Below are 72089 nucleotides of genomic sequence, written 5' to 3'. Positions count from 1 at the left end.
GGAAATAACATCCACAAATCCACAATGGACCATAAATGTTGATTAAAATTGAATGCTATTCACCCGGCACATCCACTGTGCTTGGAGCTGTTGTTGTTTTTTTTTTTGCGCCCAGGAATGCATTTGCCGTACGCGTTTACACGTGATATTTATGTTAGAGCTGGTTTTAAGCGGTTTATTGATGTAGATTTTGTTCACCGCATCATGTTTGAAATTAGTTCATAATTTGCGTTTGCTGTTGTAGTACAGTTCGGCAAAGCGAAGGAATTCTCGGCATTCTGTAGAACTCATAACGTATCACGGTAGTAGACAGTAAGGAATACCAAACATGCACGGTAAAATTGCTGAACATAGCCAGGCCTAGTGGGACGAGCAAATTGAGCCAATCCCGGAACCGATGCCGAGTTAGCATTCCCCGCATCAAATCTCCGGAAACTACCGGGCTCCCAAGCGAAAGCTATCACGCATAACGTTTCCAGCAATCCATCGGGCTGGATGTGCTGCCAAAGGAAATCAGTTTCATCGGGGCTGACGATGTTTGGCCGTCTCGCTATGCCCCTGTGATATGACTTCCATGGCGCGCGCGTCCTGACACCTCCGGGAATTTCGGGTGCGCACAACAGCGTCGAAGTAATTGCCGCCGAGAATTTCTCGCCATCATCGTCGGAAATTGGATGCAAACGTGGTTCGAATAGGCAATGCCATTTTATCCTCCGGCCCCCGGCACACGGGCACACTAATTGAAGAAGATGATTGCTGCCGATCCTCCCGGAGCCGGACTCGGTCTGATGTACACTTTCTGGAAAGTTCTTTGGGGGGAGGCGCTCTATGACTACTTTGAGGGAAGTTCCGAAGGAAGGGTAGTGCCAAGGGGTCTTGGTGCTGCTATATGCAAATATTAAATGCAGAAAGCTTGTTTCACAGTTCTGCCACTCGCTCGTCCACAATCGAACGACAAACTATTTCACTGCAGCAAGGGTGCACATGGCGTACGCTTGCGTTTGGAACAGTCTCCAAATGTTAAACTCAGCAAGTGACATCACAATGCACTTTCACGCTGGAGCAACATTCATAAACTTTTGCCCAACAACTTGCACGGTTGTTAGTTTGTTTGCTATCCTTGCTGTCGCCTTTTAGCTACGAATAGTGTTAAGAGGAATTGTTTATGTTAGGTCTTGAAAGCATCTCCAAGGATCTGTTCTTTGAGCGTATGATTTAAAAAAAAAAAAAAAGGTTGAGTTCTAGAATACCTTATGCAAGAGAAAACAAGCAACTCTTGAGAGCAGTGGTCGTCGACTGAAACCCCCCAAGGGCATTTTAGGTACAGAAGAACTATGACCTTTGGATAAAGATCTAAATCTGATCTCAGTGTTAAACATTATATCAATGAGATAACTAATAGTTGTTGTTCTACAGAGCTTAACATAACTATATGGAGAGTTGTTTTTCGATCTTTACTTAAAATCCTTAAAAGCTTAAGAGATTGTTAACATATTGTTTTATTATTAGAATAACTTATCTGCAAATAAATGTGCCGTCTTTTCATATTTTATTCGTGTTACATACACACACAAAAATGTCAAACAAGTTAATGTAATATTTTTGTATCTATCTGTTAACATGGATCTGTTATCTGTGTTTATATAATTATTTAATGCACTGTATTCCGGTTTAATGGTTTATTGAGTAGAAATAAAAAGGTATGCTAGATATTTTATTTTATTCGTGGATCGCTTTACCATACTTAGCGATTGTTTATTGTGATAATAAACTCTATAAAGAATAGAGAATAGTGCAACAATTTAATTTTTAAGCCTACAACGTTCCTGGCTACACGGGGTAGTCGGTTGTCTGGAATTGGGTTAAGCTTTAGCTTTGAACAGTTTAATTGGCACAAAAAGGAAAACAAAATCTAAAGATTCTTTGTCAATGCCATACAGCGATATAAACCATCTTAAAAAATACAGATATAACCGGATAATTAGATTGTATACCTCAGAATAATAATGCTTCACCGTACAAGAATGACGTCAGTCAGAAGATGCTCTTTCTTGGGGTCAACGAAAAAACCCAACATATTCTGGGCCTTTCCCAAACCAGCTAATATCGATCCCTCTTTGGATCCCAAAAGGATCCTAAAGAACAAAACTTTGTCACTCTGCTTAAAAAACAATCTATCAGGTCATAGCGAAAAAGCACCTAACTTAAGGTCTATCCTCAACAAAATCCCTATAAAATCCCATTCGGATCCAATCCTTTTAGGATTCCAATAGGATCCAATTCCTATAGAACTCCAATCGAATCGAATCCTTTTAGAATCCCAATCGAATCGAATCCTTTTAGAATCCCAATCGAATAGAATCCTTTTATAATCCATCATTTAGCATCCGATCCGATCGAATTAAGAGGCGAATGTAGCTGCCCAGCTCAAAGTATCTATAAAAACAACAAACAACAACATCCGATCGAATCCTTGAAGGGATTGGATCCTCGCTTCTTCCGAAGTCCAAATGCTTAAATATTATTACAAGTTCCTTCCTTTATGTTCCTCCTCTGTGGAGATGATCTTTGGAGATAAGAAAACTTAAGACAATTTCTGTATCATTCAAAGGAACGAATTCTTTCCATTGCATCTTAAACACCTTATACATCGACAATTGATCTTCAATGAGCTAGGGCTACAGAGAAAGCACCGCATAAATCACAAATTTTTAATATACTCCTAATTCTAGACATTAAAGTTATTAAATATTTCGAGTATTTCGTCGTATTTCGTATAACATGTTGGGGTGATAAGAGTTGATAAAGTGGTATTTTAACTTATGTCATGTTGAGCCTCCATTTACTTGCAAAATGTGCAGATCTTTCATCGCTTAGCGTTACGAAAGCTCCGTCCAAAACTTTTGTGGTATGCATAGCTGAATAAAACATTTATGTTTGTCGTAATCGGACAAACTGTAACTGCCAAACAAAAGCATACATCACTGTCGACAACGTTCATCATCTTTCCCGGCAGCTCATTTGTTACTTTCCACACAAAAATCACTCACGGAATCCCAACTCGTTTGTTCGCTCGAAATCACGCAAGTAAATCATCCATTTGTACGTGAAACAATCCACATCTTTCGACCATTTAATTACATCTTCACTGTTTACAGTAATCATCATTTATAAAGGCACCACCCGCGCCCCATTGCTGGTGTAAATGAAAAGGGGGGTTTTATGTCTGCTGCCGGATCGCGACGCATTCCGGACAGCCAAAATCCGGTGTGTCGACGGTGTTGGGCTGCGTGGGGGAGGAAAATTTATTATACCACCCATCATCGCCCAATTTTTACGCCCATCCGCATCGTTTGGTAAAATGCTAAACCGTTTGCTAAGTGTAATTGTGTGCTGATCAAACACACACACACACGCACACCAGGGCAGACCACAAATGGGGAAATATACTTTCGCGAAAAGTAGCAACCGGAGCATGGGACGAGTTGGTGGGCAATTATTTGTGCTTTTGAGTTTTGTTTTCCAGTGGTTGCTTCGTTTTCGCAAATGACGGGAATGTGGGAAGGAAAGCGGGACATTTTTCTCAGCTAATTAGTGGATTAAAGGTTTTTTTTTTCGGGTAAAATTCCCGTGACCCAAAGATGGCGGGTAAGGGTTGGAAAGGTGAAACGTGCCCAAAAGCTGTGGCCACCGACTGTACACGAATTTCCGCCTTCAATTGTGCGCCTTTCACTTGTGCACACGCAAAACTATTTAGAGACGGCTGTGGTGATTGTTTCCTTCTCTTGTTGTTCCTTTCTTTACTACTACTTAGTATTTCTACTACCGCACAAGAGAAACAATCGACCGGAAGATTGTCGTACGCTCAGCCAGACCTGCGTCACGCGCTGGCTTCAACATCAAGTCACAGCTCATTTGTCAGAACGAATACCGCCAGCATGACTGCGTCATGAAATCGTTTCCTCGTCACGTCGGCATCTTGTCGCCAAAACCCCGGTGGCCGTGTTATATCTGCAGTGGGCAGAGAAGGAAACTGCAAATAATAATAACAATAATAACAATAAAAAAGCTTACTAAAACAAAACCCCAGAAACAAAAAGGAATGAAATTCTGATCTACCTCCCCTACTGGCGTTTGGCTTTGATGTTGGCAGTGTTTGCGGTACGACACTCTCAGTACGACCGAACAGTTTCGAGGGTGTTGAATATGGTGAAAGTTAAACAACAGCATCACATCCGGATGCTATGAAAGAAGGTGATGATGTTTACTCCCGAGCTGTCACGGACTCGCAATGTTTAGTCTCATAATTTTGATGTGTGATCCACGTCCACGTACTTCTGTCGGTGTCGTGTCAATCAACGATCGTACAACAACAAGGGAAAAAGGACAAGTTTTTATATAAACCTAATACGAATAAATGGGATTTGAGAATCGGTTGTAAGTGTGTTTAAAGGATTCTGTGATGTTTAACTATTTCTTGTCAGAAGTTCTTGTCAGATTCGTTGTTTTGAACTAAAACTCCGGCTGTTTTGAATAGTTTGACCAATAGTCATAGTAAACATAAAATCTATCCCTGTTTATAAGATGGCGCGCAAATTTTTATTCGCTGATATTTCTGAGTATAGTTTGCCTAGGGTTTTCATAGTTTTAAAGACAAATAATAAGCATTTTGGAGTTTTTGAACTTTATGTATTAATTTTGTTGTATTTCGAAGTATGACGGAGTTTCATTAATTTTTTGTTTTGAATTCTATCCACCCCCTCCCCCCCCCCCCCCCCCCATTTCAGCGTTACATAATAATTGAATGAGCCCTTTATCGCGTTCAGAAGAAAGATGCTCAGAAGAATTTTAGGTATGCGGGAGAACAAAGCGACCGGACGGTCGAACATGGTTTTTTTTTCTATTTCGTCCACATTGACGGAGATGAAAAAATAAATGACAAATTGAACCGTGAGTTCAATTAAATAATTATAAACACATTCATGAGTGAAAACAATAGCAAATCCTTACCGACATCAACAAATGGTATGGTATCTCGTCATTCAGATGCAAGGACTACAAATCTTGTTGAAGATTTCGAGCCTCCACGGTCCAGTGGTTGCTTTTTGTTTACCATAACGCAACATGTACATGCACCATCTATCAGATTTGCTTTCGCAGGCACAACAATTATGTTTGAAAAGTGCTTTTTTCATCAAGTTGCTAAATGCTAGATGAGTCGCCACGTTTTCATTTCATAGCGGTGGTCGTGAGCACTCTGCATGATCGGTAGGAAATTGCTTCAAGATAAAGCTCTCGTACGCAGGACTGACTTTCTACAGGTAAATAAAGTAGAAGGAAGCAATGTCCGACCGGCCTATGTAGCTATGTAGCTTGCAGTGCTGCTGCTGAAGAAGAAAGGCTTGATGTATTCTAGCGAGATGATATTGAGGTTACAAATCAGAAAGTAATCAGGTTCGGTCTGATAGTAATGTAGAGTCGCAAACCCCGGAGTGCTTTCTATGTCGATCATGTTAGAATTAAAGGAAGACACCAGCATTTGCTTCTATGGCTTGCCTTTTACGACTGCACTATTTCAGCGTGCCAGCCTTGCTTTTATTTGACATAAGCTTATTGATCGATGATTGAGGTTTACATATACAAGGTGGTGAATTGTCAAATTTCAAACACTCCTCCTCAATTTACACCTTGAGATATCTTTTGTGAACATCTTATCAGTTAATATTAAAGTTCAACGAAATAGCCATTACTCTATGCTTTGTTATTCCTAACGGCTTTGTTAATATATCCGCTTTCATGTTGTTGGTTGGACAATAGTTCAAAATAATCTCCTTGTTTATACATAAGTCTCGGATATAATTTTCTCTTGTATCTATGTGTTTTGAGCGTTTTGTCCTTTTACCTGTTTCCGAAAAATTAATGCAACTTTGATTGTCTTCATATACATGTGCTATTGTTTCTTTTTCATCGAGATCTTTTAGAAGACTTTTAAGCCATTTAATTTCCTGACATGTTTCGCTTAACGCAACGTATTCTGCTTCCATGGAAGAAAAAGTTACACAATGTTGCTGACGACTTATCCAATTGATGGCTCCTCCTGAATAGAATATTATTAAACCAGTTACAGATTTTCTGGTGTTTCTATCTTCAGCCCAATCAGCGTCTGAATATGCCTCTATTCCCTTCTTAGGTTCACCGCCTAATTTTAACTTAAATTCAATGGTACCTTTCAAATATCGTACTATTCTTTTTGTCGCTATCCATTCTTTCTGTGTAGGTGCATTGAATTTTCTTGCAAGAATAGCTACGCTTGCTGCAATATCCGGTCTTGCTGTATTCGCTATGTACATTAATGTTCCTATTGCGCTTCTATACATTGTGATATTTTCAAATATCTCAGTTTCAGTTGCATCTTTCATAAAGCCTTGATCCATAGGGCTTTTGGTCACGTTAGCTTGTTCAAGTCCTAACTTTGTTATTAAATTCTGAATATGCCCTTTGACGCTCATGTTATAGACTCCAGATGTATCCCTTTGTATTTCAATTCCTAAGAAATATTTTACATCTCCTAACCAATTTATAACAAAATGTCTTTTGAGTTCATCGTATACTTTTCTTATGTCTGTTTCCTTAGCGCCTGCAATCAATATATCATCTACATAGATAACTAGGTAGATTTTAGTTGCATGCGTATTTTTTATGAATAAGCATTCATCCGTACTACTTTTCCTGAAGCCAAGAGTTTTCAATACATTGGTTAATTTCAAATTCCAGCATCTTGCGGATTGCTTTAATCCATATATGCTTCTTTGCAAATGGCAAACTTTTCCTTCTTTTCCTGGAACTTCGTATCCTTTTGGTTGAGCCATGTAAATTTCTTCATCAATTTCACTATTTAAATACGCAGTTTTAACATCGAGATGTTTCAAAAACAAATTATCTCTCCCTGCTATTGTCATGAGTGTTCTAATGGTTGCATATCTAGTGACAGGAGCATATGTTTCATCAAAATCTATACCGGGTATTTGAGCATAACCCTGAGCAACTATACGTGCTTTGTATCTCTTGATTTCTCCAGTTTCGTCCTGCTTAACTTTAAACACCCACTTACATCCTATTGCTCGTTTACCAGCTGGTAAATACACAAGCTTCCATGTACCGATATCAATGTGAGCTTTAATTTCTTCGTCCATAGCCGCTCTCCATGATTCGCATTCCGGGGATTCAATAGCTTCTTGCATTGATGTAGGCTCATTTGCCACCATTACCGACGTGCCTAAAAAATAATCCAAAAATCGTTGTGGTTTAGTTTTATTTGATCTCACCGGTCTGGCACTAGTTTCTGGAGTAGTTGGAGTAGTTTCTTGGGGTTCATCTTCTAATTCTGATTCATCGTCCATCTCATGTGATGAACTGCTTTCCGAAGATTTTTCGTTGTTCATTTCAGTCTCTGAACTATGTTCCCCTATTTCGTCTGATGTTTGTTCATTGCACGTTTCATCGTTCATATCATGTACCAAATAGTGTTTCTTGTACATTTCCCCTTTCTCGAGAAGCTTTATAGGTTGTGCACATTCTTTATCCTCAGTTTCATAGAATATGACGTCACGTGCAATCATCACTTTTATTCCATTCCAAACACGATATCCGTTTGTGGCATAACCGATGAATACATTTTCCACTGAAACTCTGTCCAACTTTTGCCTTTGTTGATGTGGTACTCTTACAAAACACTTTGCACCAAAAACTCGTAAATTGTTTACGTTTGGCTTTTTGCCAGTCCACATTTCTATTGGTGTTTTATTTCCTTGTATTGCTACGGTTGGATTTCTATTCAGCAAGTATGCCGCCGTTTCAATCGCTTCCCCCCATAGTTTCTTTGGAACCGATTTTCCAAGAAGCATCGCTCTTGTCTTGTCCATTAGCGTTCTATTTAGGCGTTCGCTCACGCCGTTCTGTTGAGGCGTATATGCTACCGTGTATTCGATTTGAATACCCTTTTTGGTACAGAATTCACTGAATTTTTTGTTCTTATATTCTCCGCCATTATCACACCTAATTCTCGATATGGGTTTTTCAAAATGTGCCGTTGCCATCGCTTCGTATTGTTGAAAAAAACTTGTAACATCCGATTTATTACGCATTAAATAAATTTTTGTGACATGTGTAAAATCATCCGTAAAGGAGACAAAATATTTCATTCCGTTCCACGTTTCCGGTGAAATTGGTCCGCACACGTCAGAATGCACAAGTTCTAGTGGTCTGGACGATCTCATTTTCTTCACTTTGTCGAAAGGCTTACGTGTATGTTTGGCACTAACACATGTTTCACACAATTTGTCCATATGGTGTTTCACGTTAACCGATTCCATACCTTGAACCATATTGTTTTTAATCAATGTTTCTAGATATTCACTTCCAATGTGCCCGTATCGTTGATGCCAAAGATTTATGTCGTTCGATACATTAGCATACACCATGTTACTTGCAACCTGTAGATCTAGCCTGTAAAGCGCCCCGCACTTTCTGCCTGTTGCGATAACATTTCCAGAACACTCGCGGATCACAACCTTGTCATTTTTGAACAAAACTTCTTTTCCTGTGCTCATTATTTTTGATACGGATAACAGATTGATCAACAAATCTTCTACGAATAACACATCTGTTATTTCAACGCTTTTATTTTTCCAAAACGTTTTTATTGTTCCTATTTCGGTCGCACTTAAGGAAATTCCGTTTTTCGCCGTATGTATTTTCCTCGGTTCTTCTAAAAGTTTTAGCGTCGTAAATAAAGCTTTGTTGTTCGCTAAATGTTCAGTTGCACCGCTGTCCAGATAAAAATCACAGCTATTATGTGTCGTTCCTGCGAACGTCAATAATGTAGCATTAGTGTATGTCGATTTTTTGAGAAAACGGCACTCGGGCTTTTTGTGTCCTATTTTTCCACAATGGAAACACTTCACTTGCTTAAATTTCTTCTGCGACTTTCCAACAAACACGGCACTTTCTTTTACATCTTCATTAGAGGATTTTTGTTTTAATTCTTCGTCGAGCAACCGGCCTTTAACGAAAGGCATTGTTAGATGTTCTTCTGGTAAGGATTCCAAAGTAGTCACTATTGTTGCATACTGCGGTCCGATACTCAACAATAAACCATTTACCACGTCGATTTGTGCCAATTGTGCCCCTAATTGTTTGTACTCAAACACTAATTTATCATATTTGATAAAAAAATCGTGAAGGTTTTCCGTTTCTTGCTTGAGTGATTTCAGCTCTCTAGCCACATGCAAACGTTTTGCCACACTTTTTCTGTCGTACACTGATGCGAGTGTCGACCATATTTCATATGCCGTCTTGCAAAATTGCGTATTCTCAACTTGCTCGTCGGACATACTTTTAAGCAACAACGTTTTGCACTTTTTGTCCTTCTTCACTCTTGCCACTTTTAATTTGTCACCAGACTTCAGCACTGATTCTTCGAGACTGGTTTCCTCTTCATTTGGAGATTCTTCCGTGATGCACTCTATGAGATCTTGCTCATCCAAGATCGCCAACACACGAATCTTCCACGCAGCGTAATTTGTGCCATCAAACACCGGCACCAAAAAATTATTTTTTAATAATTCTGCCATTTTGTGGATTTGAAAATAACCACTGCTCTAGCTGGGTACTGGGCCCATAACCTGTTAGAATTAAAGGAAGACACCAGCATTTGCTTCTATGGCTTGCCTTTTACGACTGCACTATTTCAGCGTGCCAGCCTTGCTTTTATTTGACATAAGCTTATTGATCGATGATTGAGGTTTACATATACAAGGTGGTGAATTGTCAAATTTCAAACAGATCATACGGGCAATGCAATTCTTACTTATCGCCACGCCAGTATTGTGTAGAAGATTACTTGTTTGCATGTTTTGCAGAGGAACTTTAGCGATAGGAATTCCCCACTAGCAACATTACCTTCAAGATAGGGTAATGCAAGCAGCTCACGATTCAGTTCAACCTTAGACACCATCTGAAGCAGACGCAAAACCGCACTACGCTCGAACAACATGTGGCAGTTCATAAGGTTACGAATACTAACGTTGATAATCTTCATAAGTGCAACTCAAGGGTAGGAACGGACGATCTTGGACTTTCTGTGGGGTCGGTGGTTAACATTGGATTATGAATAAATTGCCTGCGGCATTTCCGTTTTCAGCATACTGGTCGTGGGCCCTGATTTTATTTTGGCCAACCAAGAATACACGGTTGTGGTCAGTAACTTTAACTCAAACATGAGCAAGGTGGACCTGAGGCTACGCATGGACGGTCATACCATCAACGGCAGCAGTGCGCTGAACTTAACGAAGACGGTTGATGTGCAGCGATACACGAACAGGATGATCACCTTCAAAGTAGGCCGAGCAACTGATTCAACAGACAACTGTGTGGTAGTTGATCGTTTACTGTCTTCTCAGGTGCCTGCGGACTTATCAGCTGGGACTTACAAACTTACCATCGACGGGCAGCATGGCTTTGGCTACCACAAGGAAGTTGCATTGGTATACCTCGTTAGATCCATATCGGGCCTAATACAGCTCGATAAGCCCGTGTACAAACCGGGCGATACGGTTAAATTTCATGTGATTGTGCTGGACACTGAGTTGAAGCCTCCTGCACGGGTTAATGCAGTCCATGTGACAATGCGTGATCCACTAAACAAGGTGATCCGCGAGTGGACTTCAGCCAAGCTGTACGCCGGAGTGTTCGAGAGTAATCTTCGGATTGCGACAACTTCACCCGAACCCGGACTGTGGAAAATGTCGGTGCAGGTGGACGGAGCAGAGCTCGTATCGAGAACGTTCGAGGTGAAGGAGTATGTGTTTGATGTAGAGGTGATACCGTCCGGCATTCCGTTGATGGAGCACCAGGCGTTGAATCTGACAATTGCAGCCTACTATCAAACCTATCGCAAACCAGTGAAGGGATTAGCTAAGGTGGAGCTGTACTTGGAGGATGATAGGCTGGACCAGCAGAAGGTGGTCGAAGTGTACGGCCTGCATCAGGTGGAGTTGAGCTTCCTTGAACTCTTTGATCCTGAAGATCAAAAAGATGTGTTGGTAAAGACGACCTTCATCGAACAGCATACAAGTAAGAAATTTGTTGTAAGAGTTTTTGGATGTACTCATCATTTCCTTGTTCACTTGGTTTAGATCGTTCCGTGGTGAAAGAAACGCATATTACTGTGTACAAGTACAAATATCGTGTGGATTTGATAAAAGATATTCCTCACTTCTACCCGGGACACCCCTTTAAATGTGCGCTTCAGTTCCGATACCACGATGGAACACCTGCCAAAGGTATCGCCGGTGAAGTGATCATACTCGATATCGAATATGAGAAAACTGTCACTAGTGACGATAACGGTTTGATCAAACTGGAGCTTAACCCAGGAAACAGCACACAAGAGATGGTTATTACCGTAAGTGTATTTTCGAGGCTTTAAACAAATTATACTCATGCACAGAAATTGATTTTACAGTTTGAAAACGATGACGGTTTCTACTTTTTCGAACAAGTGTACAGAATAGGAGGCGTGTCGAATGCTTACATCAAGCTGGAATTGAAATCACCGTAAGCTACACGTAGTGCAAGCACGGGTGTTAACGAAACTGGTAGTTATGAAGAATCTTGTTGTGTTTTACTTTTAGTATTAAATTGAACAATCTATTGCAATTCGTGGTAACGTGCAATGAACCAATGACGTTTTTCGTGTACTACATAGTGAAGAAGGGCAACATTATTGATTCCGGTTTCATTACAACGAACGAACAGAACAAATATCCCCTGCGGTTCACTGCTTCGGAAAAGATGATTCCGCAGTTCAAAATAATAGTGATAGCGACTGTAGCGAACGATAGGATGATGTTCGACTTTCTGGACCTCGATTTCGAAGAGCCACATTACAATGTAAGTACAATCTAACATTTTTTACATCATTTATCATGTAGGAACGGGTATTAACGAAAATGCAAGTTCCTTTTATTTCATGTGCATCCGACATCGGTCAGTTCCCGAAACAGACTGACTGATCCTCGCTATCCCACTTCTGACAACCGTGTTGCCAGCCTCAACTGTCACAAGGACAGGGTGATTCATTTCCTACAATCATATGATGCTTAACTTCAAATGCTGCAGATCGATCGCCTTGCTCGTCAAGTAATCTAACCAAACATGTTGATTCACAAAGTTATTTTCGCTGTGGTACAATTAGAACGATGTTCAGTCTCTGGAATGGTCATTAATGAACTTTTAGGATGGTGGTATTTGGGAAGCTACGTTCAATACGAATGGCTTGCATTGCGTAATGAATCTCCTGCTGCCTGTTTAGTATTCGTCTCGTCAATTGTTGGTTTACATTTGCGGATCTATTCCGCTACCTCACCTGTGTTCAGTTGCTAATCTCAAGCCAATCTTTTAACGGAAGTCACAAAATTATCTAGCTTTAATTCATACATCTGCTGTATCCAACAGATCCGTTTCAACCTAAACAAGCAGGAAGTAAAACCGGGACAGCAAATCGAGCTTAGCTTATCTGGACAACGAGGCACATACGTGGGATTGGTTGCACACAACAAAGGTTTGATGTACGACAAAGATTTGTTCTCGGAGGACATTATGCGAGTGTATAATGGATTCCTGCCGACCATGGAGAATGAACTGGATAAGTTGCATGTAAGATCGGCAAAATAGTTTAGGAAACATAATCCGCATACGCTGAACGGTGTGCTCCTATTGCAGAGTGTGGGACAGTTCTTTAGCACTTTCGATGGCATCATGTTCAATGAAGCCACCCACAATGATCAGCATCAGACGAACAATGCGATCTCCAAAACAGTCTCGTACCGGGCCGACACTCCAGAATCGTGGCTATGGCAGAATGTGACAATAGGAAGGTTTGGTACGCATAAGATGATCGAGACCGTCCCAGACATGATGACGTCCTGGTACCTGACGGGATTCTCGATACATCCGGAGTATGGTTTGGGCATCATTCAGCAACCCGTCCAGTTAACAGCGATTCAGCCATTCTACATCGTGGAGAATCTTCCGCGCTCCATCAAACGAGGTGAGACGGTTCAGTTGCAGTTTACACTGTTTAACTGGCTAGCAGAAGGGTACACCGCTACCGTGACACTGTACAATGTAGACAACCAGACGGAATTCGTAGGACAACCTGCGGATGGTGAGTTTCTTTAAATTTTGTCAAGAGTGTCTTGTACCGCATACCAAATGCTCTGTTTGCAGCTCAAAGCTGTACGAAATCCGTGCACGTTCGTGCGAAGGTTGGTGTACCGGTCGCATTTCTGGTAAAGGCTCGAATTCTTGGTGAGATGACGGTACGCATTAAAGCATCGATCAGCCCCGCACAAGCTACGGTGTCCAGTTACGAAGTCAAGGTGATCCGAGTAATGCCAGAAAGTTTGGTACAGTCAAGGGAGGTTTCTCGCTTCTTCTCCTTTGATACGTACCAAAATAAAACCTTCAGGCTGAACCTGGATGTCCCCAAGACGGCTGATAATGGTACCAGCAAGATTAAAGTTCAGTTGCATAGTGAGTAATGGATCATAAAAAAACAGATTTTATGCTGCTAATGATTTGTTCGTTTATCGTTGTAGCCAATCTGTATACGGGTGTAATCGGTAACGATCGGTTGGATAAGTTGCTTGTAGTTGAGCGAAATGAGCGAAGTGATAGGAGAAAGGATGAAATACGTCAATATGTACAAATCATCATGGTGCTCGACTACTTGCATGCTATTGGTTCTAAGGATCAGCATCTGATCGATAAAGCTACCAATCTCGCACGGCAGGGCTATCAACGTCTGTTGCGTTATCGTCGTTATCGTGGTTATTTTGCTATTCGCAAAAATTTTGTTGCTAGCGAATTTTTGACTGTCTTCATTGCAAAGGCGTTGGAAACAGCGTCGAAGTACATAACCGAAATTGATGTTCTTATTGCTGAGAAGGCCTACGATTGGATAGCTGAGGAGCAACAAAGTTTTCCAGACGATGGAAGTTTTCGTCAGAAATACACGCGTTTAACAAACCCCCCCCAATCTAGTTTTAAGCCCCGAGGACGGCATCCAACTGACATCTTACGTGGTGACGGCGCTGCTGGAGAATGAGAATGCCAGGGTGAGACATGCTGCTGTGATCCAGAGAGCAATGAGATATCTTAGCGAAGCGGTTGAAACCATCGATAATCCTTGCGATCTGTCCTATGTGACCTATGCGTTAATGATGTACGGACACAGCATGAAGGATAAAGCATTTGAAAGGCTCGTTAACATGTCTAACACTACTAATAATGGCACAGAATGGCATTGTGACAGGCAGACCGATGAAATAGAGGGGACCAGTTATGCCTTGTTGTCTTTTCTGATAGCGGAGAAGTATGAGGAGGCTATTCCGATAATACGTAGGCTCTACAAATTCAATCGCTACGACACCACGCTAATACGACTGAAGGCACTGACAAAATTGGAGGAAAAAATGTCGCGAAATGACTACATCATACAGTTGAAGCATTTCTGTTCCAAATCATCATCAACATCGTCAACAAAACAAATTCGCCCAAAATCTTCTGGCATCGACTTCAAGGAGATACCGAATGACACCGGTTGCTTGGAGGTTAATGTTGCCGGTATCGGGTTCGGATTGCTGAAAGTGTACTATCAGTACAGTGTAAATCTTGTGAATTTCGATAAGCGATTCAAGCTGGATCTGGAGAAACAGAGCACGGGGTCGTACGAATTGCGGCTGCAGGTGTGCGCTAACTTCATACCGAAACTGACCGGTAGCCGTTCGAGCTTGACACTGATCGAGGTGACGTTCCCCAGCGGGTACGACGTCGATCGGAATCCGATCAGCAAACAGACTACCACGAATCCGATACAGGTGATTGACGATTGTTGACGAACAGAGCAGATCAAGCAAATGAACAGTTCACTCGTTTACAGCACACCGAGATCAGGTACGGCGGCTTATCCGTTGTCGTGTATTACAACAGCATGGGCACCGAACGGAACTGCTTCACCGTGACGGCGTACAGGCGGCGTACGGTGGCTATGAAGCGTCCAGCATATGTAATCGCGCGCGATTATTACGACCCAAGTGAGTGTATTGCGCATGATTGTTACATTACCTACACGCATGCTTTTAATGCTCAACATCTATTTTCTTTCTTTGTATAGATTTGACCGCACTTGAAACGTACGAATGAATGGATGAGCATGAGCACTAAACACATAGAAATCAACAAAAAAACAAATAACAAAACAAAAACAATCGAATAAAATCCTTTTTGAATGAAAGCCTCAGCGGAAAGCTGTTAACACGAATGCTGTTGTTTATTTTGTAGTGCAATCAGTGCGACCGGAATGAACATTTTCGGCCTACCATTAGTGCGTTATTCATCTTATGGATGGTCCGTTCTGCGTATAACAGACCCGCGTTAGACTACGATCGGCGATCCGACCAATAGCTATTCGATTGCCCATTTGTGTTGTGTTTAATTCGGATTTCGATTTTTGTTCCTTCTAACCGGAAAGGAAAGCACCGCTACTAGTGATACTGATATTTGTGAAACATTTGCCAACAGATTTGACCAATCACACCGTCACCAACGTCCCTCGAGGCTGTATCGACCAGGATCCTCTGTATACAGGACCTCAACCAGGCCAGGCTGTATACAGGACCTCGACTTCAATGAAAAGGCAGTTAAAACAGCATTGGCGAATTTGAAATCATCCAACAAATCAGGTCCAGATGGCATACCTGCAGTAGTACTAAAATCTTGTGGAGATGCTCTTTGTCCAATACTTCTGCAAATATTCAAGCTGTCCATCGAAAATCGGGTTGTTACTACAATTTGGAAAACATCATGGATGGTACCATTGTATACCATTGTATTTGTATCAGAGTGTGCGAACTGTATGGACCCGGGGCATACAGATGGACTGTATCTATACGGACCTAAGGGCAGCCTTCGATAGTATATCCGATGAAATACTACTCCGTAAGCTCCATGTGCCAGGGCTCTCCATTAAAATCACGGCATGGTTGAGCTCATACCTTCTCAACCGCACATATCGCGTTCAATTTGGCCAACACACCTCTCGTCCTTTCACCACCACTTCAGGGGTTCCACAAGGAAGCAATCTGGGACCGCTTCTATTTATCCTGTATGTCAACAGATCTGTGTTCTGTGTTACCTGACGATGCCTACCTTCTATACGCCGATGACGTGAAATTGTTTTTGCCTGTAAAAACTGCCGACGATTGTGAAAGACTACAGCATGCTGTTACTGTTTGTAACCTGTGGTGCGTCCAGAACTCACTGAGGGTTTGGCCGGAAAAGTGCTTTGTGATGTCTTTCACTCGGGCGCGCTCGCCTGTGCGGTACGACTATCAGATAAACGGAGTCAGTATAGCAAAGAAAAATGCGTGACCTAGGCGTTTTGATTGACAATAAGCTGACATTCAAACATCACTATGACAACGTTATTAAACGCGCAGATAGAACATTAGGCCTACTGCTTAAATCGACGAGTGACTTTAATGACCCTCACTGTCTAAAATCTCTGTATTGTTCGTTGGTTCGCCCGTTTTTGGAATACTGTTCAATTGTGACTTGTCCGTATACTACGATATCTATAAGAAGACTTGAGACAATACGTATGTTGTACGAAAGTCGCGCTAACAAAGTGTACGGTACTAACGCGCCACTTCGATTTTACGATGTCCATGGCCCAATTTAGAAATTCTTTACGTTTATTGTAATTCCAAACAACGATCCGCGTTAAACCGTTCTCGGTGGACGAATTAATTAATAAACATTAAACAGTTAAACATTCTTCCCTGGATTCCGTTCATTTTTGACTTTTTTTTTGGTTTTGACCCTTTTTCGGGTGTTTTTCTTTTTTTTGGTTTAACCTGTTGTTTATCCTTTTGTTAAGGATTTTGGTGTAAGTTGTGCACTTTAATTTTTTTCTTCAGTTCACTTTATTGTGTATTTTTGTGCATTTATGTTTTATATTGTTTGGAGATATAAGAGAATTACACGAGCTGCAGCTGATGATGATAGTGAGAGTTTTATATTTTAGGTAATGAGATGTTTATCAATTCAACTACAATGGCTTCACATGTTGTTATTATATTACTATTAATCTATCTGATCTGAATTATTTAACAGTGGAATTAAGGCTAGGTATCATTTGCCCAGTGTACAAGAAGAGTGACCAACTGTACCGAGTGAACCAACCAACTTTCCAACCATCCCAGTTCTAAATGTCACCTACATGATCCCGTCCCGAATTCTTTACTGTCGAGTAGCTTCCCTTACCCTTACCCACGACGCAGTGTGACTAAAAATTTCTCCTTCTCCTTCCTTCTTTAGATCAGCTCGTCCTTTAGTCTTAAGGTACTCGATTTCAGTGACGCTACTACAACGGAGTAACACTGTCAGTGATCTAGGAGTTACCTCCGATCATAAGCTCTGCTTTCAACAACAGTACTGCGATATTGTAGAAAAGACAAACAAAATGCTAGGGCTTTTATTCCCAAGCAGTCGAGTGAGCTCTCCCCAACCCTCACTGTGTTTTATCTCTCTCCATAAACTGCTAGTGCGTTCTGTAGCTCGAAACCAGTTCATTTGTTTGGTGTCCCTCGAACCCTTGGGTGGTCCAACAAGTTGGAGTCTGTTCGAAACAAATTTACACGTCTTATCTTACGTTTTACTTCTTGGTGTAATGTGAAGATCTTATGAAGATCAATGTGCCACTTAAAAAGTTTCGAAATTTCCGACTACTTAGAACTAACCAAACGAGACGAGCATATAGCGATAATGAAACCCATGACTGCTAGGGCACTTAAATTCAACGAATTTTATGACGATGTTGACTGGAACCTTTCCACGACACTCTACCCTGCGAGATTGTATTCCTGTAGGCTATTTTTTACAAATACGAATACGAAATAAGAACATAGAATATAACCCTGATAAATCTAACCGGTATGCCTGACCCTTTAAAAATGTTACATCATCGATCGCAACAAGTAAGACAATCTCAGCACAACATCCACCCTAACATTTTAATTACAAACAGCCTAAAATCATAAAGAAATTCCATCAAAATCCTGTTTACGAATACTGCGAGATCATAAAGAAAATTGGAATATAGTCACTTAGCATGCTTAAACTTAAACATTTAAATTATTATGTTTGACTGCTACACCTGTTTAACATCGCGTAGAATAAAGCAATTCAATCATACTTTTACTTTTACAAAAAATCATAAGCACACACAGAGCACAACATTGCGCTTCCAGCATTCCAAGCGACGATGAAGTGTTTCGGTACAAGTGAACCAGATGACAGCGCCCGCCTGTGATAAATTTCCCTCCAGTTACAACGCTATTTTTTCCTATATTTCTCTGCTTGAACGGTTGATGTATAGGCTTATAGGCTTGATCTCCACTTCAAGCACGCGAACCAATCGTGACAGTGTGGGAGAGTTGCTTTTTTTGCGCCGCGGCTCCTTACACTAATGCGCTGATTTAATGCACACACGGCCCGAGCTAATCCCGAGCCCTTTAACGGCATGAATTTAGTAGGCTTAGCTAAATAAATTTAATGTGGACACTTTGTGATATGAGTTAGGGCAGCCGGTTACGCAACGACGTTACAAAACATCGCTGGGACACTTTCATTGGAATTGAGTTTGAGAGAACAGAGTTTTTGATAGTTGTTTTGTTCAACGAAAGTATTTGTTTGGAATTGTAATGGAGTTTGACCGAAACGAAACTTCTTGTAATGATTCAGGAGGTTTAAAAATATGTATTTTTACATTGTCAGCAGTTCGAAGTTTAAGTTTTTGTCATTGTTATTAGAAATTTATTTAAATCAGTAAAATTCTGTATCTTTTGCGCATTTATTTTAATATAAAATCTTTAAAGGTTACAATAATGAATAAAAATAAAATTTAAGTCAATATTAACATTTATAAAAAATAGTTTGTAAACTAGAGAAACAAAAACAAAGCAAACATTTGAGAAAATGTTTTAAACATAATGAAAAAAGAACAACAACAAATGCAAACACAAAGCAAACAATGAAACAAACAATGAAACCGGTATTGACAATAAAGTAAACGAGAAGAACATTCGGTTTGCTAAATGTTGGGATCGGGTCGAACAATGCCACATTTATTTTAATGTATCGTTCTTATTGAAACGTTGAATGAAAGCATCGTTAGCATAAAATCTTAATATACACCCGGCATGACGAAAATCGAGACGAAAAGTAAATAAAGAACAAGACAAGAAAAAAATATCCGTTCGGGTGGACATTAAAGTTGTTTATAGTTTCAATTTTATGAAGAAATCACGTAAAGTTTTGCACCAAAAAAAAAAAAATGTTTATGTTTTTCCGTTCTAAACGATCAATTCCAACCTGGAGCCAAACACCATTCACAACCGGTAGATATCAACTCCAATCGAATCATTCGTAAATTGAAAAACTTTTACCCATCCTTTGGAACTGTTTGTAGTTTGTAGCAGCATAAACCAGGACGAACAGAAAAAAAAAACAGGCCTCAAGCATTTCCCCGTAGGGAGAGCAGGTTCGAATAAACAAATAAAAGTTTTAATGGAAAATTCATCGTGAAAAAGTTGATCGAAAAATACACCACCTTCCAGATCGGCAACACTTTTCATCATAACCGTTCGACGTTGTGCAAGTGCTGTGCAAAACAAAAAAACAAAACCACCGGCACCGGTCGGTAATCAAACGGAAATAAATCTTTCAACAGTCATTTCCGACACACATTTCCGGTAGGGGCAGCCATTAATAGCTTGTTTGGGTTTGTTTTGGAAGATAGGGATAGAAACTGGCATTTCGAGATGATGCATTTTGATGACAAGTATAAAGACAATTGGGAAAATTACTGATACAGTTAATAAATATACTATCCGTTGTAAACATAAATATAAAACAAGAAGATTATTGCATTAACAAAAAACTTAACTACTTAAGATACTTTAATATTTGTATATAAGGTAAAGAGTAGTAAGCGAATCATGCCCATTATTATTCCGCACACCCAAAGATATGCTAAAGAAGTAGCAAAACGAAACAGACAAAACAGTGAATAAACACAAATACGAAACTAGAACCACTCAATTGTTCACCTTCCGCAGCACGGCCACTCACTCGTGAAACCCAACTCGAAAGGTAATGAACTGAACGCTGAATGCTATTGACACTGGCCCAGCAGAGGTGGAAAAACGACATGCTTCTATGGGTATGAACCACACGTGGCCGTCAAGTGCCGGGGCAGTTCAGGGCAGTGAAACGATTCGCTTCTTTGTTTCTAAATTATGTTTGCACAAACGTGAACGATGTGCAAGTTCCCAGTGGCAAGGCAGTCAACATCTTCTACGTCGACAGAGAGAGAAGGAACCTAATCATGGCCGAAGGGAAGCATCGTTTATCATTCTTTTAGAAGTATCTTCTCTTCTTTTTTGTTGTTGTTGTTCGCGTCATCTTCTCGAAGGTCCTTCCCGTAACGCAGCGCCATAGTTCGTTCGAAGTCCAGCTCGAACTTATTCCTTTTCGGTATCTATCTCAGCAGCTTTTGTCTTTGCCTGGCGGTACCGCGCGTCGAACCAAATGATTCGTTTTCCCTTCGTTAAGGAGGATTTGCTATGGCCGGGAGGATCTTCCAAAACGGACGCGAGCACCGGTATGTACGTAATCTTGAAGTTCTTTGTTAGACCGAAATGGACTTGAACGGGTGGGGATAGTTGGATTGGGAAAGATCCGAGCGGATGATTTCGTCGAAAGGGTCGAAGAAACTGCCTGTCACCGTAGCCAACGAGCTTAACAAGATATTATCCGGTACTGACGAAAAGGGTATTCTATCGCAGTAAAAGGTTCATTAAAATTGGCTATTGTATAGCGTCTAGTATTGACATTTAATGTAGTAATATCCTGAGATATCCGTATGGATTAGCTAATTATATAATTGAAGTTAAATATATTTAACTGAGCAACTGTTCTTGCATTCTCGCAACTTCATAAACCACGCCGTCAGTTATTGAATTGCTTATGATTGGCTATTGGCACCTCATCTTAATATTGATTTGTTGTTGACCACCAAACAACCATCTTGTAGCTACACTTTACGATGTGCTAAGGATATTAACGTTCACATACAATCGCTACCAACACCCACATATTAAGTGCTTCATTACATATCCCATTGCAGAAATGCGAACCACCGTTGTAACATTCGCTAATCCTGCACGCAATTAATTGTGCTCCCTTTGTTGGGACTGCCGACTGCCAGCAATGGGATTGATAGTGTAGAGGGAAACATTACGAAATTGGAGTTCCCTAAGCTCCAAAACATACACCCGTACCATTAAATCGCAGCGACATCGAATCTTCCCGCCGGTTCCAACTCTTCCATATTCATGAAACCTCCATGGGTGAGCGGATCACTCACGGGTTCCTTTAGGCGCCGAACGCATCCAGGAAATGGAAGCAAAACAAGCCACCGGGCTGGAGGAAGGAATTGATTTATAACTCGGGAAACTGTCGCCAACTGGACTGGTCGGCTAATCGCAAACGACCAGAATTCAGGGGCCATTTATTTGTCTTTGGAATTAGTTCTAATTTGTTCACACATTGGCCTTTTCCCGAGTGTGATGATATTATGAACAACATAAGATCTTTGGCTAAGTAATGCTTCTTTCGAGGGGTAGTTTGATTATCTCCCATATAGTGCCTCATTGATCCTTATTTAAATAAATTAAAATGTTAGATTAGTACTACTTGGAAAAAAAGATTTAGAAGTATTTCTACTGTTTATATCATTACTTTAATATCATTTTGTTGGGTTTAAAAATGGAAGTTTATAATTACAACTAATGTAGAAGGTTTGAAAATATTATACCCTGACCACCTTATTAACGCTATGTATATACGGCTTGACAGCTGTCATAATGACAGTCCAACATACGTCAGTCAAAGCACGGTACCTAAAAATAAAATTACTATCTACTACTAGTTTGATTGGATAGATTGAGAGTGAACATCTTCAGCCTTCAGATAATGCTTCGGTTATTTTAAATTTAAGATGGCTATCTTTACACTGTTTGATGTTAATAAGAGCTTTCAATAACGATCGTCCCTATCTCATGCAACATAAATTTCAAGCCACACCCCGAGTGCACTGTGAGTGCGCTAATATAAAGAACAGAGCGCGACAAAACTCTCTCAACTACTTACACCAAGCAGGTCTTCGCTAAATTATGCATTCACGTTTAAAAAGCTCGCAAAGAACGAGTCGCGATGTTCGCGCTTTAAATGGACATTGTTTTCTCGTTCGACAACTGGTGTTTCCCATCATCGGTAATGGATGCTTGAAAGCTCTTTAACACATCGTGAACTTCAGTACAACAAAACTGGAGAGCGAGTTGTTGTTGAATGAATGTTGTAGTAAATAGTTTATTTTAGATAGTTGAAAGAAACTGTGTAATGCACAGTTTTCCTGGCCAGGAGTATCTTTAAAGTATTTCAAATACTTGCATTTGTGCAGCTAATGCGCTGGTGAGTTTTGTTAATTTCAAATGGTAGAATTAATTTTGTACCAACGTTCTCACCATGCTTTACACTTCTCTGTACGTTTTGTACTATATCTGAAAGGTGTTTCATATTTTAAATTTGAAGTACATTTACTAGGTTTTGGATATTTTGTAAAACCCTGCAACTTTTAGTGTTATTTGCCATAATTTATAGAGGATTTCAACAAATAGATAGAGATTAGATTAAAATTCCATTAGAAATAAGCAATATTGCGTGGCCATTCTTCATAACTTAAAAAGAAGACGAGATTATAGCAGATTAACATTAAAATAATAGTTTAACATATTGATGGAACTAATCTCCTGTTCCTGATCTATTTTAACTGACTGTACAATATAATCGAAGCCCATGAGGTAACTCAAAATTTGTTAAAAGTTCAGGAATTCTTACGGGGTTCATGATCAATCGTCAAATATTAGATAGACAAATTAGAGTTCCGCTTAACAGGCAAACTATAAATTTTATCGTCTATTCCTTGCTTTATGTGCTGGTGGTTCATGAGTGTGGGATAGTGCAGCATTTAAGTAAATGTTCTTCTACCTTGCCACGAGAAGGTTCGAATCGCCCACCTACATGAAGTTTGATCCAATTTCTGAAAACTAGTCGAGAAAATTATTTTTAAGCTGATGGTCACTAAGTGGTTTTATGTTTTTCACTCTTATCGCTAAAAACGTCAAATAAATATAAAGATAAAACGTTATATGTATATATTATAAACGAAGAACTCTTATTATTATTTATAATATTTAGTATTGAGCAACAAATATAATGATGAATGTGGTTAAACTACTCACTCAGCTTATCAGATGTTTTATCGTTATATGTGTTTATCCGTCAAGTAATCTTGATTAATTTCTTTTAAATAGCCACCAATTTGTTAACTTTATAATTGGAATATGTAACATATTACCTCTTTTGCAATAATGGCAGCATGTGTTCGGAAAGATGACACCGAATGGGATAATCATCACAATGCGAACCACAGCATGACCTCAATTGGAATTAAAAACTACACACAAACTCAACAAAAGTAAAAAAAAAACTCCAACACATATGGTGCGCCACACATCTGTTCACTGTGTTTAACACCATGCTGCTACCATATTGGCATATTTACGGTGAAGCTTTTGTCACGGAACATGTTTTTAAACCATTTTGCGGTTGTTTAGAGCGGTCGGAAAGCCATTAAATAGCGATATTTATCGCACATTTTGTTGTGCGAACAAGCGAAATGACAAATCGGGCTGGCATGGGTAGAAGAAGAATTGGGTTGGGGCCCGTTGGATAACAACAATCAGTTTAATGTCGTGCTAAATTGAGCTTTATAGTAGCATTAATTGGATGCAGCACACTGATCGGCACGATGGATCTCGTTACTGTTTAATTTGTAATTAAAACATTCAAACATGGATTTTAAAAAATGAAAAAAAAACCCTGGAAAATGGTGTGAACAATAAATTTACATACCTGATTTTCTTTTCGGACTTTTGCTGCGAGTAAGTTAATCAAGCTTCGTCGATTGATTTTTTCATAGAAAAAATATATCTTATATTCATCACTACCATCTGAATCTACGATTTCATATTCGCCACATGGCTACTTGGGGCGAAAAATTTACGCGGGGTTGTGATAAACAGTTAAACCGGGCCATAATCTAGGCCCAAACCGGCGTGTGCATTTTTGCACTGGTCTCTGGTCTAAAACCGAGGACCCGTTGGCATTTGCCAAATGCCGCGCCTATCAAAGCTCTACGTAGCTTTTGGATGTTTTAGTGAGCGAATGTTCAGCTGGAAACACATTTTTCCGCCGGTCTCATCGCGGGTGGTTCCCGTTCCCGACCAACAGCGAATGCCACAATCCGGAGAAGTTCTACATTGCACGATAATCCTGTGGGAGATGGAGTAAAAATAAACCAAAATGGTTGCTGTTTAGTTTCAAATAAAATTCTTCACAGTGCTACAAATGCAAAGCCGGACAGTTAGAAATTAAATGTTTTTTTTTCCTCTTTGCAAAATGATTTATGGGGTTAAGAGTCAAATAGAGGCAATTTTTTAAATAATTTAACATTTTGTATTCGTAAAACGCTGTCAAACAAAAGAATAACAGGTGACATACCTAAATTATTACAGTACGGATATCACTTAAGTAAAAGCAAACAAGTATAAAAGTTATATTCAAAAATAAGAACAAGTACAAAAAATGTATAACAAAACAAAAAGAGTAATACAACTCTCTGTAAAACTTAAGTGGTTGATAGTCGGGAAAATAACAATAACATTTATGAGAATTTTCAACAGAATTAGACATGCTGTGTCTAGAAACTCAACTCTTCGAATTTAGTACCATCTTGGGAAAACAATTTCCATCCTTTTCAGTTAAAATTGATTTAGACACATGAATCGTAATGAATATCCTTGAATCTCTTTCATGAAGCATTATGAAATTTTTCGAAAAGTTATGACTCTCTCAAAATTCATGTGAATTTCAAAATTCTTAAAATTGTGCCTTTTTTTATAGAACCTTTAAAGTCATTTGATCTCAGTACTGAAAGAACACTTAAAAGGTTTATCTTTATAATTTGTTTTAAAGTTTCTTGAAAAGTTAAATTATCTTACAGAATAGTTGCTTAAATTACAGCTCAATCGATGATTGCCATCGAAGACTAGGCTGTATTGGAATTATTTTGAGATCTTCGCAACCTGAATCTGCAGATGTACGAGAAATTTATTCAGATTTCAAAAGGCCCATTAATTTGTAGATATTGATGCTGATTCTTCTCAAAATATTCAGTAATTTTCCATACTTTTACAAAAAAATCTTGTTATTTGTCCCAAAGAAAAATACTATATTTAATTTGCTAATTGTCCGAATTTCCTACAGAGCAACTGTAAAAGTTCTAACTCACTCGGATTGCACTCACCTGTAAGGATCTTTTATCGTTGGCCGCCGGGACGCAGAAGACACACTGTGGAAGCGAAGCAAACCCCCGGCCGTCGAATAATAAAACTTACGAAACACCATTTTCGCTCTTCGCGCAAGCCCCGACCCAAAACGGTGCCCGTAACATTTTACCCTGCGTCCCAGCAACAGCAACTACTCTACGGTGCTTTGGCCACCAAGATGGACTGCCGGACACACAGCAAGGACACACGCTGCCGCATTCGACAACGTGCGGCGTTGACTTGGATCACCGGTGCCGACGACGGTAGGTGCCTGTGGTGTGGTTTCGTGGTTTCGTGAGTGTGTTGCATTTGTTTGTCGTCTGTTAGTTTTGTATTGATGGTGCTGGTGGTATGTTTACCGCCTACCAACCAAAGCGCATTCCCGGCCCTCACTTGTACCCGCTGGTTCGCCGCGAGCAGTAGCTGGAGGTTTGCGAGCTGTTCATCGTGCCGACCAGCTCGGATGGGTAGACATGGTTGAGATGATGATTGATGTCCAGCGGCTGCGGTATCGGAGGCGGATGTTCCGGCGGCGGTGGCAGATAGTCAACCCAGTTGGGTGGAACTGAGGAATGATTGCGATGATGGCAAAGAAACAATTACAAATACAAAATGACAACTCAGGTGGTGATTCAGTTGACAATCTTTGGGAAACTATTAATCGTACCATTGTTGGTGTTGATTGGCCGAGGATAACCGTAGAACGATCGGAAGCTGGACGATGTGGACGAGAACGTATCGTGACCCTGGTAGCCTAGATCGCCATTGTCGCTCCGCGGAATCCCATTGATGATCATCGTGGTAGCGTACGGCGTCGGACTTTCCGGAGACTGGAATTGAAATAGGACAAGCGATTCCGTTGGTAAATATTTCTGACTTTGTTCCACTATGGGATAGCCTTAAACAAAGTGTGGTTGTACGTGATGTCTTTTCTGGCCTAGTAGCATGCGATTACTACATTGTTCTTTAATGGTTCCTGTTGATGATTCTTAACCTAGACAACTCAGTGGAACTGGCACACTAAAACAAACTAGTCCTACTTGTGTCAAAATAGCTGGAAGCCCAATACATCCGAACCCAATAATTTATCTTGAAAGCCTTGAAGTTATCATAAAGATATCAAGCGAGAGATAGAGAGTAAACATAATTTCATATCTCAAACAGTATTAGTCCTACTCCAAAAATAAAGGTTAGGCTCGTATATTTCGAAATTTGAACAAAACACATCTGAAAGCAAAAGAACATCATCAGATGTATGATAAGATGTTGATATCTATGAAGTATGCGACGTGTTCGAGTTTTGTATGTGGAACTCGGCATTTGTCAACCACATTATTGTACTTCCTGCGTCGTCATAGCTGTAAAGTACATTTATTGTGCTATTGAGAGGGCCTTGCGGTCTGTTGATCTATAAACCAATTCCCAATTTTCAGCATCAGTACCAGATCATCCATCACATCAGTTATCTTTTCTTATTGGACAAGATCATCATCACTAGTATCAGAAGATCTTGACATCTTAACACCTAAAGTATCACTAACATATAACTCTTTTGTTTAAAGATCTCTGATTCTGGATTCTTATAACAGAAGATCATCATCAGATTAATTAGAAGATCGTGATAAATGTTGGGGCCGGTCTTCACACTACATGATCGGTCCAAAATTCTATCTGGTCCAATTCCCAGTAGCAAGGACTAACAATCAGGATATTTTTAAATAAAGTCAAAGAAAGTCAGCAATGGCAGGCCTGTAGATCTAGAGGTTGTTGTGTCGGTAAAATAGACGTCTTGAAGTCTTTAGAATCTATACCAGATCTTAGGGAGTTTTGAAAATTCTTGGTAAACTTCTTAACTTTAAATTTGTGTACCGACGATATTTTTCATGTTTTGTGTTGAACAATTAATTCCCTAACCATTTTCGTTAGAAAACGAATATAAAACCACATCGAAAGCTCATTTGAGCTAGTGGACTTTAAAGTCCAAACAATTTTTTCTTAACATTACAGGGCCAATAAAAGTTTTAAATTTTGACCAGTAACCCGACCTCACAGTGCAGCACCCGAAGCTTACCTTTCGATTGTAAAATGACGTCAGCCCACGTGGATCAACCTCCGCGTAATCCGTGCCCCCATCGGGCAACGGATACGTATGGTGCGTTTGACTACCCTCGAGCAGCTTGATCGAGCTGAGCCCGGAATCTTTATCCGTATCACACGTCCGCCAGCCACGATCGATCCAAATACCACCGTCCTTGCGCGACATGCTCAGGTTCGCGATGTCGCCCCGCCGGGCACCGAGCGTCGGCACGGTCACAACCGGTTTGCCCAGGCTCTGGCGACGGCGGAACAGCACCACGCCGCCCGTGATCGTTGCGATCAGTACGCCCAGCAGCGAAAATACCACCAGCAGCATAAACCACGTCTCGTGCAGGAAACCGTTCGCGTGCGGCTGATGCTGCGGATGGCGCCGGTCATCGTAGTCGCCGAAGAGCTGGTGGTTGTTGTGTACACCCTGCGGTACGATCACGAACGATGGATCCATCACGAGGTACAGCGGTTTGGCGAACGGGCCCATACCGAGCCGATTAAACATCGCCACGCGAATCGTGTAGCTCGAGCCGGTGGTCAGGTTGTTCAGCATGACCGAGGTGGTCGTCGAGTTGAGCGTCATCTGGGCGAGCAGCTTCGAGGCGTTGTTGCCCGACTTTACCTGAATTTTGTAGCCGACCACCGCACCGTGCTGGTGTTCGCGCAACGGTGGACTCCACCGCACCCAGCCGGCGGTCAGGTTGAGCATGCCGGCCTGTATGTTCGTCGGTGGTCCCGTCGGCATGTCCTCGAGCGTGCGTACGATCCGCGCATTGCTCGGTTGGCCCTCGAGATTCTTGAAGTACGGCGTCAGGAAGAACTCGTACCGGGTGTACTTGTTCAGGTTCGTAATGATGTGGCTCTCCGTTTCGCTGTTCGGTATCGGTAGCATGCTGTACCGCTGCACATCACTGTCCAGATCGCGATAGCGCACGTAAAACCCCTCGATGTACTCCTCCGAACCACCGATCTGCAGCTGCCACTCGAGCCGCACAGATGTGGACGTTAGCGCGATGATATCGATCAGCTCCAGGATCTGCAAATAGCCAACCGAAACGCAACCAACCAACCGATGTGACAATCAAAATAATCTCACCAGAACGATCTGCGAACGATCTGACGGCGATGAAACCTACCTTGCCGCTCAGCACCATGCGTGCCGTGTCCATCTCCTCCGGTATGGTGACACGATCGTCCGACGATAGCGTGCGGATCAGCGTCGATACGGGCGAGGGCCCGGAGAAGCCCATACCGTTCTCGGCACGCACCGAGAAGATGTATCCGGTTTCCGGCGACAGCCCGGTCACCGTGGCCGTATTGCCCGCGATCTGCCGCAACGCCGTCTTCCAGCCGGCGTCCACCTCCCGATCGTCCGTACTGTGGTACTCGATCGTGTAGCTGGCGATCGCGTTCGTGCGCAGCTTATCCTGCCCACGGGCCCATATGAGCGTAACGTTTGTGTTGGTAATGTTCGCCGCCTTCGGCTGTCCCGGTGCGGAGGGCAGCAGTTCGGGATTGTATATCTGCTGCGATTGTGGCGGCAGATTGCTATCGACCTGTGCATCGGAACGAATGGGAAAAGACACCACGGATTAGAGCACGCTTGGTATGCAATGGTTTATTGGAAAAGGAATTTAAGTGATCGCTACGAGCGAGCGTGACATTGTACACGCTTTATTATGGGTGATTGCATATTCAGGGCAAAAGATCGTACAAGTGCTCTCCATTGGAAAGTTTGAAGCCTAAAGGTATGCAACTTGTGGTTTGTGATAGCCAGGTGGCAATTACATGACTGTTACGTCCAGGGAAGTAACTTATAAACAAACAGGAAAATAAATGGTAGCAGAAATGTGAAACTTACACTCAGATATGCCGACCAGGAATATTCATGATTATCCAGCTTCACAGAACACCGATACCAACCACTGTCATCCGTTTGAAGATCTGTAAACAAAAGACGAAGAAAACATGCTTTGAAATTCTAGGAAGTTATTACAATGATAAAAAGATTATAAAAGATTCTAAAATTAAATACGTAAGAATGATTACTCTGTCTCTCTCTCTGAATGATTACGACTTGGAGATCAATGTCAATTCAAGCAAGGAATTTTAACCTACAGTGCAAGTGTTGCAGTGTTGATGTTTGCGTGTCAGTCGAGAAAAAAAAAAGAAAAACTAAGAACAAACGGAACCCATGAGTTAAAAGAGTTGACGACAAAGAGCGTTTGGAGCAGCCTTTAAGGATGAAGATTCGGTGACACAACTTGAAGAAATCTCATGTCACACCAAACATTGACTGAGAACAAAAACTCACAGGGTTTCGCAATAGACCGTCGTCGTTAAATTAGATACTCTGGACATGAATCGGAGACAGAAGCATCAGAAGTACCACACTTATTGAAGTAAAAAGTCAAATTGGCTTTTAGTTAAATAGTTTCATCATTAATATTGACCGTGGAAGAAAAGTGTATTTATTATGACTGATTGTATCCCAAAAACTATAATGACAGCCCTAATAGAACATAATAATAGATGATAGTTCTGACCTATTGCAGTGTAAGCAACTGATGGTGGGATTAATTCTACGTTGTGTATTATGAGCTTCTGAAATCTGGTGAATTTCTCAAGGAAGCTTTAAGCATGAATGATGTATTTAACAATATTCAAACATAATAATAAATAAATAAACAAATAAAAAAATAAATAAATAAATAAATAAATAAATAAATAAATAATTAAATAAATGAATAAATAAATAAATAAATAAATAATTAAATAAATGAATAAATAAATAAATAAATAAATAAATAAATAAATAAATAAATAAATAAATAAATAAATAAATAAATAAATAAATAAATAAATAAATAAATAAATAAATAAATAAATAAATAAATAAATAAATAAATATATAAATAAATAAAGCAATAAATAAATAAATAAATAAATAATTAAATAAATGAATAAATAAATAAATAAATAAATAATTAAATAAATGAATAAATAAATAAATAAATAAATAAATAAATAAATAAATAAATAAATAAATAAATAAATAAATAAATAAATAAATAAATAAATAAATAAATAAATAAATAAATAAATAAATAAATAAATAAATAAATAAATAAATAAATAAATAAATAAATAAATAAATAAATAAATAAATAAATAAATAAATAAATAAATAAATAAATAAATAAATAAATAAATAAATAAATAAATAAATAAATAAATAAATAAATAAATAAATAAATAAATAAATAAATAAATAAATAAATAAATAAATAAATAATAAAATTAATTCATTAATAAATTAATCAATAAATACATTAATTAATAAATAAAGAAAAATATTGATTAGTACTGGTTTTCGGTCGGAAGTCACTGAACTTGTTATAATTACTTTCATCGAAATGAGACGTTCATCCTCATCTGGCATATTCCTTCAGAAATTCTTAATTCTAAGTCGAAAAACTAGTCCATAAAGTCTATTGTTTGAAATGTGTTTATCAAACACTTTCTATAAAAGGCTTGGGATGGCTTTAGGTTGAATTTCGTGTTTAGAATATTGAAACTTTTGTCTTAAATCAATGTTGGTCCTTTACACACATACAAAAGGGTTACAAAACGTCACCACAACACACGTTCTGATCGATTTATAAATGGCTATTGTAATCAAACACAGTAGAAGTTTAAACAGTACTGTACAAAAAAACCATATCAACCCCATTCTTAAAATGCTTAAAGTTTCAAAGAACTCGCTTTAAATGGACCACTACTAATACGTGTACCGAGCAAGCAAGTGCAAAGCACAACGCTTTCCGCTCGGGGGTTCGGAAAGTTTTCTTTGTTCGATGCCATCATCGCTGGCAGGCCGCTTTTAAAACATCCCCAAAGCATACCGTCCCGTAGCATTTGTTCTAGAGTATTAAACTCCCGAACTAAAGTACACAAAGCTCAGCCCACGTTGCCGCCCTTCGGGGACGGGACCCCGGTGGGCGGTGAGTGTAGTTTTTGTTTTCACACCACCACCTGACGGCCGTGGCTTTTGGGATGGATAAAGAGTGTATCTTTACGATCCGTAAAGCATATCCTTGAAAGAGGCAAAACTTTGTGATGCTAGCGTGTAAAAAAAAACAAAAAATAAACACACATAGAAAGCATAGAAATAGCCAGGTACGAGTAGAACGTTGCGATGGTAGAGCGAAAGACCGAATCGGCAAAACATGGAGAACGGCACCTAATATGGAACGAGGTGAAAAGCGGCCATCGCTCGGTGCTTTCATTAGTGAAAGCATGTTCGAAAACATAACGCCACATACAATATGTACCATACGTGTTCCCCGGTGTGTGCCCGGAGAAGGATGTTTACATCAGGTACAATGATTTCCATTTTGTTGCTCTATATGGACTAACACGGTTATGCAATGGTTTGATGTAGTGATGTTGAAGTTCGTGCAGGCGCGAAGCGAGAAGCATTAGCAAAGTAGAATAGACATTTACAGCGTAGAACTTTGCCAGCGTGTCTTTGCGCTTCTGTTGCCAAAATAATGCGATAAAGGTTTGAACAATCTGTTACTTTTCACCCAAAGCATCCCTTCATGGTTTAATGTTTAAGCAGACCCAAAACAAAAAAACAAACTAAACACCAAATTCACTCCTTCAAAACCGATTATCTACTTAAGCTGAACAGCAAATGGGGGTAAGAAGATACTTTAATGGTAAGTAATAATGTCACTAGATGAACCCCTCCATTAGGCAAGTTATCACATCGAGTTCTGTCCCGTATTAAATCCCGTGGCAATCCCTTCTTCTACGAGTGCCTCATTAAGCTTCCAATTTCCAACAACGCACAGCCCGAACGGGGTTTCCACAAAAACATTACCATCCTCTATCACATCCTTGTCATTACGGAATACCCTCGGACCATCATCTCCCACGGTGCCCTCATCCCGCACAGATCATGTTCGTCTTCCACCAGGCAACGGAAGATGTGGGCAATTAGTGGTCCACTACCGAAAGTACGGAATCTGCTTGCGAAACCCTCAATAAACCTCGCTCTTAGCACGAATCTTCCACCGGTACACGCACCCACTGAGGGCGATATCTAATTATTGACCTCTTTACCGCGTTGTACCAAAGCACCAAACAAAAAAAAACGTGAAAGGCCAAACCATTATTAATGGGCTTTCAAGAAGGAAAAATTGATCTCGATTGGTGAGGAGTGAGGCAGCAAAAACAAAAAAAAATCCCTGTAAGAAATGTAACCATCGTGGTTGTGCTGAAAAAGGAGCGCGTACTTAAAATGGCAACAACTTCAAGCGCGTACGCGATGGCTTAATTCTCCCATACCATTAAGTGTGCTCGAGAAGTGTCCAAATGGCGAGGCCTAGCATCAAACACTTGACATCTATGCCGGGGTTTTTTTTTTTTGGGTGCTACCGGTTTTGGTAACCAAATCGATACCAACGGCATCGGGGAGCTTGGTCTTCCTTTTCGTAGCGATCTTCTACGCGCATTGTACAGCACCGTTTTAAGACATCCGCTGTGACAGCGATGGTTGTGACGGGTAGAGTGCCACTTTATTTAAAGTCGAATGGTAGGAATTGGGTCCTTGGAAGTGCCCCCAAAAATAGTAGCTCATAAATAAAGTGTAGTTGAAAATGGAGAGAGAGTGGAATCTTGAGAGCACCTGAAGGGGTATACGATGGTCCATCCTGAGGCAATATATCTTGAACTAGAAACATACATTTGGACAACTGGACAACTGAGGCAATCTTTTATCATTATTAGTCTCATTAATAGAAAATTAACTTTATTTAAAATTTTCTTCTAAACAAGGGCTATCAGAAATGTAGTGTGAATTGCGTATAGAATAACAAACCCTAGAAATTCTTTATGGAATATTGATTTCTAATAATTATACATGAAAAATTTATTATACCCCTAAACAAATATAAAAAAATACACGATCAAGACTAAACATATATATTTTAACCCACATAACCCACATTAGATAGTGTATTAAAGCTGAACCCAAAAGTTCAATATTAAAATAAATGATAAAATAAAAGAGGTAAGTAAAGAAAAAAAGAGTAAGTAAAGAAACACAGTGTAACTCTAAGAGACTCGCAAAGAATGAAGAAGCAGGAACTAAAAAGCGATGAGAAACGATAGAAGAGCTGCGATCCGCAGTAGTAGATAGTAGAGGATCCCCAGATTTGGAAGATCTATCTATATCTATAAACCTGATGTCTACGACTCTAATGGAAGTGTCTAACCTCAAAAACAGGAGAAAATAGTTCCATAAGGTGATACAGATGAAGAACCGAAACTAAACAACACTTCTGAAGGGCCTTCTAGTGCTCTTAACTCTAAAATTACCTTCATACTTGGATCACGAATATCTCAACAATACTCCACATTAATAGCTTACTATAGAATATCAATTAGTAGATAGGATTTCACTTGTTTCTTAACATTAACTGTCTTGCATTCATAGGCTGTCAATTCTGGATATATTTGATTTGCCCACAACTGGGCAGTAATTCTAGAATACAAATGAAAAGTTTATGGGGGGCTCGTTAGCGGTCCTGTGGAACAGATCGTCTATCGGCTATCGTCTTGGCATATAAACCTCTTACGAAGAAGCGTTTAAAGATTGTTGTATAAAATCGTAGAAGAATTATATATAAAATATATTTAAGAAGAATTTGTCTTTCGTTTTCTATAAGTTGGGTACAAATGACACGAACTCGAATTAAATCAGAAGAACATTTATTCTCAACCCAAAGAATACATTCTTTTATATAAACTTCAACAATACCTTTGTTGCGGAACCCTCACATAAAAAGAAAACTCCCATAATGCGTTCAAGATGGTATGATTCTTTTCAAACGTTTCGTTGTTGAAAAGCGAACCATAAATGGCAAAGAAAAGTGGCATTTCCCATTTCCTACCTGTAGCGTACGGGGAGGGAAAAAAAACCCCCGTCCGACATCGTCACCATTGAACGGAAATGATATTCCCTTGAACAAACGCAGTGAACGTGTGCGATTTCACGCACGCCTACCGTGCACGGCCTTATCATCGTAGCACATTTGCATTTTCAACGAGAACACCATCGGAAGTCATTGACGATGGAACGGCCTTCATTCTAATAAAAGTTATTCAATCCACCGAAAGTGAGGCGTACGATGCTTTTTAGACAGGCGTTTCATAAGCTGTTCCGTTGGGTGGGGAAGATGTTCTGTGGCCATCTTCCGTGCAGTGGTCCCCCGGCAAAGCTCAGCAGGAAACTCTCTCGCTTATGATAGTTTGGATTTTTCCTTTGCGGTGGTACCAGGTAAGCAGCCACCTAATAGCGCCTTCATACCCCGATTTGGGTCTTGTACGATCCGCCGACAAAGTGGGAACGTGTCGTGAATACGGGAAAAAGTTATACGGAGACCGGAAATTTATACGTACAATTTACGGCTTTCCAACTTCCTACGGGTTTGGTGCTTGGAAAAGTGAATAAAGATTTTGTGTTTTAAGTTTGAAAAAATTTAAACGATGTCGATGGTAAACTCCATAACGCAAAGGGAAGTTTGTCTGAGATTTGTACCGGGATTGTTTAGAAAAGCTTCAAACTGGTAATAATGATTCAGAAAATTTAAAATTATTTTTAAAAAACCCGTGTACCTGGTAACCATAACTTCGATCATAAATCATCCAGTCGATAAAAGTTTATCAATTTGCGAAAGTACCACCACTCCATGGTAGAAAATTAAAAATAGACTGAACGAGGAACACAAGGAAGCAAAACAAACAAACGCACGCTACACCCTTGAGACACCACGGTTACATGCAGCGGGCTCGTAACAACCCTCCACACATATGAGGCTCAAAAGGATCAAATTGGAAAACTTTTTTGATGAACCGTTGGCTGTACGCACCAGTGTGCTCCCGTTGCCAAGGTTGAGAAATGTGAAGAGTGATGAGCACCGGTGAAGTACCCTTTTTTCGGGGAGCCATCGTCGTGATCACTCGGCGTGCCTGGCTGTGTTTGACGAGAGCAGCACTCGTCAATCGAAGCATCGTGGATGGGAAAGAGCCCATCCAGCTCGAGGGGTTGTGGTTTAAAGTGGGCTAGCGTAAAACACAAACAGCAAAATAAACATCGCATATGTGAGGCTGTTCACATATTCTCGGGTGACGTGTAGAAATGGCATCGAAAATGAACTCTTCCCAATGTTGAGAGAGATGACATTCCGGGTGCTTTCGTACGTATATTTTAAAGATGGAAAAACAAGATAAAATAAACTATAAGTCATGTTCGTAATAATGAAACTCCTCCAGTAATAAGTTTTATTCATGTAACTAATCACAATCAATATGACACTATAAGGGCATAAGGTAAAAATGATGTACAATTAGCCACTAATTGAATCATTGGCAGTACAAAAGCTCAATCAACATTCCAGCATCATTAGCTTATCGCTCTATTGGATCTCCGATTTTTTTATGTTCATTTCCAAGTCTATTGTAACGTATTGAACATGTTTCACACTCTCAATCCATGGCCATGCAAAACATGGAGATTCCGCTTGAACAGCCACTTCTTGAGCTACTCTCCGTTTTGAAGCATTGAAGATGAAGGCGCAAAGCGCTAACACTGGAATGATTTTGGTCTTCTGTCTCCACAACTACCTTCGCTTTCGGTTAGCCTTATGGCCGGTGCGATGCCACGAACCACGAACCAGACGAAGGAGAAAAATGATCATTTACATAATGACATTTAATTGAAAAGCCCTTCTTTTGCTAGCCGGGCAACAGGCTAGTTATTCTGACCCGTGCCGTACCCCGTAAGCTGGGTTCAAAGGATCACTCACTTGGTGATGGTGGTTCGTTCAGGCGAAACGAAGTTCAGAGATGCATCAAGGCGGCCATGGAAATCGTGCAGTTTGACAGTACCGTTAGCGCTTACACAGCTGGACTGTCAAAATTGAGGCGCTAACGTCACCTTTCGTATGATATTATTGTATTGATGAAAAAAAAAACGTGAGAGATGTACAACAAATCTCACTTTTTTTGTTGTTAAGAAGACTCCAACATGAAAGCATATGAAAGGTTGTGGAATATGTCTTGAGGAGTTAACTGCAGCAATATTGCTGATTACAAAGCATATCTGGACCCAAGTGGAAGTTATGGTACTAGCACAAACATCTGCTTTTAAGATAGCGGGTGTGCTCTATGATTGAAGGACAGCACTATTTACAGGTAAGGCGAAGAGGTCTTTCCTTAAAGCTCACTCTACAGGAAAGATGGCAATAAAAGATATGAATCCCACCCCATGGAGAGTTACTGCAATCTTCTGATAAGCTTGGTGAGTGCTGCCTTTCAACGGGGCTTTAGAGAAGAGGATGGCGAAGACTGCTTGCTTCATGGGGCATTTTTTTCTTCTTCTGAGGACAACTTGTTTTTTTTTCTTTATTTACTTGCGAGAAAATCGTTTTATGCAGAGGAAATTCAGTACGAACCCCTCACTCAGCGAACTCACCAGCATCAGTTGGATGTTGATTGATGATGCATAAGCTGCATGTGTACGACGGCACGCGGTCATAAAATTCGCATGCGCTCACTTACGATGGAAGTACTTCGCTCGTACTGTACCTTGGGTTTCTGCAGAACGTCCAGCAAGAGGTTTTTATTAAGTTGAGAATATTGCCAAAAACGAAAAAAACAACAACTAACGAACAGCTTTAAGCACTAAACTGTGTAAAGATTCAATCAATCATGGTCAACCCCACGGTAGGGATGAAACAGAGACGTGAAAAGTATATCCTTTCCCCCTCCCCGGGCAATGTTGGGACGGTTTTGCCAACTTATCGAACTCCATGTCTTAACGTGGTTGAGCAAATGAAACCGGATATCCTCACTTCACGGTCGGTGCGTTCATACCACGCGCCACTTTCCATTTCCAACGATCCGCCAAACTGCGGCAATGCCTTGAGCGTAACTCAAGATCTCTATTATTCTAGCTCATTTGAGCGCGGCAAAACAACGCAAGCACTCGTCAATAATTAAACCTCCGCCAGGCGAATGCTTGCATTCTCTAGCATTATGCTGGTTTGTACTATCCGGCGTGTGGTACACAAAACCATCGTACGCATCTCGCCCTCCCAAGGCACAGCTGCACAAACTCTTTAAATAATCAATGAGACGCAACTGATCGTCGCTCGTAGCAGAAGTAGGAGAAGGACCGTCTTTTTTCCCCCTTTTTTCCAGAACACCAGATTGCACTTTTCACAAGGCATTGTGTGTGCGCGATTGCAATACCACGTCAAAGTCAGGCTTATTAAGCAACCAGTCGTCCCCGTTACGGACATGTGCGGCATTCTTGCAGAAGCGTGTACCCTCATCTCATTACCGGCCAGCTAGCACAATGGAAGGTAAAATGGAAAACGCATAATGCTCTTCAGTTGATTGATAATGCATCAATTAAATCTTTCAACAGTATGAGCGCTGCAGTGGAGGTAGAAATTGGGTATTAGAGGACTGTTAAGGTCTGCAAACCGGGGCTGATATTATATCTTTTCGTTTCCACGGGTTATAAGTTCTGCATAAAGGCTAAATTCGCTCTCCTCTTTCGACGTTGTTACATTTCTTTTCATTGCCATGGGGAAGGCATTATTAAGTGATTAGAGTTCACAGATGGGACTACGGCTCCAGTAGCTCTTTATCCGCAGAATAGCTATGGAATAGCGTAGGCATTGTAGTCAGCTCGTCAAAGTTAGAGTGAGGTACCATAGATACCATAGATGACAATCCTATTCACATTTCGGGGCACTTACCATCAATCCTTAGAGATCCACCGGAAAGAAGTTTGAAGCGTTTTCCGGCCCCGGTGAGAAGATTGATTCCGTCGCGTTGCCAACGCGGTACCGACGAGGGCGGATCGTGCAGTGAACCGCCCAAGGATGAGCTTCGACAAGGAAGAGTTGCCTTCGTACCGCTCGGAAGACTTTGGTTCGAGGGGACTTGCTGTAGCAGTGGCGGTGGAATACTGTCAATTGGAGACGTCACCTAAAGGAGATAAGGTTTTCGTTATAAAAGAACTCAATAATAACAAGGAAATAATTTGCTATAAAACTAACTAGCTCACCTGCAAATACACCCGACTCGTTACCGATCCCGCCACGCTGAGCGCAGAGCAGACGAAGTATCCATCATCCTCACGCTGGACACCGCGGATCTGTAGCGAACCCTGCCCGGATACATGCATATTGCCGTAGCTGTTGTTCGGGAACATGAGCGTCTGGGAGCCTTCGCGGGTCCAGAACACCGACGGCAATGGACTCCCGCCGGCGGAACATTTGAACGTCACCACACCGTTGACGGTGACTTTTTGGTCTTGCGGTCGCACAATGAACACTGGTGGTGCTGTAAAGGAAACGGTAAGGGATTCTAGTAGACTGTACTATTTGCTTGTGAAGTTGCATCAGTGACACATTTATCTATTATTACGTTCAGATAAGGCTCTCAATGTAATACTTAACCTAAGAAGGAATCCTTTGTTGGACTTATGAAACAATCGAGGTATGAGAGACTTCTCTTCAGAAATTCCAATAGGGTTTAAACTCCACCAAGATCCAAGAATTATTGTCAACATTCGAAACTCATTTCACGATATAAACATCAAGCAGTAACAAAGATCAAAAAGATAGTTGTCAAAATTAGTAATTGAAATTTTAGATCAAACAGTACGAAAAATCGGATAATCATCTTTAATCCGAGGGATGATTGCACCAAGAGACTCAAGCCTCCATGCTGAATTAGATTTTCCTGTAGAATCTTCCTTGTTCTAATCTTTAGGGTACATGTAGCTCCCAAGGTACACTATGCATCCGTGAGGCAAGAATCTCACGAATCTCGGGAGATATCTATTCCAAATGTAACATCGTATATAGTTGAAAGTTAAAGAGTTGACTGCAAATTTTCTTTGTTTTTTAGATGATCTTCTTGGACTTTCATCTATCCAGACCATTCGGATGCTTGGAGCGTTCTAATAGATACGAAAAATCCCTATCACATTATTGACTTTTGAGGAGATACAAGATCTCTGAATTAGGATTTCATGGAATTAGTGTCGATATACAGTATCGTAAGCCGTTCAAAATCGACTGGTGTTTCCTAAAAATCAAACCCATTTCCCCCAAAAATGTGAATCGGTGTTGCTAGGCGTAATGCCATCCCAAACTTCGTACTAGCGATCTAAAATTCGCAAATAAATAAATTCAAATGAATTTACTGGTGAGCGAAAAACAAAAAACCTTTTCGAATGCTCATAAAACCGAAACACAGGACACGCATTCACACCAAAAACTTCGCGGGTGCGGACCAAAACTGATGCAAGCAAGATGTGTGTACCACCGACGGGTTTACGACTGTTTACTGCTAATCTAGTGACACACACTCAGCCACGGGGCTGCCAACACACGCCCACAGAGAGAGACGACGGCAGGGTGCCAAAAGGGAATCCGGCGCAATAAAAAACATCGCCCGAATTGCGAATGCGTTTTAGCAAGCACGAAATGAAGCAAAACAGAAGCTGAAAATGATGTGATGGTTGAGAAAAAAAGCCAGACACATTGGTCTCTATATTAAGTGACGCCACGATGTAACCTCCTTGCATTGGGTGGTTGTTAAAATCTGATTTCCAATTCGAACGGTCATAAAATCTACCATTCCGGTCGGTTCGTAACTTTGCGTTGCCATGTGGTGCCGGCTTTAAGCCTAAATGATGTGTGATGATACGATCCGCATGCTGAGATTTGGCTGTTTGGCGACTCGATTTCGCCGATCTTTAATACCACACGCCAATATCTCGCCCCAATCGGATCTGCAGATTCGCCTTAAATGTCATTCAAATTGCATTAATTACAACCTATTCCGGCGTGTCCGCGATACTTACTGTTTACGGTAAGGCTCGCCCGGGCACTTATCACACCGACCGAGTTCCGTGCCTCGCAGATGTACTGGCCGTGGTCGTCCGCGGTTACATTGCGAATAATCAAACTTCGGTCCGCCTCGGATATTTCGGCCCGCCCGACCGGTATATCTCCGTTCTGCTTCGTCCAGAGAATTTGCGGTGCCGGATCGCCACCGACCGAACACTGGAACTGTACGCGGTGACCCTCCAGTACGGTCGCATCATCCGGTTCGGCCACAAAGTACGGTTTCACTGGGTTGCGTTGGAAAGGGGAAAGAGAACGGAAAGGTTAGTAAATCATACATCGCGTAGATCTGAAGGCGACAGAGCTGATTAAAAATGACATAAATTATCCAATCCCGAAGTGTTTGGTGGTGGTGCGCGCGCTAAAATTCGATCCAATCAGCAGTACCGCGAGTAAAATGGTTTCGACCATTTTTCGACTAGCTTTTTCCACATTACTAATGCGATATTTATCACCTATAGCGCGGTAGGTGAGGATGGACAAAACAAGCTTTCTAAATGCTTCGCAAGCAGAAGGCGCGATGTTAAAAGAATAATTTAATTTGTTATGCAAATGGTTAGAAGCAATTCGTGTTTTCAAACGTTTCTATATTCCTCCGAAGGCCTGCTAACGATGATGAACCGACTGGCGCGGTGCAAGGTACATAATGATTTCTTTCTACTGCGGACATTAATCATGCCGTTTCGGAGGGGTGGGGATGGAAAAGAACGGGTTTGGATGCTGTTGGAAGCAAACACAACACAAAATGCATATTGATCTTCATTTCAGTGGCCGAAAGCGATCGCACTTTACAAAAACAAAAAAAAGAGCAGTATTGCCTCCGTAAATCATCACTACCAACAACCACGACCGGGATTGCCGGGAAATAGTCCCCTTCGGGGCTGTTTGGTGTTATTGAGCCACTCTTACCCTGGACGGTCAGTTTGGCGAGTCCACTTTCCCTCGAGCCAACCATGTTCTGGGCGATGCACTGGTAACGCCCCTCGTCGGTCGGCCGAACGTCGCTGATCAGCAGGTTCCCACTGTCAACGATCCGTATCCGGGCCAGCTCCTTCGACGGTCGATAATCGTCCAGCTCCAGAAAGCCGTCATTCTGCGGGAGAGAGAGAAAAAAAAAGCAAATCCCCGAAAAAAAAGGTTCAGCAGCGTATCGAGATAAATTGTGATTTCGTTTGATGATAATGGTCTGGTGAGTGCGAAACATACCTTCTTCCAGCTAACGTTCGGTTCCGGATTGCCACGGGGTGGACTGCATTCCAGTAGTGCCGTCTCACCGGCCGCAACGCGCGTATTTTTCGGCTCCACCCGAAAATCGTCTCTTAAAGCTGGAAAACAACAACGAAAAAAACAAAAAACCACAAACAGATCGATAAGATGATCCACATAATGGCGGAGAGGATAATGTGTGTAACCGGCTCAAAATCTGCTGAACTGTTTGTAAGTTGCGTCAAGCGGAAAAGATTTAAGCGTACTACAGCACCACTTACTTGCCACCTGCAGCGTCGCATTGCGGCTGTACACTTTGCCGGCCGTGTTGCTGGCCACACACCAGTAAACACCGTCGTCCTGCTCCTTCTTGCTGTGCACCGTCCGCAGGAAGAACAGCGAACCGGCCGGCAGCAGGACGTGGTTTGCGTCCAGCTTTACCTCCTCACCGTCCTTGTACCACTGCACCACCGGCTGGGGTTTCCCTTCCGCCTTGCAGTTGAGCGTGACGGGATCATTTTTCGGTACGATTGTGTCACTCGGATTTTCTATTATTCGTGGCGAGCGATATTGTGCTGCAAAATGGGGCAAGACAAGACAAATATTAGAATTGTGGATAAATACGGGCGAATTTTGATACTAGATGTCGCTACTAGTTTCCTGAGAGGAAAGATGGAAAAATAGAGTCATTCATTCGGTCAAATCGTCGATGGTCTTTTGTTGGGTTATTGTGGGTACACATTGTCTAACAAGTCAGTCATTTGTCGGCCATTAGATAAATCCACGGTTGTAACAGGGCTCCATGATGTCATTGTTGGGAAGCGATTAGAGAGAGTTCTCAAGAGGTGCTTTCTTCTTTACTGGCACAACAACCTCAACAGGTCTATCATTTTCTGACTTTCTTTGACTTTATTTACTCATAACTGAATAGTCAGTCATGCGCACAGAGGATGGGATTTTAGACCTGTCCTGTCGTGTGAGGACCGGCACAACTACCAAATATACCACATGACTGCCCCGGTACATGGAACTAGTGATGGGAAATGATGCCGAATTTGGGATCGGATTGTGTAAAGCTCCAGGATACCGAGATCGGATCGGATCAAATGATCCCTGATCTCTCATGGAGGTAGCCGGGGAGGGTCACGCCTGATTTATAAAATGTAAATAAACGAAGAATTTTTAAAATTTATTTTGCGGTCTAAAGACACCAACAACAAATTCAGGACATAAACCCTCATTCAGGACATAATATGAAAACAATTTCAGTGATAGTATTGGACGCGGCTGACACTATCAAAACATAAACTCCATGATGATCCCATAGAGTTACCTCGGAGCGCATCGCCATTCCCATACAACAGTTATCTCGGATCGCTTGGGAGTAGAATCCCCATACAAGGGATCACTACTTCCATACAACAGTGATCGCGGATCATTTGATCTCATACTAATGGATTGGATCGGATATTTTAAAAACTGAGATCGGATCTTTGTTTAGACCCCAAAAATTGTTTAATTCAGGGATTGTACGGTCGTCTTTCTTCGGTGTATGAAAAAGCGTTATGGAACTAACGGTATCAAGATTGAATCTGAAGACATCCAATAGCCCTGATCGATTAAAGTGATCACTAAAGAGTCAATGAGCTGGAAGGGTAGTTCTTCCTAGCTACCTTCAAGTTTGTTATAGCCCTGTATCTTTGACATTCGATAACAATATAAGTAGTTGTGCTGAGAACAAAACAAAAATAGTTTCTGTAATAGCAAAAAATGCCTCAAATCAAAAGAATGCTATTATGGTCAGGCATTTCATGCCGATCATGAAAAGCCTTGCAGTTGAAAAATGAAACGTTGTTAGTGAGCATGTAGAACGAAGAGATGAAATGTTTCCTAAAATTAAGGAGGATAGCTTACAGACAAAGATCCTTCAGAAGCGAAAGTGAAACTCGAAACGAAAGCGGAAATACATGAAGTTTCTCAAGCAAGTATTCATCAGGGTTCAAATGCAGTAAGAATGACCTGAATGGTAGAAAAACAGGAGCTGCATAAAACGATGAACACCAATTGTCAGAGATATGTCATCGATGTTAACTTGATGTCAAGTTGTTAGGCATTACTTATGGAAAACTTTAACATTTTTAGAAGTTAAACAACAATTTTACATAACATCTTATTTTTTAAAGTTCTTCATACATCTTCATTCCCTTTTTCTTCATACATCTCTTCGTCTCCTTAAATCAAGAACCAAAAAAGGAAACAAAACAAACTAAACTAATCCAATGTGTGGTATATCCAGCTCACAACTCACATCAGCAATGGATCAGACAAGAAATACTTCGAACCGACAAAAAATCCAACACACCCGAATATGCACCCATATTGAGCAAGCGGGCTCACTTCACAGAAGAGATCACTTAGTTATTACGAAACAGGAACAAATTAGTCACCAAACCACCAGCGGATGAAGGAGATTATCGATGGCCAATAGAGAGGAAGAACAAAAAAAAACAACCGTCGAGAATAAACACAAAAATGGGCGTTAGAGATGCTGCCAGGCGTGTGAACAAACTGGCGTGGCGTGATACAAAAGCATCGTACGAAAGTAATTTTTCATGTTGCCCACGCCTTGCCGTTCACTCGATGACGATAACGGTTTGCTTCCGAAGCGCAAAAGGAAGTCTTTTCAGTCCGATCGCACCACAGCTCGAGAGACATATGGGCTTGGGGCGGTACGGTACGGTACGGCATCGTCTGTCTGCCATCCTGGGTGTGCTTCGGGACGATGGACGAGATTTTTGTATCGATATAAGGAATTAATGGTGTGTGGTGGTAGTTGTTTGAAGAAGACAAAATATCGGGAAAAAAATGATTACGTATCACTGCATTTTGTATTATTATATTACATTTTAACCTCCAATAGATGGTGTGGGATGAATCAATCATTTATGCAAACACCATTACCTCATCGCTACTAGAACCCAAACGTTCGTCCACAACAAAGTAGTGCGACACGAATTCGAGCGCAATTCTACCGAAAAGGTAGTCCACAGATTTCAACATCACTTTGTCACTTTGTAACTGCTTCGGCCAAACCGATCGATCTCGATTGATACGGGCCAGCCGCAGATCGTTATGATGGAGATCTCCACCGCTATGCACAACCTAACCTCGATGCACTCTGCTGAACATGCTGGAACATTAACAATCCTGTCCACCCACGGGTAAGACCGATTGCAGTATTGGCAGCGGCGCCCCGTCAACTTGGCGTCTGTCATTTCGCGCGGACGGGTGCCCAGCAATGAACGACACGCGAACGATCGTGAACACGCAAACGCCATTCTCACCTCGGATATGCCAAAAATGGTAGTTTGCGAAGGTCGGTGCAGCAATCGCTGGGTTGCTGGCTGCGTAAATATTATACCACATTCGTCGGAGATTATTTCTATTAACGGCGACTCGGCAGTAAGCGATATCCTCCAGTCACCGCCTCCGATGCAGCGAGATGAAAAATGGATCTCCTACCCTGGCTGTATACTGCGGGCATGCAAATGCGCACAGACGAAGGCAGCAGAAGAAAAACAAAACATCTCCAGAAGCACCCGATTCACGCAAAATCACTGCACCGTTTGAATGGGGTTTAAAAAATAAGCAAGAAATAAACGACTCCACGTTATTTGTTGCGCGTTTTCTGTGCTTTCGCCATGAAAAATACATCCATTATCATTACAACTCGTGATCCTGGCAAGTACATCCCGCTTCGAAACGCATGACTCATAATTGATGTAGTGTGCATTAATGACAAAGCTACACGCCATCATATTTCAATCACATACATCAGGGAGATGAAGGCTGGTGCAAGCCTGCAGACATCTACCACTTTTATGGGACGCAGTGGGCAAATTGGCCGCCGCATTTCGCACCGCACTTATCGCCCACGACTCTAGCTGCGGCATTACAAGCGCAAAATCTTAATTTATGATTGACAGTTGCGTAGAGCCCGCGTACTCAGCGCGACAGTTGTCTGTGGTGGGTCGTGATGCATAAGGCGTCGTGCAGAAGCGGGCTAATCGAACTAAGTCAGCACATTACGATGACAGCGCCTCAGTTACAGTCGCGCCGTTATTCATACCTTTAATCTTGTGCTTTGTTCTAGGAAGCGTTGGAAATGGAATATCTATCGCTGGAAATCAAAACCCGACGCCGACGTCTGAGGCGGGTGTGTAGCGTTTGTCTAGCGCTATTCTAATGTAGTGCCCGGAAGTTAAAACGGGTTTCTGGGGCCTAACCAAGGGAGCTAGTGATTCATCCACGATCGTGGTAGAACAAGGCGTGAATGAGCAGGGAAGTTGCCTTAGAGTGGGACGTTAATGTAATGCCTGTTGTCTATTTGACAACAATGGACGTATTTGAATGGATTTTGTATACTGATTGTGAATTCTGATGTGCATATCAGTTATATTCTCAAGAACCAGAACAATAAACCGGAATTCTCTTTAGCATACAACAAGTAGGACAATTTCTTAAGACCTTGTAGAGTGTCAAAAGTTTAATGTATTACTAGGAAATTCCAGAATTTCTTGGAGGAATGTTGGACTATTTACCAGGAAAATAGAGGATATCCGAATTTCTGAGGAATCTTTGGAATTTCTGAAGAATGCTCTGAATTCTAGACCATCTATAGTTGTTGACATAGATCTGGAAAGGCATGAAGCAATCTCCAATTGAAATCTACTCAATAGAAGCTCAATAGATTCATTTTATCTATATACTCATTTTTGTTAGTAGACGCTTTGGCTAGGCATCTGGGTCAAATTCACCAGCGGTATCTAAGTAATTCTTCCAAAAGTGCCTCTTTACCGTAAAGAGTTTCTAATTTAGAAGTTACTCGAACTGTGTATTCAGATTTCAACAGATCTCATGATCATGACAGCTTCAGATTTCGTAATAACAGCTATTGCTCAGTAAGTAAGTAAATCCTACCATTATACTAGCGTTATCTGAATGTAAAGACTGTGACACTCTTGTGTTGAGACTCAAAATTCTTAAAAGTGTCAACTTCCAAGATCGACTTCCATAATTAAATTTGTGTTAAAGAATGTCAAAGAAAATGTCTAATGAAGTTGGAAAGCAAACCAAATCTTAATAACACATTATTAAAGAAGTGCTGATTTCATCTGCAAAAGAAAAGCAAATTACAGCAAAATTTTGTGAAAGCTTCACTGGGCGTCGTCTCCCCGACTTTTGTGCAAATGGAACCATATGTTCATACGGGGTAGGCATGATTTTTACTCGGAACCTGCCTGATAACCATCTCCACAGTGGCTGGCACATTTTTCCACCGAATTCCCATTCTACCATGAAGCGCGTAAATGAAGAGATAATGTTTTTTTTATTTATTTCTCTAAAATATTCTACCCACGACAGTTTACGGTTAAAATATGGCAGCAGCCAGTCGAGACGAATGGACGGACCCATCCATAATAGCATGCTCGATTGCTGCCATGATTACCGAGGGCGATACAGTTTCGTTAGCGGGGATGGCCCTAATGGATGCTCGGCTTCTTTTTCCACCGGCACCGGCTGATCACAATCTATGCTAATCGAAGCTGCTTCCCGTACGGAAGCTCCATTTTGTCACTTCTTTGAACGTCGTGTTCGTGCGGAAACACGAGCCACCAAGATGCCCAACGTGAATTCATGAGTGCTAACGGAGATTAGTCACTGAATTAGCCACAAATTGGGACAACTCTCTCAACGTTGTCACTGCTTAATATTTAATTTATTATGCCTTCAAACCGAAGCGAAGTTTTTGGATAAAGAAAATGATTTGTTGATAAAAAAAACGTGTACCACACGAATAAACAACTTATGTGTAATTATCAAACTAAGTCAAAACTTTCTTTAAAAATAAACTTCTTCAGAAACATTCGCCACCAAGTCGCACGTGTTTCATGATCAAAAGCGAGATGAAGATATCTAAACCCATTACGCGTCTGAAGTTAGGGGATCGTGCACGTGAATTTCACGGCATCCGTTCTGGTGGCGGAATGATGGTTTCATCGTGATTTTCGCTTTCGAAACGCCAAGACTTTAACCATGTGTCAACACAGCACATTGGCAGACACCGGCCACGAACAATGCAACGTCTTTGTTTGCCGTGGCATTTGATACAAATTTGCTTGCCATTCTCATTGCCCTCGGGGTTTGCGCACCAGTCCTGTTCGGGGGAGAAATAGTTGAAACAGTTGCAGTTAAATGCAACCAAGCAGTGCACCGTGGTCGTTAGGTCCCTAAGGCAGCTGGAGCTTCGTTGGTGGCCAAGGCAATTTTGTTTTTCCACCCGATGTTGCCTGCCGGCGCTGCACTGTCTCCCGTCCTGTTTGTTTATCGTTTTTCTTTGAAATCTCTTGCGCAAAGAGATGGCACTAGCCCGGCGGGTTGTGAGGCACGCACTCACAATAAAGTTGCTTCCGTTTTATTCAAGCCGAGGGTGTTTTGTTTCTATAAATGCTTTAGCTGGACGTTTCTTTAAGTCTATTGGGAGGGTTTAAGGCACATTAAAGGCTTTTTGTTCTGTATGAATAATCATACAAATTTAATGTCACTTGGCGAATTTAGCAATCTTGAAGATCATTCATAATACTCTACAGTGACGAGTCACTAGAATCATAACTCGATTCTTAAAGGAATATGAATCAGGAGATTCGTGAACTTCTGAAGATTCGTGAGTCTCTGAGGACTTGGAATGAAGTTATCAAGACCCTTCGATTTCGATAACGTGGAGGTGATTTATTTTGTTTCATTAATCACATAAGCTAATCTTTCATTGTTAGATAATGCTGATGAATTAATTTTTTTTGGAGCCCTTTGTACAAAAAATGTTATTGATGAAGCTAAAGTATTAAAAATGGGACATTTTTTTAATAACTTCGAAGGTTTATAAATCTTCATAATAAGAGTAATATCTGTTTTTGCCATATTAAGTTGTGTTGTATGTCTCCAAAACAAAAGATTCTAGTAAAACTATTTCATTTCAACCCAGTTGCAAAAAAAAATTAAAACAATAAAATGGCAACCAATTTCATGAGCATCAGCATTCCCTTTTTAATATCTCATCGAGATTCCAGAAGAAAAAGAAACAACAAATTATTCCCTTTATTAAATTGTCCCACGCAAAGGGTAAACAAGCGTAAACAGAAGAAATGTATCACTCGCCATCAGCATTAACAGAACATCATCATCATCACTGTGAGCCGGGTTTCAATATCATTCGATATCGTTTTCACTCCGCCGGTCGTACATCATACATCATGTCACTGTGGGGCCATTTTTTTATATTAATTTTTCTTCATTTTTTATGACGCTTCAAATTAACCGATGTAATGCCCGGAGTTTTTCCCTTCCAGCCATCCAAGCGTGCATTGGGGCGGGTGGTTCAAAGTGGGCGGCTTTGGCAGTGTGGGTGGGTTGGATGGTTGAAGCGCACCGGATAACGCAACCCGTAGAGCCCATCCGTCGCGTACCGCGACCCAGTAATTGGTTCAACAAATTATTAAATTGATTTATTTAACTCGCGCCATCGGTACCGCTCGCTTGTTTTTGTACCACACACACACACACCGATACAGATGTTTCGCTATGGCTTTGCTGTCTTGTGGGCCGAACCGGGACCGGGGCCCGAGATCTCGTCAACATGCTGTCCAAACGAGGACTGGAGGTCTGTTTTTTTAACCACGGAATGATTGGTGACATGCAACACTTTGCTGTTTTTTGGTGTGTGGGAGACCTGAAGCCTGGACAACTGGACAATTGTGCATTTCACCAGACCCAGTGCGTTGCCCGCTGCGGACAAGGACAATTGGATCCACACTCGCGTGGATGACAAAAACAGCCTTCAATTTGGAGAAAGCAAGCAGCATCGTAACGGTGGGGTTATAATTGAATTTTACAATTTCATGGCATATGCACACGCAACCGGCGGCACTCCTATCGATTGCACCGGCGCAAATGGCCAAAACCGTGGACGAACGGGTGGCTGGGCGGGTTTATTAAAACATATACGAAACAGCACCCCAAACACACCGATGGTCCCATGGTGCGGTTTGTCGATGGAAAAGTGCCCGTGGGCGGCATTCACTTGTTGTGCAATTGATTGTGTGCTTTGTTGTGAAGTTATATTGGATTATATTGGAAAAAGCCTACCAAAAAAAAGGAATCCTTGATGATAGCGTGACCAGCAGTCACGACGAGGTTGTTAAAGTTGTTTAAAGGGTTTCTACAATTAATATGCTATGATCGAGGAGCTTTAATTGCTAAATAAATATTCAACGAATTTTGAATTGAGTAAAGGTTTCAGAACTCCTCAAAAATATTTATTAATTTACATTCCAATTTGTATGTTGTACTCCAAACTGTACTTAAAAAATCCATAAATAATTTTGTAACGCACACACTTCAAATCAAAAATGTGTCCATCGTTTGATGAATTCATTTGTGCCACCCGTCAACACGCTTGAGCAACACATTTTCATCTTTGTAACATGTAGCACTTCCCTGCGTGACCTTTCCCGTTTTGATCCTCTTGCCTGATGCCCTTGATTAAATCATAATTTCCTTTTTAACAACTTGCCATAAGATAGGGCGATAAAAGGGATCCCACCCCCCCTTAGTCACGGTAGCATACGAAATTGAGCGTGCGTACGTCCCACTTAGTGACGGAAGCTTATATCGACGCAACTGTCGGCAAAGGGGGCGAATCTTTGATCTAACCATCTAACCCGCATCCACCATGCACCATGTGGGGTGGAGAATTTTAATTTTCTACTTGTAAAATTGTTTACAACAACACTTTTCATCTCGGCTTTGGCTTCAGCGCCCGACACGAGGATGAGCCACACAGAGGGCCCACAGAGTTTGATGATGGTGCGCGGGCGCGCTAGAAGAGAGTTCATCTACTACAGCTTGAACGCAGGGAAAATTGAAATCAGGCCGTCGGTATTTTTAATCTCCACAGGCACAGTGTGTGTGTGTTATCAGAGGCTTAATAGCACAAGCTGGGCACGTAATGTGTGCGTGTCCTTCGTCCGAAGCTTAGGCAAGGCTTAGGGCTTTGAAAGTTACGTCGTCAGCGGCCACGGAAGCTGTTAATGGCAAACAAAAACGCTGCAAAAAGAATCAAAGCAATAGGGAAAGGTAAACAGTGTGGGGGATCTTTCTTGATGAAAAGATTTAGGTCATCTTCCGGGGGTTAACCGAACCGAAAAGAAAACCATGCCAAGATGGTTTTGCCAAACCGTTTTCTTATGGCGGTTAACCTATTTTTATCGGTACCGGGCCCATCAGCAACCGGTCGGTCCTTGAAAACCATACGCTGACACAGGTTCACTGTAAAGAAGCGGATGTTTTTGTGTGTGTTTTTTTGTTGTAATACCATTGTGTCGAAGGTCTGCTTATGATTACCTTGATTAATGTTTGACCAGTGATCCACACATTTCTCTCCCCCATTCTTTACATGACTCATACAATATTAGACCAAAGCCATGTTTTCTTCACACAAACTTCCGCCCAAGTGCACTAACTAGGGTAGATGTAAAGGGGAACCCCCACATACTCATCCCGCCACTAACGTCTCGTAATCAACATCGTCATCAACACAGGCATAATCAAAATGATGGTGGAGAAGGAAGAAAAAAAACACCACCACCAGCACCAGCGAATCTAACCAATATTTACCAATTATTTGTACATTTACCAAAATCACATCATTAATATTCCAGCAACTGAATGCTGATTAATACTTCAGGATATTTCCGATAACCATGAGCCAGCAATCAGCAGTAATTGTTTCCCCTAATACATTTGACAGTTAACTGCCCTACAGCGGGCATAAAACATATCTTCCCAATTTTTCGCCCATTTATATCAATACCCGAAGCGGGAGAGCTGAACAATCCAAAGTTCTTCCACTGCCAACACACGATAAACAAATATGCAAGAAGAACACCGAACGGGGGAACGTTTAGGAAGTGAAAATTGTTGCAAGAAGCCAAACGAACTAAGAGGGGGAAAAACTATACGCACATCCTTAAAAGCTTTCCAACAACATGTGGCAGGTACGTGCTGTGAATATCTTGACCAATTTATCTGCTTACCCCAAAAACCGGTGGACGAAAGCCATCCCCCGAAAAAGAAACATTAATTTTGGCCCCATATTCCTTTTCTTTTTTCAGGGGTTGGTAGGAAAATGTACCGGACAGTGTGTGTGTTAGTGTGTGTAATGTATTCTGGTCGTTTTCGCCCCTCCTAATACGAAAATGACCCCCAAGTGGGAAGTGGGGTTGCTTTTGGATATAAATTTCGCTTTATTACGAACCCTTGCCCACTGGGTGTAAATCCTTTTTTGCCATTTTCTTTTTTTTTGGCAATATCATGGAGCTTTAATTTTCATACAACTTTCACTGGAAAAGCGTTTGTGTTTGTGAGCTATATGGAGAATGGGCAATAAAATGGTTGGTAAGTGCTTGTGAGATCTGAGTGACAAGGACGAAAAAGCTATGTCGGCTTTAATGAAATTATTAAAAATAGCAACAAAAAAAAACAATATTACTTGAAAGAGTACCGATACTAAGAGGTACAATCGATAAAATTTGTTATGATGCATGAATAAGGGATGAACATCATTGTTTGAAAAAACTCAGTAGGCTACAGAAATATTGCTAGAGACATTTTATTTGAGTTTTGCAGAAGAATTGTTGAGTGAACCCATGGTATTGTGACACACCGTTCGTTCTTATGCACCAACGGCCGTGGTTCAAATCTCAGTTGTAACCGTGCTGAATAAGCTTTTTTACCGTAACAATGACATGTCTAGTACACCTCATCATATAACGGGGTCCGTGTTATGTTTCGCGTAGTAGATTGAATTAAATTAAAAAGAAGAGAAAATACATTCAATTTTGATGATAAAACTAAAAAAAAACAAACTTTCCACAGCTTCTCTCCATACCCCAAAAACCATCTCATCTCTCAATGCAAAATGATAAGCGCTGTGCAGGGAGAGGAGTAAACTTCCGTTCACTGCAGAAATCCATTTGATTTATTTGATAGCCTTATCATGTTCGGAATATTGATTTTTGGCAATTTGCACTCTTGCAACAATATCTGGCGAGTGGCTTTACGCCTGGCGCCGACAAACCTGGCAGCCGACAAACTACTGGAACAAGCCCTTCCAAATATCTGGTAGTGGAGAAGCCTCACCGGCCACCACCAATTCCCCAATCATATTATCTAGCTTCGCGTATAAAATATTCATATTGCATCGTTTGTAATATTTGAATAACAGTGAGGCCGAAAACAAACACACACGCAACAACAAACTGTGCGCGTGATTTGAATAACGACGCACCGAACGCGGAAGAGTCAAACGTAAAATAAACACGCTAACTACGCCGGATTTGGTGCAACCGGAACGGAAATTGGATGCTGGTAAAATAGACAATGAACAAGTATTTTGTTTGAACCATATATGATCGTGAGCAGCACAACGAGATTAAGTAATATGTTAGAACTTAGGACTACCTTGATGATAACTTTAGTGAAATTGAAACAAATATATTTTTACAGTCGTTGCCACTAAGTGTCCAATTTTTGTCTGTGCAACGCAATTTTTGGCTGTAAATAATCGATTTTAATGCAACCTAATTTGAGTACAGTGTGTATTTACTTGTTGGAAGTTAAGAGGAAAAAATAAATTAAACAATATTTTGACATAAACTAATTTACATTTCTAGTTTAAGTAGCGTTAATTTTGCTGCTTGTTTGAGTAAATGTATTTCATAGCTTATATTAGATAGTGCAAAAAAAAGAAATACATCCTAAGAAATAATCCGAGAAATTCCGCGTTGGTCGAATTATGGTCCAATTTCGTTTTTACTTCAAAGTTACAGAGTCGATTTCCTTCTGAGCACTTCATTTATTCAGCCAAACTGGCGATTTTGCGAAGGAATACATTTAAAAAAGTTAAACACAATGGTTTTATATGAAACAGAAAGGTAATTTCGACTAATGTTTCACCCTTTTTGCTTAGCTTTTATGCTATAAATTAGCGCTGCTGTCAAAATTACAAAAAAATATAAGAGGAAACCAAGTATTTCAGCGAACACCTGTATAAGCAAAAATCCATTTATTTATGTCCCTTTCTATAGGACAAATTAGTGAATTTTTAACCGAAAACCAAATTCAACCTCAGCAGCATATTTCATATCACCCACCAGACGGCAAATAATTATTCTCACGCAAAATTTTGGGCACGCATTGCATCAAAACCATTGCCAGATGCTGCGCGCTTTGGCCTCGGCTGACGTTCAGCTGACAGGAATCTAAAACGGAAAACAATCAGCGCCATTTATCCGTCATTTGGATTTGTTGAGCTAGTGGAACAACAACCCAAAAAAACAGAACAACCAAACCTGCCAACAATCGAACTCATTCGATGTGTTGTTTGTGGGGGGATGGTTGTTGTTTTTTTTATTCTTCTCTCGCTTCTATTTCCATTGCTCTATCTGGAGTAACGTACGCCCGCCCAAAAATGGCAAACGTTGCTGATTATTATTCCGTAGCGCCAGTCGAATGATTTCATAATTGGCAGCGCCTCATTTAGCATTTCGTGCTAAAACGGTCGCCCACAAAACCGCAAAACCGCACCGAATAAAAACCTGCTTGGATGCATACAAGTGGGCGCACGTATTGAAATATGCTGGGAAAATTGTCAAAACCGGCAAATCGAGAGTGCCATGGAATGGGAACGTTTGGCGAGGCTCACGTACGAAATCGTTCACATGAAACATGTGCCACAGCACACGCGAAATGGCTTCACAATACAAACCCCATTTGACGATCGTTCGATGCGTTTGTGCATAATGTTCGATTATTTAAATTATTTAAATACTTTTGGGTATTATAAAATAATGTCAAAAAACAATTCAAAACTACAGTAAAACATTTTTATGTTACGAAAAAACAACCAGGTTGTGCAAATCCACCACAAAACAACATAAAACCGAACACACGTGTGCATTAAGCATGGCAATAACTCAACCGAGTAACAAGAAGACATCAAAACAGAACTGTCACAATAAAATGCAATACTAAATATTTATAGCGACAGGCGAGTGAAAAAAAAACAACAGAACACGACCAGTGCAAAGTTGCATGAGCGGTCATTTTATGGTACGCAACATGGCATAACCCCATCAACTGCAATATCACGCCCCGATAGACACGGTGGCGGTTTTCATTATTTGACCACTCTGATGGACATTTGGACCCGGTGCATTCATTTCGCACTCATTTTCCGGTTCGACAATTATGAAGCTGTTCAGTGGAAACGTTTTACTGGACAATACAAAAGCGACGTTAAATGTAAGCTTCGGTGGATTGATACCAAATTTGAGTAATTCAAATATGTTTGTTTATTTTTAATATTTTTTACCCAAAATTTTGAAACATCTCTGTAGAAAAGAGTGCCCCACTTTTTTAAAGAATTCAACAAACGGCTTTAAGCTAAACCCATCTATTTCCCGACAGCACCGCAGCGCCATAAACTCATCCCGAATTTAATCTCGTCGCTTCTCATCTCTTATCTAGGCGCACGAAATTGCGTGCATAAATCTTGAAACTCTCGCCGAAATTACCAAGGGAACAGCACCGTTTACACTCACAAATTACGACTCACCGAAGAAGCAAAACAAAAGCAAAAAAATAAGAAACGTCCTCCCGCAAACTCGAGAACGAAACGAAGCGTCTAAAACTTTCGATGCTGCCTCATTATTTTCACCACAACAAGAAAATTATTTAGCCGCGCGGTGGAAGCTGGGTGCTGCGAGGCGGCTGGCTTCTTAATTGGAACTTCCGTTCCGCGAAGGTGTGGATACGGCGAACCGAGTCTAAAAAGTTGCTAGTTTTAAGGCAGGACTTTTGCTGCGCGAAATGAAATTCAAGTTTTTGGCGGTGTGGATCAACCCGAAATGCTTCAGATTGCGTGCTAAATTAAATTGGAGAAGAGGCTAGGCTAGGCTAGGTTGAGGTAGAAAGAATATTATGGTAATATGTCCTCCTAGAGGACTGACTGGACTGGAGACTGTTCATCTTTTTAATTATGCTTCACAAAATAAAATACGTTTTGTGTACGTTAAAATATAGGTATGCAGTATATCGTAGTTGAAAAATAGCTTCCTAAACATATCGTTCTGTAGATTAACCTAACGCAGAAGGCTTTTCAAGTCCAAAGTGCAGTTGTGAGTATTTTATTAGGTCAACAAATAAATTTTTGATCATTTTATAAAATATAGCACCGCGCGTAGAATTCAGAGGGGAAATCAGTAATAAGAAACCTCGACAAGTTTCTATTTCTATAACAATTTTTGTGAAATTTCGTCACAATTTTAAGTTAATAATTATGCAAAAACTTGGTGTAAAAAATAGAATTCAAATTAAAAGAGCTCCTCAAACCAATTAAAACCTAGAAATTGAAGTCTTTGATTAATTAATAGGTATATAGATTCATGCTAGGTGAAGGAGACAATCTTTCAATGTGAAAAGTCATTTTCCTGGATTTAATATTATTTCATTGTTTAATTTTTAGTTTTAGAGCCATAAGTTCAAATAGTCAATAAGTTCATGCAAAAAAGTTTAATAGGTCGAAGATTGGATGCTTTACGTGTAAAAGTCGGAAAACGATGAACAAATTTTCCATTATAACGGACCAAACAAATTTCTTTTCAATGAAGAGAGTCAATTGATTATCACAAGTCCAATCACAATTTGATGTCGCAATGGCACTTGTCCTCATGTTGCAAACCGAATAAAAAGTTATCGGAATAGTTACTAATAGAAAATTCCACTTCACTTCAATGGTGCTATTAATAAATAAACATAAATTATACCATGGTACAAACAAAAAGAGACAATGAGAAATTATTTCCTCTCTTGAATATATTAAAATATTAACTCGAAGTCGGGAAAATGTTTGAAATGATTCCTATTTTGAGTAAGAAATACTTATCCATTTCATTGTAACAATACCCCCAACATTATGAACCAAAGAAACCCCGCAAAACTTCCTTGCACACCCAATAGCTTCAAGCAATCATCACCCCTGCGCCCAGTGGATTAACTGCGCTTACAAAAGATTGACAAGAACGCAACGTTTACACGCGTTATCTCAATCAAACGGTGGAGCACCACGGGGTCAAAGAAATTTATCCACCGAACAAGATCAACGTCCACACCACTATCCTGCTGTCCGAAACCTGACGTTTACATCGTTGCACACGGGCCACGGGGCCCCGATACAATGCAGATTGAGCGAGATTGTCGGATGCAACGACAACAAAAAGAAGGAACCAAGCTTAATCGTGAGGATCGTGAGACACACGCGCGCGCGCGCGCGTGTAAGGGAGAGGTCTTCGAGGAGATCTTCAGCCAGGGGTTGAAAAATGACTCTGTTACCTTGCACCGACACGGGAAAACGAGTGTTGCATTGTTTACCGAGTCGAGCAATCGACCGGGGCACACGCACGTCTAGTTTTGCTTGACCGACAAGCTGTCCGGTGGAAGAAGCTGGAAACTCTCGTCTAAGAGTGGTCTCGGGGTGGAGAAAAAAAATGCGGAACAAAACTACAACTTACCGTTCGTTAGCGGTAACATGACCGTCACCACTATCGTGATCCACACCGTCCACGTCCAGTGCATCCTTCCGCTGTGTTGCTGCATTGTGGAGATTGTCTGAAACGTCCGACCGCTTGGAGATTGTTGGCCAATGGTGACTTTGACCAGAAAACCTTGAAGTAACTGTTGCAGTATCTTCTGTTTTTTGCGTGTTGGTCGAAGATTTTAACCAACTCTTATTGCCGACGTTCTTCTGGGTCAGTGACGATTTGTTTTATGATATGTTTTGCACATACGTGTTTCCGCCAAAACACCTTTCGCTGCCTTCCCCCTTCTGTTTTGACTTCGCGGCATTCAAACGTAACGCTTCAGGCGTTACAGATTTGCATTTTGTATCACTGTGAAACGGTTCGTGTAACAGGTGACCTTCGTAGTTTGCTTTGCTCGTTTTGTTGCTACCTTTCGCGTGTCGGACCAGTCTACCAGGAACCAATGGGGTACTATCACAGTGGGGGGGGCAAGTATTCAGTCGGGGGGTTTGGGTCGGAAAAACACCGAAATGCTTGACGAATCCCTTCACGTCTTCCTGGAGGGTTTTTCTCTTCTTTTCTTCACCAATACGGGGAACTTTTTGTGAATGGTGCACCGTAATTGCGTTTGCGAGTTATGAGCACCGAAGGTTCATCCTATGCCGATTGTGCCTGGTGCCGTGTTTGATGACTCTCTTGAAAAAAGGACCTTTGCCCGTGTTGCGTTTATTTGCGTGTCGAATCTTGAATATCTTTCGAACGAAATGTTTAGAATATCGACAGCTGCCGGACAGGATCCCTGCCGGGCGTATAGGACTTCAAGGTGATCCGCGTTATTGTCTTTCTCGCTTGTCTCGCTCAGTACTTTTCGTACGTGTCGTCCGTTTTCGTCCACAAATGCTAGGTATGCAGCTCTTCGGTGAGGAATGAATGCGGTTAGGCCTTGTGTGCTGGCAGGAACTTGAATGATGTGATCTTAACACTATGCGTTTTGGATGTGTAGCGTTGATACGTGACGTTCTACTCAGTGACACACGTTTTATATCATTTATTGTAGCCTCAGTACGCTGTGGTTAGAACTAGAAAGAGAGAAATAGAAAAAGAAATTAGATAATGCTTCTTTCCAGTAACGTGGAAAATCATCATTGTAATATTTATTGAAGGCCACTTTAAAATCTTCTTAAATTCTCTTAATAAATTATTCAAGCTGCAAAAGGTCTCGAATGAAAAGTCCCTTCTAATCTGTCCCTTTCCTCACATTGAGCGTGAAATTTAATTGCCTTTTAATTTTAACTTGCATTTCCCGGACCCCATCTCTTCAGCATCCACACCGCGACCATTAATATTGCTACTTCCTGTGTCGGGTTTATGTTTCCATTTCCACCATTCTATCGGTGCTATCTTGAGGTTCTTCCTTGTGATCTTTTTCGGTGCTTAAAATCTAATCAGAATAAATTCACTTGCGGGAGACAGAATCCAGGGCACCTTAGAATGCTCTGTAGCTTAGGAGATAAGAGAGTTCCACAGTGGTGCATTGATTAAAATTTTAAAACTCTTTTCGCTTTTATGTGACCGCATCCAACACATTCAGATAGTCACTTTTAGGTCTCGCCACTTTGATGTTGAGCGACGGCCGACTTGCTACACTTCCTAGATAGAGTGATTAGAAACTCGTGGATGGAGTTGCTTTGTTGGGAGATTTCTGCTGGGAAGGACCTGGTCGAATACAGTTGAAAGTTTAAGAGCCCAGTTGCCACACCATTATACATTCAAATGATCGATTTAAAAACATTCCTCACAAATTCGCCTTCTCAACTCCCGCAACGAACAGTAAACAATAAGCGAAGGCCAAATTTCACCAAACAACCGCACACACCCGGAGGTCCCACGTTCGCGCGAGCACATATTTTCAAAACATCATTCCACAATATCCGGTCCGGCCGGATCTTGCCGAGGATCACCATGCGCGAACACAAATTAGTCTCGCTAGTACACGCTCGTGCACTGTGGGCAGCCGTGAGGAGATGAGCTGCCATTCTCGAGCTGGAAGTTACTAAATCTGTCTCTCAAGAACCTCAAGAAATTTAACAAGCCCTTTGCATGCGATATGGTTCGATTTGACCCGCACTGTAATTTGAAGACCACAGGCAAGTCTCAGCAGAAGAGAGAGAAAGGAAAAAAAAACCCGAAGCGGATGAGTAACACATGTTGCTTGAAATTTGATTCCCCAAAAAAAAAACTGTGTCGGCACAGCCAAAAGGGACCGAAACAGCTATGAATCAATGTAAGCTTCCTGTAGCTTCCATTGCTGTATGCTTCCTGTAGCAAACGATCGATTGTTCGCATGTTAATAAGACATGTGTGCCGTCCGACGGCGCGCTCTTAGACGTGGTGGAAGAACCTTTCGTTTGCTGCTCTTGCGTAATCGGAATCCTCCAAGCGTCGAAGGTGTGACAAGAGCATATTGCTAGCAAATGAGCAAATTAATATGCCATCAGTTTAAAACGCAACATCCCAAATAGTTCGGCTACGCAACGGTGTTGCTTTGTAAGGCGATACTTGAGGGTTGATTATTTTTTAAAAGGTTGTTTGCGAAACTGCTAGAATATTATGTTTCCTTTTCCGTAGCTTGGTATGTAATGGTGAAGAGGAGGAAATATAATTGCAAATTCCAATCGACAGAGAATCGAATCCGGATTCAATGTTCGTTACTGATGTTGCTCACCTTGGATGTTCCCTGTCCCTGTCAAGTAACAATCTGAGATATTCATTCGTGTCGGGTACATACGTCACTCACTACAAAAAGGCATTATAACAAAGGACTTGATCCATCACCATCTCCAACTCCCTTCGTTCAATTGGCAAATTTTAACCCATTCAACCTAAGGGAAGGTCTTTGATGTTATCTCCTTCAAGCTATTTGGAAACAAGTCCTTTGTTTTCACTACCTTCTACTTTATTACTATTAAAAAAATGTAGACGAGACCTTAACATACTTCAACGTACAACGTACGTAATGTTTAATGACTAATGTCTAATAATTTCGCTCTCCAATGCACATTTACAGCGTGTAAATCTGGTAGAGACAGACAAAGTGTGTGGCTGTGGGGTCAGATTCCATGATGTGGACCTTCTTCTAAGGCACTGCGTGGAATTCGAAACCGTCAGACGCTCCTTGACGAGTGCAGTTGTGGACATCGGTGGAATCCCGGATACACCGGTACGAGATGTACGAGAAATGCATGAGGCTTATCTTCTGCTTCGCCAGGGACATCGGTCTACTCCTTTGAATCCCATCCATCCAAGGGACTACCCCTTGTATATCTTCCTTCTGCAATATCTGATATATGTGGTGTTGCCTTTGTCGATAAATGTTTTATGTAGAGCCACATTAGGCCAATGTCCTTCGAGGACAGCGCCAAAGCCGCAAAAATAAGGAGACGAGGGTGGGACGACCTACAGGTGTGAACTTGTAGTTCATCCAAACCATTTGTTGTCCGTTTGTGTTTCAGTCCCATCGAACACATCGGAACACTCGGATGTCGAATACAAAAGGTTGCTCCAGTGGCACGGCACAAGCAATAGCTCCATAACCTCAACAACATCTACAGCAATAGCACCGGGCCAAGACCATCCCGCAAAACAATAGGACAGACATAACAAACTGCAATCGTACGATAACAAGACCCAAAGCCAACATCAATATGCCCTGGATAAGACAATTTGCAAGGAGGAAATGCCTTAGAAAATTTGTTACATTTTGTAAAAAACATAAACAAAATCAACACAATGTTATTGATAATACGGCAAGAGCCGTCATATTGGATGGAATAAGAATATAAATCGAAGATCCTATTGAATGATCATTCATGGAATGATTCATTGATATCCGAACGACAGATCGGATTGTAAAATGGAAAGATATTCGTAAAAAACCACAAATCGTGAATCATAAGTCGTAAACAGATAATGATTTATAATGATTAAAATCAAAAGTCAAATCCCAGCAAAAGAGCCAGCAAACGATCTGCTCTTTTCGAAAGAGTCTTAACAAGATTAGTCAACCAGTTGGCGCTGTAGAGTGTAATGAAAGTAAAATAAAAATGAAGTAATGGTTGTATTTTAACTATAAATTTTACAGAATATATACAACAGATCCACAAGAGTCACTCACTCTTTACCAACAATCACTCTTCGATCCGACTCCTAATACACCAACCGCATTTGATAAGCATTGCCCTAATTTATAAATGCAAATCAAGGGCGCTAACACCCTTTACACAAAACAAAAATACAAGCCGCTCGCTTAAGCCCCATTCGGCAACAGAGGCACACTCCAATGGCTTCACCCGGGGGTGACCAAAGCACCTATGCGGCACATGAGGCTTCGAAAGCTGTCCCAGTTTAACCTTTTTCACGCCAGCGGCCAACCATTTGACTGCGCACTGCCCCGGGAGGCGTTTCGAGTAATTAAAAAATAGTTATTGATCGCATACGCTCGAGGTTCAAAGCTCGTGAGGGAATTTTATTAACATCACTCATTCATCACACGTTTGCTCCAGCCCCCGAAACCCGTGGCGTGGAATCGAATGCCGGTTAACCGGTCACCCCCCCTTTCGTTCGATTCGTAATTCGTAACACAACCTTCACAGGGCACAAATCGTTGCTGATTCATCGAGCTAATTATTTGATCAGCTTACCAATAAACACATTAGCTGGCGTGGAACCGTGGAAGAAGGGGTACAGAATTTCGATAAACTTTCATACTTTGTTATGTAAATTAAGTTTTAAGAAAAATGCATATAAAAACTGAATTATTTCATTAACTTTAAGAGATCTCATGCGTTTGATTCCTTTTTGACGTAGTAAAACGCGTAGCTAAATACAACCATTCTGACATATCTGGCTCTAAGCGACGGGGGGTCCACTCCACACACGCTTCAACACCTCGACACACCATAGCCCTGAATGTGTCCGGAAGATTGGATAAGATCTTCGGGTATCTCGCCAAACGACGTCGCCCATAACAGCATCCGCCAAACAGACAAAATTAAACGAAATACCGACGCGCGACTGCGTTCCATCTCCACAAGGGTCATGGCAGACGGTGCGAGGGACCGTAGCATGTTTTATTTCTTACATTTGCCCCTTCAAAGCGCCGTGCTCTCGTCGGGTCTCGGGGGGTAGCAATTAACATGTTCCGGGGGCAACCACCGTACCCCGTGTGTTGTGTCACGGGCGGTGCTTGGAGGGTTTTGTTAAATGTTTCCACTTTTGACTGGCAGGACATCAATTTCTCGTTAAGGTAAACGGCTTCATTGAACCGGAGAGGGTGAAATAAATAAAAAAAAACAACACACACATCATCAAAATGTGACGAGTGAAGTGAACTTTCGCCAAATGCGCCCCGTTTGCCGTTTGCGTGTACCAACCAACGAACGGCTGTAATCTTCGTGTTTTGGTAAATTAATAATACAAATCATGGATTGAGGGATGTGTGTTTTTTTTCTTTCAAACTTACCCTTGTTAATAATCGGAGAAACTTTAGCCCAAAAAAAACGTTTCAAAAAACTACAATAAAATCACGTTTTCATCACACGCAATTCAGCAGTGCGCAATCAATGTACTTCAAAACCCCACCCAAACGTGACCTATCACAGCTGCATTAGCGTGCAAATCTTCAGATGGCATCAATCATTCCGCACCGTTTCTTGGCATGTATTTCCGAGAGCACTTGCCATCATCTTGCGATGTTCAAATGCTCATCATTCCGATCGAAACCCGATGTCCCCCCGGGGTCCCCGGCTGGAAGAGGATCGTTGAAAAAGCAATCAATCAGTCAACAGTAAGCCGCCGGGCGCTTGGCCAAGGCGTGGAAATCCGCCGGAAATATGGGTCAATTGCAGGATCCATCAATGGAACTCATGATCCATCTAAACCTGATTTGAGTGGCATCGCTCCCGGTGTGGGGGATTCGTTTGGCAGAATTTTTGCCTTGGAATCCTTTGAATGCTATAAATATATCATATTTCAAAGAATTTTGAAGTTCAACATTAAAAATAATTTCTACCTGCCTAGAGAGAGGCTTACAACAATACACTTTGTGACGCATGGCATGTCTCCTCTTAAAACGGTCCAATCAAAAAGCTATTTCGTAAAACTGAAAATAACACCAACCGCCCAGGGTGTGAGACTCCCGTAGAACACGGGAAAATGGCACCTTCCTTTACTCCTTCCCCGCAACATGGTGCAAGATATCACTACACGAGCTCAGGAAGCAACAGCAAGTGTGACACTTTGATGTCCGCTGACAGTTCACTGAATCTGATAGGCCTGTGACAAGCGGCAGAAGCGACACACGTGGGTCGCCCCCCAGGCGCGACAAACGCGAACGTTATCAGTGCGTGCCGTTGGCCGGTAGCCGGAGGAAGAAGTGGAACAAGAGTAACCAAAAAAAAATCTATCAACTCCGTACAAAAACACATCAAACTCCCGTCTTAAAACCATCGCCTGCTTTTCGGAAGCGACAATCAATCATAATCGTCGCTCGTGTAATAAGAAGCCGTGCGACGTACTGCCTAGCCAGCGGTTTTTTTGTTGTTTTTTCTTCAGCTTACAACCTACACGGCCCTTTTTCTGTTGATTTATTGACGAACAAAAGGGCCACGCATAGATTATCGGGGGAAAAAAATCATTTCCTCTAAAAAAGAGGAAAAGCATCCTGCTTTTGTACCGCGCACCCGGTTCGAGTGGAGGGATTCTAAACATTGCTGACAGTGTCGAATAAATGCGGAGCGGAGTTTGGAACTGGGACTTCGTGCCATATTTTAGATCGGTTTGAGTTGATTGTCGCGCGTACGAGTACGATGGGGAGCATATTAAATTATCGATTCGTACCATCACCCGGGGGCGCTTATTTGTGAAGAATTTACACAGATGGTACCGTGCAATTGGGTACCGCTCAAATCTAGGAGGCTGTGCAATGAAGACGGTGAAAGACACTGGTGGACATAACTATAAAACTGGTGCGAATTTCAACCTTGACGGGGGATTAATCGCATGATCATTAAACAAATTTCATTGGCAAAAATTGGTTTATGTTAGTCAAATTAAAAATCGAAAACATTTCTAAGTTCGATATATAATTTTAAGAAATTAATTAATAATAAATGGTATAATTGCACACTAAATATGCAAGAAATATTTCAAAGGCATTGGAATGGATGACACACATTCCACCACGATTCCCAATTTGTATTTGTGTGATAAAAGAAAGAGTTGTCTCTTCTGAAACATCAGTACATGCGCCAGCTGAGTATTCCAACTGTCCAAGTTATTTATTTGTTTATATTTCTATTATGACGGCTTTCGCCGTATTATCGACACCGTAGTGTCGAGTGGTGTACAATTTCACATGGCAACGCCGTCCAAGTTGTTGTAATAATTTTAACTACAATTAAATAGTTACTTTTTTCAGAAAATATTCTATTTCGAAATGCAATAATAGTCTTATTTGGTGGTTTTACGATAATTGATATTTATATATTGAACCAGGAAAGCACAACGACCTTCAAGAGGATGTACAATTTATATACAATTTAGTCTAACTATGAGAGTGAAAAAATGGAATGTTTCATTATAGTAATGAAATTTGTTAATAGGAATGGCTATATAAAAAGACTTCCCACAAAAAATAATTTATTTCCATTAATTATCAAACTTCAGGACTTTGTTAAACTATTATGACCAATTTTGATAAAGCCCTAGTGCCAACAACTATTCCAAAGATGGAAAATATATTCACATTGTTAGAATAGCGTTATATTTTCATTGCTTTAAACAGCTAAAAATGCACTGACAATTTTTTCAATCACTGTACCGGTAAATCTTTTTAAATTACGTCTCCAGTCAAAATGTGCAATATGATGATGATGCTGCCATCATCAAACCTATCTGAACATTACTCGAAATGCGAAAGCATCCCTAGAATGCAGTCGGAAAATAGAGCGCATGCGGAGGCGGTATATAAATTGCATGAGAATAATGATGACACTGCATCCTGTGGGGTTATGTTTCACGATGGTGGTCGGTGAACAGTTCACCAACAAGAATTGTTTTTTTGTCAAATACGAACGCGAAACGTATATTGAAGTGCATACAATGTTTCTTCCGAGAGGTACTTTTCCGATAAGATGGAGAAAATTATCGATGTTGTCACGTTGGAAGATATTTAATATAATAAACATTTTTGGAGTAAGTAAAATTATTTTAGAATACAAAAAAAAAACACTACTGCCCAACCGCCATTGGGTCCGAAAAACCAAGCACCACTCAACGCCCAACACCTACATTATTGGGTGCCGGTTTCGCCACTGAATCATTGAACCGAGTCAGACAACACGAAAAGAGAAACCGGGCTAACGTAAAAACAGCTGATAGCAGCTGTCGTCGGTGTCACAGTTTATTTTCCTGCGCGTTTGGAACACCTTCGCCGTTCAAGAGGACAGACCGAGCGGACATTGGTGCGGCAGGAAAGACTCCAGATAAGAAGCCGAGAGAAAGCGGAACCATCGACGCGAACGAAAGCCATCGACCATAAGCTTTGCTGTTGGTTTGGTGTTTAATAATTTAAGAAAATGGTATCGTTATCTAATTGCTATTGACGAGATATTGTTTGAAATTGCAGGAGGAGTTTAAAGTGCTTTTCAAATTATTACTGTTTATTTTCGAAATATTAAAAGTAGGTTTAAGTTGACATAAAGGAATTTAATTTTAAATCAACAAAGCGACCAAAACATGATTCTTCACTTACTTTTATCGAGTTGGAAAAACAAATTTAACATTGACCATGAACATGAGCACATTCTCGTGCCCCGAAACAACAGATGCTGGATGCACGTGCCGCGTGACATTAATTGAGTTTTCATGCGATAGCCATCACGGCCAGACGACAAAGAGTTTTATTCGTTTCGCGCGGCGCGGAAATATCTGTATTGGTCGATCGACCGTAACCCTGGGCCCCGGGGTGCCCCCTGACCAAGGTGGGTAAAAATAGCCCCAGAGTCACCGGTCACGTCCGACGGTAGGTGTCCTGCGATCATGACAGCATGAACAGAATGTTCGATTACCGAGGCGACCAGACACTGTTTCACGAGCTATTGTTGTCCATACTGTACGAACCGATTTTTCAGTCACAAATTTGTCACAAAAAATTAAAAAAAATTGCTTCCCATTTTGTATGTTTTTTTTTGCACAAAACGTCCGAACGAGGATTAAGTGTATAATTAGACTGAAAGTGAAACTCTTCCCCTACCCCATCGTGAAGACCCCAAAACGAGCCTCATCATGGTGGAGACACTATGAACCGTTGGGTGTAGTGTGTAGAACAGAAACAATAACGCAAATAAATAACGCAACAAAAACCCATTACACTTGGAGGTTTATGACTGTTGCCCGAAGCACATATATTTGATTTGCGGATTGTGCGTTAGAATTAGCCCCAGTGAAAGTCGTACAATAAACATAATTTAAATGGCTACTCGGGCATGGCAACCGCCCATAAACAAAGTGTAACTTTTCAGCAACGAACTCGTCCTTTCCGTTTTCAAAACCTCCAACCCCTCACAACATCATAAATCACACGAATCTTGTGTGTGTGGTCGGTTTTGTTTTGGGGCGAAAATTTTGAAACTGTTTGAACTACAGAAACATTTGGAAACATTTATCGTTTTGGCTGTCTCGTTCGGGGATGAGTTATAACGGGTTGCGATAACGATTTGGGATTGAAAAGTATAGGAAGAAGACAGTTTGGATGAAGCTTTTAATGATTCTTTCTCTGTCTCTACCAAGAATCAATTTTTCAAACGATTAAAAATGTGAAGAAATATTTGCTAAAGGAAGAATGTGTTTTCCACCACAGCAACCACTGAACGGTTTAACGGCAGTACCCCATTGCACTACAGCTCTATTTAGTATCTCGTCCGAGACATATTTTAACCTTACCCGTTTTTGTCAATGTGTCCCCCCCGGTCGTGTGTAGTAAGTGTCCGTTTTTATTCGCCACCCAGGACTAGACAAAATAGCACGATTGTGGCCCTTGGGTTTTTTTGCTCGCTGACTAGAAAGACTTCCGTGCCATCCGTGTTTGGCGGGGGGTGAGGTTTAATGAACACACTTGAGGCGGTGGGGTGGTAATGAGCAAATTTATTCGACAGCTCACGATGTCCGCGTAGCGCCTTCTGGCGACAAAGAGGAAAACCAAAAACACACGCAGAAGAACGATGGGTGCTGCTGCGTACGATGATGATGATGTTGACCTCTCCTTCCCTATCTGAAGGAAGTCACTACTAGGCCAGCACCGCCACCGTTTAATGCTTAATTTGTGCTTCGACAATTAAATCTCGCTCACACACACACGCATGGGATCACGGACGGATCACTGGTTCTCCCCTGATAGCCCACACCACCGAGCAGAACGTTGCCGCACGACTGCCGACGAAGACGAGGCGTAAATTGCCGGCAATTATTCATTCGCGGTACAGAAATAGCACTCGTCTGTGTGTGGACGGCGGAGGCACGGATTCTTGCACTTGCATCCAGGCAACTCCCTCTATCTGGAGGGGAAAAACGGCAGGAAACGTACGCTCGGATTGACCGGAGTGCCGATGCCGGGACGTCTTCACTTTGCTGCACTTCAAACGCATGCAACCGGGTCGCACATCACACGCATCGCTGCTCTCATCCTGAAGAGCTGATCACAAACACACACACGCACCCATTAGGGGTACACAGAGAGAGAGTGAGAGACACTGGCTGTGCAATTAAATTATGCACTGCGTATCATCGATAAATCTATTAATATAAATAAATAGCACCGGCATGGAAGGAAATGGAATTTGCAAACAAACACGCACACTTCACTCTCGCTTCACTTCCTGTGGTGCACACACACACTCACACACACAAGCACCACTTATTCACCTCTCCCGCGCATGCACGGATGCACCGAATTGCATTGCACTAGGAAAAGGGACCTCTCAACCCAAACCCACAAACCACCAGATGCCACCAACTGAACACCGCAACTGAACACGGTTTTAGGCAAAGGAAAGGGCCACTAACACCAACACACCCTTTAGACGAAAGATCCTGGAGGAAGAGTTTAAGCCGAGAACGAGCCTTCTTCGCGCGGTGAAAAACAGAACGTCCTAAAACGGACGCTGGTGACGGTGATGCTGAGAAAAACGAAAATCGCCACAATCGAGCTGCAACGATCGCGAGTCACGCTACGCGAGCGCTGGAACGGGTTCCATTGTTTTGCCTACACACACTGGAAACGCGGGGCCACAACAACCGACCGACCGACCGCGGCACGCACGTTCGACGTTCACTCGGGCGCGTTTCGTAAAAGACTGAGAGCGAAAACAACGGTGACGTGCCGATGGTAGCAACAACCCCCGGGATGCGTAACGCGCGCGATTGCCTGCTCGAACAAAAGAGGGTGAGAAAGAGAGAGAGAGCAAGAAAGCGTCTCGGGAGAGAAACTCACGCACATCATCCCTTACGTGCTGGCCGTCACCGGAAAAGGGTTCTCGTCAGTTTTGTTGCTATCTCGCAACCCTCGCTCAGATCCTTCGTTAAGTTTTCCGGATCCGCTCCGGGTGAGAGATGGCGGAGAGCGCGCGTTTGCTGAGACTGTGTTCAACCCTTAGTTAAAATGTTGTGCCGGCATGTTTTCCGCAGGGGGTGCGTAATGATACATGGAGAATGTTGCAGCAAATGTGACGCAGTAGGAGAAGGTGTTGCATCTGTTTCCAGTGAGCGTAACGCATCCAACGGTGTAATAAGGGGTGAAACAATTTAGCGGAATTTAATACGGAAAAATGCTACAAATAAGTACTGAATTAAAGCATTTATATTTTTAACTCAATTTCTGATCAAGTATAGAAAAATTAGGAACACATTATGACGTGTTTAGTTGTGTGCAAAGTATGTATAAAAACGAGTCGAAAAAGTAAGTATAGTTAAAAAGTAAGGTAAGTTGAAAAATAACAATAATGTTAAAAATTTCGAAAATTTGCATTAAAAAATTGGGTTTTTTCAGATACCTAAAGTTCTGAATATTATTACAAGAAAACAATAGCCGGTTAAGTATTTTGGGATATTCCTGTACTGACTTGAAAGGTTCATGTCATTTTGATGAAAGTTCCTCTGAGACATTATACTTAGTTAGAAAAATTTCTAAAAAGGACTTATTAACTAGTGTTGTGTATAACACAACTTTTGAAAAGTGTCATTCATATAAATCTTCAGTTAAAAAAGACATTTGAATCAGGATATGACTCTTAACAGTTCCACGTATCCTAGAGAATGCATAATTGCTCAAATAATAATGAATCTTTTTAACTACGTGATTTAAGGTTTACTTTCTGAATTTTTGTACAGATTCCATAATTTGTAAGCCTTTTATTAAATAGCTCATTTCGAAAAAATCTGGCTAATTAAAATCAAAACATTTGAATTATTATTATTGATCCTTTCGGTTTTGTTAGGGTTGTTAAACCCTAAACAATACAGAAATTTGTCCAAAATATGGCTTTTTCACACATTCTCCGAAGCTTTAATTATTAACCGTTATATTATTTCGCTCCAAAAATTTTAAGAAAGAGCTCTCTTTATTTTATGTTGCATTTGTTAAGCAAATTAAAAATATTAATGACGCTTATGTGCAATTCTACTGCACGATAAAATGCACAGTTCTGTTCGATACGGAATGCTCGGAAGATTTCAGTTTTTTAGAAAATTTGCAATAAAGTAAATACTATTTTAAAATTCCATACACCAACATAAATATAATTATTCCTTATACCAACCAATAATTATAAGCACAATAAAGTATTGACTAATGATGCATAAAATCTTATTTAACTAAAGAAAAAAACACAAGTTTGTTGCTAAATAATTAACAATCGAATTAAAACCACGATCAGTTTCTACCATTTGCGTCTTGAGCATGCAACTTACAGCATTCAAACAATCTTCCCCATTTACCCTCGAATCCATCTTAATTCCACACCACAAATTGCAATCATCCTCATTGGGCTACAGAATGCAATTAGGACAATAGCCATGGGGATCTATGGTGAATATAATTCGCTTTCATTAACCATCGCTCAAACACAACCAGCAAACCTAATTGACAAAGTTTTACACCGCCACCCAAAACTCTTGCGCTCACAAAAATGCACCCGAAACCGAAAGGAAACGGAACGGGATGGATCTCGCTTTGCACAAACCAAAATGTACTACAGATTGCACCGAGGCGATGCAAAATGCGGCTGCCATCGCTTCTTCGCCACCGCCCGGCGATGGTTCGGTTTGGTTTTAAATGACTTTTTCATTGATCTTCAGTGTAAAGCCCTTCCAGTTCGCATGAATATTAAGCAGCCAAGTGTTCTACAACCAGTGGTTGAGGCGAAAAACCCATCCAAATTAAAACTTGTTCGTCGCTTTACCCGGCGAAGTCGGTGGCTGGTCGGAAGTTTACCAGTACGGTAGCATCCAGGCCCATCACCCCTCCCCCCCCCCATCACGTCCACTCAATGGCAGCTCAAGTTTCGGTGCTGAAGAATCTTAACGATAAAACAATTATCACTCGATATGCTGGCTGAGTGGAGGGCTCATTATCCGATACTGTGTGAGATTCAAATTACGTCCCATTATTTGACAGAAATATCCATCCAGCGAAACTTGTAGCAATGGCAGCAAACTGTAAGCCGCAACAGTCAGAACAATAAATCGATACGCAAAATTAGCTACAAAAGCTTGCGCCCGTGCGTGTGTGAGAGATCGGTAGCATTAAATTCATATCAAAAAGGGTGTTGCTTTTTAGAGTTTCCTTTTGGTTTGGTTCCTCCTGGCGCACTTAATTATTTTCCGTTCAAAATGGTCAATAAATCGTGATACTCATAACAACTGCCACGCGTTACGCTTCCTGTACGCTACCGGTGTTGTGTCTTCGGTATCGGTTCTTGCTACTCGTTTTTTCCGCAGCATCAGTCGGGCGTAAGTTAAAAACAAGTATCGTTACATTACAGCGGTACAGTGGACTGCACAACATAAGCTCAAAATTTATAAAAAATAATGAAAAAATCTATTAAATTAAATAAAACGGCTGGAGTCGAAATTTATTACTTACTATGTTTAGTATGTTTTATTCACACTTTTTTCTCTTTTTACATTTGTTTTTATTGTTACCTGTTACGTCTACTTTACAACTGTTTTTTACATCGTGTGGTTTTTTCTTATCATTTTTTAAGTATTTTTTTAAGCAAGTGTTTTACTTATGTTTTATACTTTACATTACATGAGTTTTTAATGAATTTTTATTTCATGCACTTTTTTATTATTTCGAATAGGTTGTAAAACACTCTAAATAATATAAATATTTCTTTTATATTCCG

General features: G+C 41.1%; 2 protein-coding genes across 2 annotated transcripts; one reads left to right on the top strand and one right to left on the bottom strand.

Moving 5' to 3' along the window:
- The first annotated feature begins 10052 nt into the window (after positions 1 to 10052).
- On the top strand, positions 10053 to 15314 carry LOC128305426 (thioester-containing protein 1 allele S3-like). The gene is made up of 13 exons (XM_053042866.1): positions 10053 to 10114; positions 10202 to 10397; positions 10461 to 11133; positions 11196 to 11464; positions 11525 to 11616; positions 11694 to 11952; positions 12517 to 12717; positions 12784 to 13228; positions 13291 to 13596; positions 13662 to 14066; positions 14107 to 14942; positions 15005 to 15158; positions 15239 to 15314. Exons 1-13 carry the CDS (start codon positions 10053 to 10055, stop codon positions 15265 to 15267), a joined length of 3927 nt encoding a protein of 1308 aa, XP_052898826.1. The 3' UTR covers positions 15268 to 15314.
- Positions 15315 to 24221: 8907 nt separating this feature from the next.
- LOC128306634 (roundabout homolog 2) lies at positions 24222 to 58272 on the bottom strand. The gene is made up of 13 exons (XM_053044203.1): positions 57619 to 58272; positions 42214 to 42507; positions 41933 to 42051; positions 41636 to 41819; positions 40684 to 40953; positions 38875 to 39152; positions 38564 to 38795; positions 29587 to 29669; positions 28862 to 29281; positions 27709 to 28761; positions 26305 to 26467; positions 25616 to 26202; positions 24222 to 24582 (listed from the first exon to the last, which is right to left on the bottom strand). The coding sequence occupies exons 1-12, from the start codon at positions 57701 to 57703 to the stop codon at positions 26027 to 26029; spliced, it is 3357 nt and encodes a 1118-aa protein (XP_052900163.1). The 5' UTR covers positions 57704 to 58272; the 3' UTR covers positions 24222 to 24582; positions 25616 to 26026.
- Between the last annotated feature and the right edge of the window lie 13817 nt (positions 58273 to 72089).

The sequence above is a fragment of the Anopheles moucheti genome, chromosome 2, assembly GCF_943734755.1.
Source record: "Anopheles moucheti chromosome 2, idAnoMoucSN_F20_07, whole genome shotgun sequence".
In the NCBI taxonomy this organism is placed as follows: Eukaryota; Metazoa; Arthropoda; class Insecta; order Diptera; family Culicidae; genus Anopheles; species Anopheles moucheti.
This window is presented reverse-complemented; position numbering and strand designations above follow the sequence as displayed.

Coding starts and splice junctions, on each gene's coding strand:
- LOC128306634 (XM_053044203.1), bottom strand. CDS start 57,703: ATGCAGCAACACAGCGGAAGGATGCACTGGACGTGGACGGTGTGGATC. Junction 39,153..40,683: donor GGCGAGCCTTACCGTAAACA/GTAAGTATCGCG, acceptor TTTCCTTTACAG/CACCACCAGTGTTCATTGTG. Junction 38,796..38,874: donor CGAGTCGGGTGTATTTGCAG/GTGAGCTAGTTA, acceptor TATCTCCTTTAG/GTGACGTCTCCAATTGACAG.
- LOC128305426 (XM_053042866.1), top strand. CDS start 10,053: ATGTGGCAGTTCATAAGGTTACGAATACTAACGTTGATAATCTTCATA. Junction 13,597..13,661: donor GATTAAAGTTCAGTTGCATA/GTGAGTAATGGA, acceptor TTATCGTTGTAG/CCAATCTGTATACGGGTGTA. Junction 14,067..14,106: donor TCCAGACGATGGAAGTTTTC/GTCAGAAATACA, acceptor CCCCCAATCTAG/TTTTAAGCCCCGAGGACGGC.